This window comes from Meleagris gallopavo, chromosome 8 (genome assembly GCF_000146605.3).
Source record: "Meleagris gallopavo isolate NT-WF06-2002-E0010 breed Aviagen turkey brand Nicholas breeding stock chromosome 8, Turkey_5.1, whole genome shotgun sequence".
Lineage (NCBI taxonomy): Eukaryota > Metazoa > Chordata > Aves > Galliformes > Phasianidae > Meleagris > Meleagris gallopavo.
Genome location: NC_015018.2, coordinates 6830688 through 6881166, shown reverse-complemented (window position 1 = coordinate 6881166; position 50479 = coordinate 6830688). Strand labels below are relative to the sequence as shown.

Here is a 50479-nt window from a genome sequence, read left to right as displayed (position 1 = left end):
AAAAAAACACCTACCTTAACCCTTCCCCCGTTGGTTGGTCCGTTCCGGTTTCGGACGTAACGTTCCTACCGAAAGTAAATCGCCTTTAGGTTTAAGAATTATACGTAACCTTAACACGAAACAAATTCTGACTAAAAAAAAAAAGACAAAAGTACAAAAACTCATGCACACAACAAAAACGAAATTAAGCAAACAAAAAGCTTATGTTCAACCAATAGAAGTTCAATGCTTTGAATGGGCTTTGCAGGAGCTGAGAGTGCACTGGAAGGATGTACGGCTGAAAGGTGAACCAGCAGATTCCCACACAATATCAAAGTAACGTGCAAAACCAGGCCACCACTTCAGGAATTGATTAATAAGTCAGAGTAGCAATTTAATTAGGTAGTCTGATTTCCTGTATATTATAGACACTTACATTTCTTAAATATACCTCTCTAGAGAATCAAATTGTTGCTTTGCAGTTCCTCTGTAAGATTGGACAAGTGGCAAGTTTTCTCTTCTACTGATTCATCAGATTCAGCCTCCCAAATCTATACCTTGTAAAATTTTTCACTTAAATTCAGTGGTTCTTGTACTTTTTTTCCTGATATTAAACAACAGTAATTTCTTCCAGGGAAGGTACGTACATACAGTCAAGTCACTATCATTATGGTTTGTTTTTTTTTTTTTTAGTCCAAATCCTAAATCCTACTTGCCTGTCAATTAACAAAGGAAAATGATAAGTTGCCTTTTTTCCACCTGGCTAAACCGTATATTATCAAAGTAAAGATCTTCCTATTTCTGTTAGGAAGCACTACAACAGGCTTACCAGAGGGTAATCAAAAGGCAAGTTTCTCCCAAGCTTCTTGCAAGCCTCCTGCAGAGCAGGCTGCATTTGTCCTTACATGACCATATGCCAACAGAAACAATCTGCCACTAAAGGAAGAAGCATTCACCTACAACTTCAGCTTTTTGCTTAATCCAAACTATTTCCTGCGTAACTCTGACACCAAATGGTAACCAAGATTTGTTTTCTAAGTTTATATCACTGAATAGGATTAAAAGAGCACATTCTATTCTTCATGCCTCAATACAGGAGGGTAATTAAAACTGTTGATTTGGGCTTCTTAAGTATTTTCTGTATATGTTCCAACTATAAGAAATGAAACACCTTAAAAATCCTTGTTCCAACGAACTACTTTTTAGCAGCATAAACTGAAGATTTGATCAGGAATTGATTGTACCAAGTGATGCCTGTTGGCTGCTGCATTTACATTAGATAAGGCTGAGCAAGACTTTTCCATGCTACTTATTTTCTCAGGTGCAACTGTTTATTCCATGGCACAGTAATTTTTTTAAAAATAAATTTTATAATCTTACCTCTAATGAAACAAAAGAAATATTTCTTAAGTAAAGGTCTATATTTACTATTTGAAACACCCACTTGCTATGAGCACAGCAATGCAGTCTCATCTGACAAAGCCCCAAGTAAGATGATTAATGCTGCTTTGAGTGAGAAGAGCATCGTCAGGCAGAAAGGTCTGGCAGGTGTAACATATCCATAACATTGTCAGGACTCCCTTCTGTCAGTATTTAGAAGGACCCAAACCCCTCACAGCACCTGTACGTGTTCTTAATGTGAAAGAGCCCACTTCCTTAGTAAGCTTCCAGCACAACGGGCTCTGGAAGACAGGGACACAGCAAAGCATTCTCCTCCAGATGACAACTGGGTCAGATCATTAAGAAAGCATGAACTATTTTATCCTAAAGAACATAGGTTTTTGTACTTAGTTTTACTAAAACAGCACTCCCACATTTTTTCCCCCTTACAGGCTTCTGAGCACAATCAAGACTTAATTCCACGCTTAGCAGTTCCCCTGACTGGAAGTGTATTTCAAATGAGTAATTACAGCAAAGAGCAGATGCTTATTATGAAAGAAGAAATGAGACACTGAATCTTTATGAACTACTTGCTACAAAGACTTAAAGACTTCAGGAAAACCTCCATGTTTAAGCACATATGGCTGTACACCATCAGAAGCTGGAAAAGACTGAGACTTAGATAACAGTTAATGTCTTGCAAAAAGTGAAGAACTTTGCTGCACCAGCATTTATCTTGTAGTCTGTTTTGAGGTGGAGTTTCTTTCCTAAGAATGGAAAAGATGCAACTTACTTTACCAGTTTGGTTTCCTTTGAGTATAGGAGAATGTTGATATAAAATAGAAAGCTGAAGTTGCACAACAGAAAATGCTGGATGTTTTTCTCTACAGTCTGCATTTTGCCAGACTCCTGCCTTGAAGAGGCCTTTTATTTCTCCTCTCCTCAAATTCCTCGCTCCACACTTTGGAAGTGTTTCCACCTCCTCTGTCTTTGTCCACAGCTCTACCAGCAAGCTTCAAGCTTTTTTGCTACTATTGTGTGCAGCATTTCTGTAAACAAAATAAAACTCCTCCAAGCAAAACCACATTTGTGCCACTGCAAATGAACCCACACTAACTTCTGCCAGGCAAGAAATATTTGAAATAATTAGACATTTAACTTGCAGGCATCCACTGTAAATCAGAGATTACATTTAATGGCTAAGAGCTCTTTAAACCACAGTTACACTTCTAGCTTGTTTACACGATGAACAGGCTCAACTTACATTAGAGAAACACCACTACTCTAAAATTAGCTAGACAACTGGGCAACACAAAGGCAGACGACAGTCATCCACAGTAAGAAGCTAAATAGGATGTGAATAGCCCATGTGTATACAATTGAGCTACTCAAAGAAAAAGACAAAAGAGATGTAGCATCTTTAAGGACAAGTTATGACACTATCAGCTGAAAAGGTATTAGTAAAAATTCAGCAAGCCATACCAAAAAAAGTCAAACGAACACATGCATGTTCTCAACAGAAAGAACACCATTCACACTACAGCAACAAGATGAAACATGTCTATAAAACACTAAATTTTAAATCAGGAAAAGTCAAGCAGGAATTAGTATTAATGCAGAAAAGAGATAATTGAAAAAAATGTTTTTCAATAAAATAAGAAATACTGAGTACACGGCTGCTAGAGTGGATATATTCACTGACCAAGCAAGACAATTTGAGGTTTGATGTCAGTGCCTACTATAAGCTTGATACAGGCTCACTCTAGTTCCATGGTGAAAAAACATGAAGGCAAAAAGCACGCAGCAAATGAAAGCAATTAAGGGCATATGCAAATTAATGCAATGAAGTGAGAGAAGTTTGTCATTTGGGCACTTTTTGCTGTTCGCTCATCAGCTGAGAAGAGTTCTCACCCTTCTCTCCAAAACACCTCAGTGCATTTACTTATCTCCCTGGTATTTAAATTACAGAAGAAAGAAGCTACTTGTATTGAGGCAGAATGCAGTGGGTCATTTCCTAGTGCAGCCTTCCCCCGTGTCCTCAGAGATATTACTGAATGCCATGGCATTGGATTTCTTTTTGTTTATTTTTTTACTTCCCTCACATAGTTTAAATTAGACTGCAGAGCTCTCATATCAGAAAAACATTTCAGCTGGCTAAATAGGGATCATCAAAAGCCCAGCCAAAGCACCACAAAACTCAACATGGGCTGCAAGCAATTAACAGCGTCTTCAGAGTAGACATATCCTAAGGCTCTGGGCATTCTGGAGGATCTATTGTGGATGAACAGATGATAACGAAATGCTCTTGTGAAAAGCTAGAACCAGTGCCTATATGTATGTGCATACTTGAGAGGCCCTTGCTTCTCATATATTTTTATATGATATGTATATTTTGACTCTCATCTTCCCTCTTACTAGCGTTTAACTCTAAACCTTCTTAAAGACTTCTGTTCTACTCAGAATGAAAAGGAAGTTGGAAAGCTGCTGCCACAGCTGCAGGGAAAGCAGTTCACATGCAACCCTTGACTCATTTTGCATTTTGGTTACTGCTATTTAGTCACCTGAGGAGCATTAGATATCAGAGCATCACCTTTCAGTCCTGCACACTGTAACGGCGTATGGTGGTAAAGCCTACCATCTCCTCCTTACTTCTCCCCAGCATTTAAAAGAAATACACATACATACACAGAAACACATGTACATGGATGGGTCCACATAACTCCAGATTTCTGAAGCAGAGACTGGGTAAAGCAACATTGACACCGTCTTCCTCCACAAAAGCAAAGAACTGAAGAAACATTGTATAACATTTTGTAGAATTGAGAAATGACATCTTGTTCCTCTGACTTCGTGTGTTATATAGGGTAGTTTAAAAGATGACCTTAAAAATGTAAATGGGCTACCTCAAGTAAAAGCTGTTTGACGTAACCTCATAAATGAATAAAACTAGGTGCACATATACATCAAATCACAGCTGAATCCTGCATTCACATCTTCTCACAGCCTTCAAAGTGTCACTGCAGAACACCAGATATTAAAATTTCTGAAGGCCTAAAATTAAATAACAATCAGCCAGAAATATCAGATAAGCTTAAAAATAGATTACCTGTACAATTTATCATTTTTGGAGTAAAACTATTGATGACTGGATTTCTGATCCAGTGACAGAAGAAAAGACTTCTCTGAAAGTACAAGAAAGGAGGCAAGACAAGGGAGAGGTAACAGAAGGCATGGCAAATTGAACAGAAAAGTAATCAGATTTCAAGGGAGAAGGTGAAGGCCAAGGTGGAGAAGAGGAAAACCTGAAAAGAAGAAATAAGAATGAATTAATTGTAGTCACATGAAGAGTTCCACTTCAGATACACAGTTTTCATCAGAGCAGTTTTCCTATTATTAGCTTAGATTCTTTATTTTTACTTTTTCTAAATAAAATCATTAGAGACATTTTGTAAATGCATTCAGACATTATAGAAGGCACATTATCAACACTGCTACTCCCTGCATAGCTGTTTCTTCAGCCTTGCCCTTAAGAAGCCACCCCAGGCAAGGCAGTCCTTAGCATGACACAAGGTCTGTTATATCTTAAGTATGAAAAATATACAAATGAATTAATAGCTCTTTAATAGTCTATCATCACTGAATCTCAAAGCCCAAATGCAGAACCACAGTGCTTAGGAAATAAAATGAGAAATAATGGGAGGAAAAAAAATGTATTGTAAGAATAGTAATAGATGACTTAAATTCCTGTGAGAACACCACTGTATCTTCACTGCACACATGCTCAAATTTAAGACTACAACTTTGATGCAGAAGCGTGGAGATTATTTTAGATTACACGCACATGCTCCTCAAAAAGTCATCATAGCTTTCTTTGCTAAATAAAAAGGAAAAGGCATCATGGCATCTGACTCAGCCACCTAAACATACGCCTTAGGCACAGCTGCCTTTGCAAATTGCCCTGCATCCAAATCCAACTGCATTTACTTTGAATCTTCATGCCTCCTGATTACTGCCACTCCTTTTAATGCCTTACTGCTCTAACTGCATCTCACTGTGCGAGTTGTATCCTGTACAACTATGGGAATAATTTATTAGCACCAACTATGTGGCTGGAACAAGTGGATGCAACCAGTCTTTCAGTAAGGAATACAGCACTGAGAATACCTGCGTGAACAGAACAAACAGTCAATCTGAGAACTGATAGGAAATAAACATCTATCAGGAAACAGGAACAGCTGATTCATGACACTGCATTAGGCACTTGATGAGTAAAGACAAAGATAATTAAGGATACCATTTTCAGTTACAATTACAAATACTCTACGACCTTCTCTGCTTTAGAATAGTAGTTCCAACAAGTGAAAATGAAAAAAAAATTCTGGATAATGAAGTTTTTAGAAGTGTCTTATATCATTTCTGTTTCTAACGAACAATGCAAAGGCAGTTGTTTTGTTTTCTTAAGACAACAGTGCCAAGCGCGATACAGAAACATTTGAACAGTCTTCTCGACAGCTACAGGGAAATGGTTTGGATCAATCTGCTCTGCATCAATTCTGTACATCTGTCTATCTCCATAAGATTAATTGCAAAACTCACATCTGAAAAATTCATCTCTTATTGAGCACCCACAGGATGCGAATGCCCCAAATCTGAGATCAAATGGAACGATGGGGATGACACATAAGAGCAGTCACTCTCAGAGCACACCACCAGGTACTGCTAATGGCAAGAAAAGCCTAGAAACCTAAGAACAATGCATCAGTTAACACCAGTTTTAGCAGAACAGATAGCAACAAATGTGTATTCAAGTAATTTAATTACAATATGAATTTGTATTGCTGCATTCCAGGGCCAGAAGTTTTAGTTTCACTGCCATTCCTGCCAAGCACTCTCATTGGATGAGCCTCTTGATAATTCCCCCTCATAACTGTGCTTGTATTTTGGCTCTGCTTTATCTGCTTGAGTATAAGCAAACTGCTGTTCTTTGCAGAACACACAACAAGCCCTGATCAAAAGCAGAAAAGCTTATAACTTCGTTGTACTTTCATTGAGGAATGACAAGAGTTGATGTCATTTTCTTCTTGAGTTTTGTTTGTTTTTTATCTTCCCCTTCTACCATTCCCACCTGCTCCTCACTCACTACTTCAGTGTTCCCTTAAATCATTACTTTGTGGTCACATTTGTGACTGTATGTTTCCCTACGTTAATACTAATTTACGATTTCCTAGTTTGGTGTAGAAGCAGCGCTAGATACAGCACAAGCACCGAGCACAGAAGACTCAACAGTTACCCACAAACAAGATAAGACTTCAGCAAATGCGACCTTCTTTTTAAGGTTTCTCAGTTCTCACCTGTGCAGCATGCAAAGCAGGGAGAATTTGTTGGTTTGTCTGCCTTTTGAAACGGTAACAAGCTGAAGGCTGATATAAATAACTCCAGTAAATGAATCCTGTGCTGCCAGCTGCTGGCACGGGGGATGCTGTGAATTTGTGCATGTCAAACAGCTCCAATCAAAGAGAATCAATGCCTGCAGCCAAGTTCCGCACGGCCTGGGACAGCCGCCTCACTTGTTCATTGCAAAACAGGGAGGAGACCAGGTCAGCTCCTCCAGAAACGAAAGGAATGGACTAACTTGCTATCTAAATACAACTGCTCCTTAATTTTTAAACTACACAATTACAGAGTAAGGGGACTTTTCTTCAAAATATGAGAAGCTGTTTCCACTGACAATTTCTCATTTATGGATAAACAGAAAGCAGATGCAGCTCATAACACAGAGCCTGCAGTACATGCTGTAAATAATCTGGCATTCCGAACAATAAACACAGCGTCAGCAAGAGACTTGCTTTAAATCTTGAAGTCAATTATATATTAATTGATATGCCTTAGCAACACATTCAGGAAAATATTTACCTGTTTTCAAAGCCTTGTGAAGACGATCCCTAGTTAAATTACTGTCTAACAGGTAGCCTGTTGGTTAATTACGAAACTTCATGGGGAGAGAATACATAAAGACTACAAAGACCTTTTCCTCCAATTTGCTCATGAGCAAAGCACTACAGACAAAACATCAGAACAACTCCAGCTCTACAGCTTTTTCTCTCATCCTGATGAAAGCAACCACCCACAGAAGAGTCCGCCTGCACGCATGTGTCTTTCAGATGACAAAATACAAAGATGGTCATTCTTGGCACATTATTAATAGAAAACAGTGTGATAAAGGAAATCTGGGCCTTCAGGTAGAGTACACACTGACTCGGGAAGAGGGTTATGGTGGTTGCTGTGTTCCATTTGAGATGCTGAGAAACAAAGACAAGCAGACTTTTCTGTTTTGAGTTCTATATTCACCACTTGAAGCAGAGGAACTTCAGTGTTGATTTCCCGCTGTCCATAGCAAGAAAAAATAAAGCCCCTTCCTCGCAACCAATCTGTTCAATCATTTTAAGGTAGAAAAAGGCAGAGAAACAGCTGTGGACAAACTACATTAAGACAGCTGAGAATTGTCCCCACAGTTCAGCTGTCTAAATATTTGTGGGAGAAGACAAGTTTTCTGTTCAATGCAGACAAGTCAAAATTCTAGCTTTCAAGTAGAGTCCAGAAATGTAAAAAATAAACATTGATAATTCAACCAATAAATTCCATACTACACAAGTTCCTTTCAACTTATTTTAGTCTGACAAAAATCAGTCAAAATTGTTTCTGTTTCCTGCTATGGCCAGGCATAGGAGTCACTCCAAAAGCTGTGTGCACCCACAAGACTTACAAATCAAAGAGGCTGCTTGACAGAAATTCAAAAGCATGACCAGCACAGGCATGCTATCGTGGCTAGGTTGCAATCCCTGAAGGTCAATGCTGTGCATGAAGTTACGTCAGTGTTAGAATTAGCAGCTTCGTTCTTGTGTACCTCACTGCCTAAGTAACCTACAGCCTTCCCATAAAAAAAAAAAAAAACAAAAACAAAAACCAAAAGCTAGATCATTAATGTTATTAAGCCAGTACCAATTGAAGAAGGTTAGGGGGAAAAAAAGAAAAAAAGCCCTCTGCAGGAAGCAGAGATTTGAAACATTTTCAGAATGAAAATCCTCAGTGACAAACACAAAGAAACCCTGCATCTCCCAGAAGTCCTCCTGGCTGATTCACTCAGCCCTCTGCAGACTCACCTTTCTTAGGTGAGGCACAGATGTCTGAACATCTGCACCTGACTTTCTATGCACTACAAAAGGGCAGCACAGGCGAGGGGACGCACCCACGAGTTGCTGCATGCAGTGCTCTTCTTCAAAACCCAACACATCTGGGTACCCTGCCACCCACTAGCAAAAACAGCTGGCACGGCAGAACATTCACTGCTCAGTTGTAAACATCTAGGCAGTGTTGATGGCAGCATAATAGCTGTGACACTGAGACAACGCAGCTGTATGTTGATGAGGGTATGAAATGAGAAACAATGGAAACTAAAAAGTGACAAAGCGTTGTGAAGAGTCCACCCCCGTGAGGAACACCCCCTCCAGCACCTACACTCACCCCAGCTCTGTGCTCTCTCCTTTTCCCTGCCAGCAGACTAGAGGAAAGCAGCAGAGGATACCACATTCAGATACAGATTTAGGAATCTAAATGTAGATACTCAAACACAAGTTACAAGGCATTCATTTTCAGCTGACTGTGGTACAAGTTTTACTAAAATTGCAAGAGAGGAAGCAGCAAGAACTATGCAAAAAAAAAAAAAAAGAAAAACAAACACCAACAAACCACCAGCCAAACCACCACAAACAACCCTGCAGTATTATCTATTCTTGTCCTCTGTAATATGTAAGAAATCTCTTCTCAACAGAAGTGTTTGCTTATAATCCTGTACTAAGACACTGATAACAATCACTATTTTACTACCACTACATAAATTATTACTATTTTGATGTACAAAACATTAAGAAAAAAAATTTTCCTACTTTGTTTTCAAAGCAGCTCCTCTGCTTTTCCCAGGAATTTCTCCAAGTAGTCCAAATCCTGACAAGCAGCACTGCTAACTGGGCACGATAGTATTTCGGCGATTTCACTAGTGAATATGAAATAATTTCTCCCTTTATTTACGAGCAATGAATCTAAAAATGTGTCCCATTTTGCTTTATGCTGGGAGATAGCATCACACTGCGTAGTCTATTTAACCTGTGGTGTGTAGTAACAGACAAACCCCTCTCTTTAACGCTATATTCCCCACCTTTCTTCTCAAATCAGCTTATGTCGAATTATTATTACTGAGATTTTAGTCATATTCTATCATTTCTTCAGTGTGCTCTGACTAAAAGTTGCATTTCTGCCTTGATGCCATCTGCATACTTATAAAAATACATATTATCCATCCACCAATAATCAATAAAACCACTGACCAGTACTGGAAAGTAGTCAGAAAACGTAGCAAAAGTGCAATACAGCAGTCACTTTAAGGGTGGGGAGCCACCCAGTCTCCCTGTTTCCTGGTAGCAAAAAAGAGAACAACAAATACTGCACCTCAACATTCCTAACTGATCTTTTCTTCCTTCTTCTTTCTAGAATGTGTACACATCCTGAAAACTTAGATTTCTTTGAAGTGACCAAAAGTATATTTACACACATGCCAGTTCACACATTTATAATGCTACAAGTCAGAGACAGCACCCATAGGCAGAAAAGCTAACACAACCAGCACTCCTACATTTCATTCCATACTTCTATATCAGAAGAGGGGAAGATCAATATACACATAGAAATACTCTGAACACGTAGAATTTGGTATAATATTACCAATTTATTGCCAAAATTCTTGATGGGAACAGTTTGGCATCACGAAACTTCAAGCAAGTTCCACAAAATAGCTTGCAATTTCATGAAGCCCAGTACTGTCTCAGCTCATTTTATTGCATTTTATTCTCCTCCAGTGTTACAAAACCAAGCAGTTTACATTATCTGACATTGCAGTGGACACAAATATACTAAACTAGATGTTAGTTGCACTCAAATTTAACCCTTTTTATCTTATTTTACTTGCACATACTTTTTTTTTTTATTTTTAGGAAGTGCCAATATACTCAACTCCCAGGCAATAAACTGTTTTGCATTCCCTGTATTTTAAATCAAATGTCTGTTTTGATTTAAGACATGGCACCTGTTAAAAAAATTTACTTACCCAAGATTGGAGTCGTCTAATCTAGATCTTTATGGAAATTGCATTAAGATATTAGATATAAGAATGGTAGCATGGTAAGTATTAAGTCATCAGTCTAAAACAGCCAGCAAAATCTGCATCAACGTAATGGTATTTACCAGCTTTTCCCCATAATATTCTTCCAGTACAAACGTCAAAAGGGTTCCTGACCCCACATCCAAGATAAGGATGTGTATCTCAAGTCCCATGGCAAAGAGCCATGAACGCTGGGTAACAACCCTCCTCCCCCCTTAGAATATTCCTTGTCACCATCTTCTCCCCAGCACCTTCCTCTTTCCACCACTCATCTGTTTTCCTGTTCTCTTGTGCCACTTCCATTATTACCTCTACCTTTTTTTTTTTAAAAGCTTCATTTCTTTGAGACTTCCACTCTATCCTCATGCTTCTTGCAAACCATTTGCTGAACCACATCTACATCTTTCCAACTTACTTCAGTCTCCTCATCAACCTCTCATTTCCTTTCGCTTTTCTCCCTTCTCCCTCCATCCCCAACTTGTTCCTTTCCCACAGCTTTCCTCCCATTATGATACCATTTCCTTTTTCCTTCCACGTCAGTTAAGGTAGGAGGCAAACATTGCCAGCAGCTCTCAATGACTAACCTTGGTTGATAAACATCACTTAGCAGTTCCAATCTCAATAGACAAACAACACCAATTTAACAGTTGCAGCCACACAGCCAGACCTACGCACTATCAGAGCTCAAGACAAACATCTTCCAAAAAAAATTATTATTTCTTAACTGCTCACCATCTAGGGGGAAATAGCATGTATCCCAAGAACACTATTTATGGCCTGGATTTTGCTCTTTGGATCTGAATTGCTCTATAGGAAATACTAGTCTTGCCCAATAACCAAGACATAAAATTACTTGCAGAGTTTATACAAAGTTAAGTTTGTTCAGATCAAAAGCTTAGAGTTCAGAAAGCCATTCCATACTATAACTGTTTTTCAGATATTCCCTTCTACTGCTTACTCTAGAAAGATCATATGATTCAAATTAGAGTTTCCAGAGGAAGTCATTAAAGAGAGTTTGTATCAATGATGGTTTTGTGTGTTTGCAGTCAGCCTCTGGCACAGCCTTGGGCTATATTTAGAATCCACAACATAAAGAATGTTTGAAATGAAAGCAATTTGAACATAAATGTATCAGAATTTTATTTATAATACAGCAAGATCTACAAAGAACGTATGATATTTACATTTTACTTTTAGACAGTCTAAAGGTGGTGCACCAGTTTAGAGAGTAATATGGCAGACCTATTTTTCCTGCAGTCAGCAATAAACCTGGAACATCCCTTCCCTGAAGAGAGGATTGCACATTGAATAGAGCTACAGAAAAACAGTTATATGGAACTGGAATGACAGCTCAAGTGTGGGATTTCTTCAAACATAAAATAGAGTGTATTAGGCATTATTTCTTTAGAGTGTAAAAACATTGTTCTGACTCCTCAATAAAGTTATCAAATGATTTTTTTTCATTAGTGTTATTATTTTCAAGTCTGACAAGTTCTTAAACTTCATTTCTGCTGTGTATGCTATTTTCTTTATGCTCTTGAAAGCTGTTTTGGGGTCCTACCCTCCTACACTCAAGTCAATTTTGTTTCAAATCAAAACACAGCAATTTGCACTTGTTTGTTAACCCCATGTCATTATTCTTCACTGGACAAATCCTAATGCATAAGTGATGTATTTGAATCAGCATCTGTAAATAGGCTTGCAAAAAATTTTGTTTTATGTGAAAGCTTGATACTAATATAGCACATAAAATGCACATCCAGAAACTTCTCAAATTCATTTGAAACTTTATGAACCATTAGGATTTAAACAAATGGAAGCAGGAGTGAGTTCAAAATGAAACAATACACGTCCTTTCTCAATGCTTTACCAATCAAATTCTAGACAAGTTACATGCTCGAAAACAACACCAAAAACACTGTGGGCTTCAACTGACATTTGACATCCTCAGAGTTGATTGTCTCTTACGGAAAAGTCCTAAAGATTGTGTATAACCCCTTCACAAAAGGAGTAACATATTAGTGAGTGGTAATAATCAAAAAGATGGTATACAAATGCTTCTGTCAACAATTGTTTGTTATTCTGTATATTCAAGAAATACATTCTAAAGCTAGCAGCCTGTTTCTGATTGATAGGAATTATCTGACCATCACCTCCATATCCCAATGAAGATGAAAGTGTTCTAATCCTATTTCAGTTCAAAATGCTTATTTCAATTCCATCATAGATAGATCAAATCTTGAAGCATTTCAGATGACCTCAACCACAATCCAGTGAAGTTATAGAAAGCCACAAAAATCACTGAGTGAGTACTTGCCAGTACTATAGCAAACTTCCAAAATGAAAGTATTCTGCATTTCAGTTTACAAAATTATTTGGTTTTATCTCACCTCAAACATACTGTTGATCAAGTTTTTTAATATTTGAAATGCAAAACAGCATTAATTCCGCTGCAGAAAGGTCAAGCAAAAAAATAATTCTGCCATTTTGATGAACAGAAAAATCTTGCGATTTACCAGATTACATACCACATTGGTTGATTTTATGAACAAATGCAGACAGAAGAAATGATCGTTCCTTCCTCAGTAAGTCTCACTAGAATTCTCAAGAAACACTCTATGGCATCCGTTACCTACTGACACAACTGTCTGTAATATGCAAAAGCATTCTATTGCTAAATTCACATGCTGCTCAGGTGTAAGTAGATTTAAAGGAAGAATTTGTATTTGCTTTGTTTTGTTTTTTTTTTTATTTTACTTTTATACAAAGTTACCAATTATGTATCAGAATGAATCAGTTTTTTTTCAGTGAGGTCACGAAAGCCACACAGGAATTCTACTGCATGCACAGCCCATAGCAGAAGAGCCAACCCAACAGTTCTGTTGTCATGGGGCCCAGCAAGTAGAAAGCATGTAGATGCCAAGATTAAGAAAACCTTTACTGACCTGGCATAAAGTTAGACCTACACTTTTTAACTTGGGAACCAAAAGTACAAAGCTTTACAAAAATTCCACGGAGAAAACAGCACTGTCCTAACAAAGCACTGGTGCTGAATTCCCTCCAGAGCAGCAGCTTTGGACACTGGGGCATGCCAGGCTGGAGGGCTGAGCTGCCTAGCAGGCAGCTATGGAGACAAAGAGACACGCAGCAGGCATGCAGGAAAGCAAGAGATAAGACCACAAGCACGCTGGTCAGCAGCTGTGAAAACAGCTCTGTCCGCCTTGACTTCGTTTCTAGCAAAAGTGGTTAGTGGTTAGAGCACTCTGACAAGTCACAACTGAGCACATCTTTATCATTACTTACAACATAGAAAATAGGGTTGTTCTGAGGGTATGGTGATCAAAAAAACATCATGTCTATTGCTACTGTCAGATGTCTTGAGTTAATTCACCAGGATCCTGTTGCCACTTACAGACGAGGAATAACACACACAGAATCAGATAGAATGGCCTGGGTTGGGAGGGTTTTCAAGGATCATGAATCTCCAACCCCTCTGCTGCAGTCAGACAGAGCCATCAACCACACATTTAATACCAGACCATGCTGCCCAGTGCCCCCTCCAACCTGGCGTTGAACACCTCCAGGGACAGGGCATCCACAACCTCTCTAAGTAGCCTATGCCAGCACCTCACCACTCTCATAGTCAAGAACTTCCCCCTGACATCCAACCTAAATCTTCTTCAACTTAAAACCATTTCCCCTTGTCCTGTCTCTACCCTTTCAAAAGAGTTCACCATATGGAAGAGCTTCCAAAACCTCTCCTGCAATAGCTCCTGACTGATCCACATGCAGCCAGAGGGAGAACTCCCCTCCTCAGACAGCAGGTGCTCACAGCTCAGAACTACAGGCCTGACACAAAGGCCTCAGCATCTCCCTGCTCGTACTGTTAGAGGAACATCACATCCCCCTTCCATTCCAGGCATTCCCACACAACCCTGTGACTACCAACAGTCAGCCTGGATGGACAGCACTATCTGCTGGCAGAGTTCACACTGGAATGTGGTACGTCATTTACAGTCTCTAGACAACAGGCAGTATAGCATTATGCCATTTGAACTCATGCTTCTACCTATCTACATTGAAATCAATGCTGAGACAACAAACTGTTGAAGTCTGAACATGCATGGATACATAAGTTAACTTGTTTTTTGAGCACTGACACATCTGTGCACCTCACAGAAGTTTAGCTGCTTTCTCTTCACACAAAACTTGCATTATTTCCACATCCCTAATTAAAGCCAATGTGATAATTCATCAAAAGCTCAGTGAAAGCTGCAGGACTCCAAGGGCCTGAGCAAAATACATGGGAGTAAAAAAAGGCTCTAAATACACTAAGCAGCTTTTCATAACATGGAATTTAAGGTGGGAAAGTTACCTGGTCAAGTTGCATGACGTTTTATGTCTTACACTGTCCATTTGTTTTGCTTTGTCTTTTCCGGAGAACAGCAGAAACTACAATAACTTTGACTAGAAGCAGCATACAGGGAGATGAAGACAGGTCAGGAACAGAAGTTGACCAGAATTATCCAAGATTACTGCCGTTTGCTGCATTAACATATCTGGAGTATTTGGCAGTTCTTTGACACAGTATCACACCTTCTTTGGTGGGGCTGGCTCAACACTTATGACTGACATGAATTCAGTCACAAAACGCACGACAGCATTTACAGAAACACAAGCTATGGACCACTTCTGCAGTAACTTGTAGTCTTTACTATGGTCTTTAAACTTGAGAAAAATCTTTGCTATCAGCTACTGGCAAGCATAGAAGCAATTGCAGCATCTTAAGCTTTGTTTCCCGTGTCATTTTGTACATGTTTTTAAAGGTTCTATACAGTTACAATCAAAAAGACTCATTTTAGAAGTGAATGATATTATTAGGACTTCTGTGATAAGTCTTGAGGTGCTTATGCAAGATTAAGTGCTTGAAGAACACCACAGTTCACATGATCAAATTCCCTACAAAAGCAGCAGGATTCAGGATTCACTTATCTTCAAAGAATTAAGACAGTATTAAGTGTCAATAGGATATTTAGCTTTTGTAACAACAAGTTTTTATACAACTTGAACCATTTTGGAAGTAAATAACTTATTATTTTTAGTAAAAAAGTACGCCCTGATGTTGTAGCTGAGGTTCACACACATGAAAACTCCCCTTCCCAACCTGGGAGTTAAATAGCAATTCACCAAATATATACGAAACAGATGAATTTGAAGTTTATGGCCTCAATCTGAAAATACAAATATCTAAATCTACGTTAATAAGTCTGTGTGTTTGAGTAAACTTACTGTGTGTATTCACAAAAGAGAGTTGCTTATTTTCCTCTACTTACGTATACACTGGCACATATGGGTTTTATTCTGGGCTAGAATCATTTTCACCACGAAGAATTCAGTAACCCCCCACACTATACTAACAGCTATGAAGTTCATGCAGAACAAGACTAGTCTGATATCTGCACTTATATTCAGAGAAATACCAGAATAGGCTAAAGCTTTTTTTCCCCCCGGTCATTTTATGCGATGCCAGTTTCATATATCCAGATTAAAAAAAATCTAAAAAGGAAAATCAAGTCATGTTTCCTCAACATTCATTTCTAGGAGTGCTTTTAGAAGTGCTCTTATAACATCGTACAAGTATAAAAACAATGGAAATGAAAGCATAGGCACTTTTAAATACATAATTCTTACTGCTAACATCAAATCTGTTGTCATAACTACGTAAGGGATTTTGGGTTGTTAAGTGGGTTTTCCCCCCCCGAATTGTTTCATCATTGTTTCTGAGTAGTCAAATAGACAAGAAACACCACCACCATGCCTGCAAACAAAACAAAAGTTTAATATATCTTTGAGCTCAATGGGTTTAATTAACATGCCACGTTGCCAACACCAGCAGTTTTTCCATAACACAGCTACTTACAAATTGAATTTTGTTCTAATTTAGGTTAAAAAGGGAAGCTGACAGAGCATATATGCACTGTGAAAAAGAGAGCAACTAATCTCTCTTCAGCCCATCAGTCATATAAATCAAATACAGAATAACAAAGTCCAATTATGGCTGTAAATACACAAAGTAGGAATAACATATACAAATAACGCTTGAGAAAAGGAAAACACTAGACTTTAATTTCTTGTTCTTCAACAGGCATGGTTTTCCCTTTCTCTTCATGCATATACATGCACACATATAGCACTACATTATATATTTAAACTGCGAGGTCATCAAGTCTTACAGCTGCCAAACCGCTGGAAACAGTCTACAGTTTTCAACATAAGCTGTTATATAAGACAGAAGTAAATAGTCTAACCTATTAGGTAATCTTCAGTTACTTTTATGCTTGTTTGACTAAACTCAGACTTGGCCAAATTCTTGGGTAAAACTGCAGTTTATGTAACTGCTCTTTGCAAACATGCCAGCTTCTGAAGTACACCAAGCCTCCTGGTATTTAGAAAAATGGTTATTTAACTTACAATTTAGTAGCATGCTCTGGAACCCTTTTAGTATTCCTGCATTCTCAATGATCACTGGAAGTAGAGAAAACTACTCGTTTATTCCAACTTTGCATTTATTACAAATTAACAGCAATACAGTGAGGAACTCCTGCTTTGAGAGTGCCAGACCACTTCTTTATGCCACACACTTCTCACAGTAATCCAAGTTCCCCACTGGCTGCACTATTAGTCTCAGTTCTAAGTATTTCTGAGGACAAGGGCCATTTCTCTGCTACTACATCTTGGGGTATAGAGGAAGGAGACAAATAGCCAAGTCTGGTAAGCAATTCTCCTCCTATGCCTCAGGTAATGCTGCACAGTGACTGCAGACCAAAAAAGCATGAAGAGGGAGCACTGCAATCATCTATGGAAGAGATGTGACAGACATAGTGCCCAACTTCAGAACGCATGCAGAATACTCTTGCCTTACCTGCACCCCATTTACTTCCAAAGCAATCAGCTCACTGACTCAGATGAAAGTATTCTGTTCAACTACAACCATTCACGTTTCATCTGCATCCATGATACCTCAGAATTTTTTTATTGTAGTGTGTCACTCAGCTTTTATGCTGCGTTTTACTCAAGTCTCCACTTGTGAACAGCAATTTCACCATTGTATGAATCTGGGATTCAGCTCAGTCCCAATAGCTGCAATGGTCAGGGATGCATTTGCATGTTATGAAATGAGGTAATCTCTCCAAGGAACACGCGTAAATTATTAAGTGTCTGCACATGTGACACTAAAAACTGGCAAACAAAATGCTGAACTGCTCATATGCAAGCCAATCATCCACGTACAGTATTTTATTACCAGAAGTTCAGAAACACTGGACTTCCCCTTCTCTTAGTTTACTTCACATTTCCTTTTATCACCTTTTGTAAACTCCCCAAGTGTTCCCTGCTCTGACTCTCTGAACTCACTCCTGCCAAGTGTCACTGATTTTCCAGATGAACCTATTTGAAGGCCTGTTGTTGGCCAAACATTACTGCAGGGCTGCCTGTGCTACCAGGACACATATTATAACTTCTTGAAATACAAAGGCACAGAGAGAAAAAGAGTGAAAACATTATGAGGAGGAATCAAATAAGTAAATATGCATGAAATCTAAACTCTAAAAACCAACTCATTCCCTAAAGTTCTTATAGTCCCTTAAACTGCCAACATGTGCTGCTGCTATCATAGTTTTCTTCTGCTTGCACTGGTTCTACGCATTAGGCATTACAAGTTCACTCAACCTCAACCTTGTAATGAAGAAGAGGGAGGACAAAGTGTGGGTTCAAGCAGCTAGCAAATGCACAAAGACATATCCAACAGTAAAAATTACTCACAGTAGTCTTAATCCATCCATGACAATATAAACAGCAGTGACAGTATAACAAGAAACGCTGAACAAAACAACAGGACCAAGAAGAGGGCAGAAGTATTTGGAAAGGGATAGGGCAAACATTTTAGATCTACCATCTAGAGTTTCATGCCCTGCTCTGGACTTGAGTATTACTGAATAAATCTTTTCAAGGCAATTAACAGCACTCCTAAGCAACATTAACCATACTAGGAGGAAGATGTACATTAACTGCAAGAGGGTAAATATAAAAATTCCTGTGTCCCAGTTAGATCAGTAAATCACTGAACTTGGAAAGATCTGAAACCTCCAGAAGATTAGTCGCTGGTCTACCCTGAACCCCAGCCCTTGCATCCCAAAGGCACATGGCTCAGAACATAAATTCTGGTTGTTTCAGTCACTGGCAGAGAGGAATTGTGCATTACAGAGCTATTTCACAATGTTTTGCTTCCCTCTCTAAAGCCTTAATGATATAGAATCTCTTTGAAAACGTGAACAAATAGCTTTCTTAAAGATGCTACTGGAAGACTACCTGTTTGTGTGTTTTCTAAAAAGTATTTCAAAATACTTTACTCTCATCACTTAAGCAAGATTGCAGCATCTGGTATTCATTAAAGCCAGGAAATTCCTGTTTTGGTCTCTCTGTAACTATTGAGAGCTGATAATTGATTTGTGAATTCTAGCCTTTGTAAAGAGATTTTTTTTTAGCAGTTTCATACTGAAACTGAATTTTTAATTATTATATGGTTTAAATTTTATATACGATGAGTCCCAGACACAGGTATTTTGCAATTCATAAATTCTAGAAAGAATTTATCAAGCCTGAGTGAATTAATTCCTATTACAATACACAATATATAGTATTTCACAATTATTACTGTAAACGTTGTAGTGAGTATAACATGAAATAAAAATTAGCAGCTTAAAGGTTTCTACCCTGAATGTTTCATCTTTGTCATAACCAATTTCTCCTCACAGGATCAGCATAAGATGCAAGGGCCTTGTACAGAACTTCACCTTCAGATCCTTTCTAAACCTTATTTTGAATAGATTGTATACAAATTTCAACCAATGTGCTGTATTTAGGAAAAAAAAATAAAAAAAATACGGTATGCTGTCCTTCCTGCAAAGGCATCAACAACCTCAAACAAAGAACTGACAACATCAAGAAGAGAAAATACTTCATAGTAGACTGGACATGACAGAAGCAGCACAGACTTAAGTCTACGTAATGATTTTTCTTTGTCTTCTGAAACTAAAACTGAATGACCAAAAGCCACATATACCAAGAGAGTATGATGCTACTGAAATCGCAGGCAAACTACCTGAGAAGCTACGTGAAAAATGGGGTTAGATTTGATTATGCTAGGATACAAGATACAGCTGGGCTGCAACACTGTGCACCAGTAATTGCTTCTCCCTCGCTGAATGACTGCTAATCAGGCACTCAGTTTCCAGCCAAGGAGATAGCAAAAGATAGTATGTTCTCAGAGTTCAAGTCCACTGAGAGCTGGCCAGTTATTTGTTTCAGACTCCCCACTCAATCACAGCATCATTAAGCAATGCTGGAGTATGTTAAACACTTAGAGTATTTTCCCCATATAAACAGTGCTGTAGCCACAGATGGAAAGTTACAGAATTGCAAACAATTGACACCAAATGTAAACAGAATATATAAACTACTCTTTATTTCACAAGAAATGGGAACCTCTGGATTAAGGGGTTCCTTTTATACAGACTTATTTATTATCTTAGGTGTATATATACACAACTGCCCAGAATAAAGCTAGTTAGAGAATAGGAGCCTTAACTCAAGAACCACCCTGCAGTTCACAGGCATTTGAAACATTATTAGTTGTTCAGCATATTGCTCAAATGCCTTATTTGCAGCCCATTGCTATCTAAAATTTCTTCTTTCATGATGGCCTTCCAAGATAACCACTCACTGAAAAAGCACTCAGTATGCTCAGCTATATTATGCATTGCTTTTCCCCTTTGATTGGTTTTTGACTGTTTTCAGCTCATAACTTTCAGCTATTTTATTTCCCCTGGTATTTAAATTCATTCTACATACTTACAGAGCCTCACTTACAATCATTGATGAATACATTTTGTCTTGGAGATAAAAAAAAAGTTTAATTTACTTAATCTGCATTTTTAATTATCGACCCAGAATTCCAGCCAGCCAACTCTCTCATCCCTCTCTGTGGCCTTTAACCCATGCTTTTCAGCTTCAGAACTAGGCTCATTTAACTTGGCAAGAAAACAAATGCAAGCACTGCTTTACTTCTTTCCTTCCGTTAAAAAAAAAAGCTACCATCATCCAACCATCATCTTTCTCTGCCGTAGTTCCCTTTTTGCTTTGCTTGGATTTGCAGTAACTTAGTCCCACATACGAATACACATGCACAATAACAGCATCTTTTTCCAGCCTGAATTCTTGCTCCCTGTTTTCCCTTCTCCAGTTCTTTTTTCCCCTCTATACAGGTGGAAAATTCATACTTCAAGAGCATGTGGGATAGTACCTCAGAGACTGAATCTCACTTTACACGATGTTATTAAACCTGTATGTTTCTGAAGAGATTATTTTTCTTCTCATAAGACCTTCTTCACTTACAAACTTTGGCTACAACTCCACCATTACTTTCTAAACAAGCCAGAAGTTATTTGAACTCCACTTTCTTGGGTTTAAATATGTATCAGCCTGAACAAAAATACAGGCAACGTTGAAAAACATTCCTAGTTTCATTTTTTCTCTGCAGAGAAGGAAGTATTATTACCATTCAGCTGCATTTCTTTAAGAGCAAAACCACAAGGCAAATTTCAGGAAGACCTCCCCAACAGTACTCCCAATACATTTCAGTAGGCTGAACTTCTAAAAGAGGCACAACTTCAAAGAGATAATATTAGCCATTAACAAGGAACAGCCCTAATTCAGTTTCTTTAAGAGACCAAAGACTCATTCTTTCACTGTCAGGAATACAAAGGACATATGTTATCTCAACTGCGTTTAACCAAAACACATCTCAATCTATTAAGACAAAGAGAAAACAAAACTAAGCAGAAAGAGGAGACCCACTAATATACATTACCAGAAAAATGAATTAGATTTGGCTACAATAATGAAATCGCTCAGATTAGATTTAGAATTACACAGAAGCAAATATGCATGCTGAAGACAGAAGTAGTTCAGTTGATAAAGTACACTAGATATCTACATAAAGTTGGAAGTTTCAACAAGAAACTCTCAAAACAAGGAAAAGATTGAAGTGAAAAAAAATTCAGACGCTATTTACAACGTTATTCTACAGACAGAATTTCTTGTTCCATGGCTTTACTCTTAAGAATTCATCCCAAACAAATAAATAAAAAGAATGAAACGTTGTACCTTTTTTTGATTTTGCTCCAATCTTCAACTTTGATGGCCAAGCAATCTGTGTATTTGTTTCTTCCATAATCTGTGAAAAAGAAAGCATTTAAGAAAAATTCATTTTCTATTGTTCTCCTACTAAAGATAGGAGTACATTCTGACAAGACTGATTACTATATACAATCATTCACTTGTTGCTATTAGTCATAGCTAGCATAAGTAATTGACTCATATCACTGCTGATTTCCTTGAGAGGGCTCTTTGGTGACAGGTGAAGCTGATCACTGCTAGTTCCCTACAAATCCTAAAAGAAAATCAATAATCACAGAATGCCTTGGGTTGGAAGAGGCATTTAAGATCATCTACTTCCAACCCCCTGCTGTAGGCAGGGACACCTCCCGCTAGACCAGGTTGCTAGTCAATAACAACCTGCAGCATAATGCTGCTCTATCGTTTGCAGGAAGTTCAAGAGATCAATACCAGCCCCAGCGTGCTCCAAATCCACCTCAGAGCATATTTCAAAAGGTTTACAGATCAGTAAAAATACTTGAAGTTACCTTTAAATACTTTCTAAGCAAAGACCACTACATTCAAAACAAGTCCTTTGAGATGTCTAAAGATTAGCCATTTGCCTTCAAAGTTTTTTGCTTTTGGGTTTTTTTTTTTTACCTCATCTTTACCTGAGTGCAATTTTTTTTTTAATATGAGGCTGTTCAGAAACCAGAAATTTTACTTACCAGATTAGCTACTCAGATAATAAATTTGACAGTATTGAATCAAATACCGTGCAACCTAGCTGTAAATCTCAAGCTAGTTCACAGAAAAAAAACCTCTGCAAGCACACATGCACCTCAAAAGCTATCTGATATTTGGCTCAAGAGAGACTTCTGATACCTTTTTTGCTTTAGAGAAAAAAATCCACCAGGCAGACAATACTTTGCTAGGATTTAATAATGACAGTTACAATGCATTATGAACACATTTAGCATTAACATGGGAGAAAGAGCCAAATGACACCAAAGACTTTGCAGACAAACTGAAATTCAGTTCTAAAATACATGGGTCAAGTCTCTACTGAGACTAAAAAGCTCTTCTGTGTTGAGATCTCATCAAGCAGTATGATGAAACACCTCTCACTGCACTAGAGATGGCAGTATCTGATCAACATGAGTACCAAGACAGTATTTTTATCTGGAAAAAATAAAAATAAAAAAATGAGGAAGATCTGCCCATATTAGTCCATGACAGGATGGTTATATAAAATGTCAAGAAAACACATCTAGTGAAAACAAACAAATACCATCCCAGGCTGGATAAACAAGGTGTTTTTAATAAATTTGCTAATTATAGAAGATAAAGTTTATCTGGAGTAAGTTGTTCAGTTCTGTTGGTACGCAGACAGGATTTTGTCCAGCAACAGGGACATCCAGGATTGCTGCTCCTTCAAAAATTTCAATAATCAGTTCTCTCTGCTTCACTATTGTCATTTAGTAACAAATACACAAGTGCTCATCATAAATTCATGCAGTAAACTAGGAAAAAACACACTAATTCAGCTCTAATTTACACCTGATTTACATAAGTAGAAAAGACATAGGAAACAACAGAGAGAGCTTTTCAGCTGGCAGCTCTCAGAGCTCCTCCTCCATAAAGGCTATTTGTTTAACTTTACAAAGCAGAGAAAACATAAGAATACGTTCTTCGGATTGCTTATACCAATGACAATTATAATAAAATTATAGTAAATGAAAAAATAAAATAAACACGGATATTATCCAAAAAGGTCAATTCACTCATGATGGGGGTGAGGGAATCAGACAAAGAAACGTGTTTCTTACCAATGACTAGAAATGCTAAAATACAAGCAAAAATTTAAAAAATTAAGTCCAAAATAATTAAAGTCACTTCCAAGAAGAAAACGTATTAAGAAATGAGCTGCATTACCAATAAATTTTTAACAGCAGTAAAGATCAAAAATAAGGCAGACTTTGCAAAGAATCTTAATTCTTATCTTCTCCATTCAACCACGTGGAAAAACCTGTAGTGTTAGCTACATCTCATTGTACTGTATTTTGTTTCAGCAAGTATTAGATAATAAATTATAGCTGAAATAAGACATTTCCAGGAGGAGGAAACTATCAGCAACATATACCTGCTTCTCTCAATTTTTCAATCCAGATGTAAAAAAACACCATTTTTAAGAACCCACTTGTTTAACAGAGGGCTTTAGGCCAGATTATTCCTAATTGTACAGCAGGAAAAGAAATGCACAGAAAATAGCAGGAAAAGAAATGAAAGGAGAAGGGAGATGCTGAAACAAATAAGAAAGTAAGACCGAGTGAATAAAGTTCCAATATAAATATAAAGAGGACTACAACAGAAGAGACAAAAGTGGAGAGGATAACATTTGTCTTGAATAATGCTCATGTCCTCTCAGTACCGTAACTACTCAAAGCTGGGAAATTTGTTAAAGAAATTAAACCCTTCGTACTTGTCACAATAAACCAAAAGAAAATCAAAGTAAGTGGCTTCAGAGGTGCACACATTCCGAGGACATACAAAGATGCACAAGATCTTCAAAGGAAAAGGAGTTAACTACCAAGCTCTGAGATTTGGCTGCCCAATACCTTCAGGCTCTTCTCAGAATGCGAGCCTAAGGAGTACCACATTAGATGAAAAAGAAGGTTCACAATTTGGTCACTACAAAGATAAGTTTATCTCCTGTATCAGGCAGTTATGCAGAAAAATGTCTGGATGCATTTAAGTTATGTGCATTTATTGAAGTTTAACCACAACTGGAGCATTGCCAGCTTTGAACTCTAAACAGTAAACTACTTAATAATCCCCATCTGAGAATAATTATCTTTTCCATGTATTTGAAAATTACATATTAGATAATGAAAGTTTCTGCTGCAACAGCTACTTTTTCACCCATTCAAATAACCTCGTCTGTCAAGCAATTTGAGAATCAAAACTACCTAAAAATATTTGCTATAACAGTTGTTACATTTGAGTAATCAGGGTTGTCATAGGAACCCCAAAGAATAATTGGAGCTGTATGTCAAAAATAAGGCTTATATATTACAACAAACAATAGCTAAAGGACTTTTATGAAGCAGATCAAAACTGCAAAGCATTGTATTTCTTATTATTTTTTTTTTTTAAATACTTACTGTATGTGGCAGGAATGCCACTAAAAAAAACCAGCTTCTTTTCCAGTTGCTAAATTTGAAGGAAATTCTGCATAGTATAGATGACTGTTACATCAGCTTCACATTTTATTTTACCATTCCAGCTTATTCAGTTTTAAGTGCCCAAAACAGAAAGACCCAGGATTTTGTTAGTGTTTTTTTCCCCTGAAACAAACTTGGAATCTCACTCCATAAAAGCCTCAATTGCATGTTGCAAGGGAATACTTTATTTGTGAATACTCAGTGTTACACACCATACTCTGAGAACAACAGTGCTACTCTCGTATTAAGAAAACAGAACACAGAACTTGCTCTGCAAGCAACACATGTATATACACATTATATTAGTACAGATACACTAGTTATAAAACAGAATTCAGTCAAGGGATGAGTAAATTTGAGTTCCTGACCATCTAGACTGCTGAAGATCACCTCTGGTCAGGTTTCCCTTCTTTTCACATTAAGTAAGTAGCAGGATTTGCACTAATCTATACTACCTCAACCTTGAAGAATCAATTGACCAGAAGAACTAGGTACATTTGTCAGCAAGATTTAATCATACAGTAAACTATCAAAGTATTTCTTCTCAAGGGAGAAACTCTTCAGTTATTTATCTCCATCTTCTTTCTTCTTCCCTTTCTCAGAAGAAATCATGTCATTTATACAGCCAAAAGATACAAGTAATACATACAGTGAAAAACACACAGAAGATGACACAAGATGTGGTAGACACAATCAAAACAAACAGGGTTGTGCCCTGACAATGAAAAACTGGCTCTAGTTGCAGATCACTGGGTCTTCAAGAAGAAAAAAAAAAAAGAGACTTCCAGCTCAGACAGTTGGCAGAAAAGTTTCAGCCTCCAAGAACTGCAGCTACTCAGGACTTATTTGAGAAATTTATAGTTTAAACACTTGGAGAGCTTTTACATTAAAACATCTGATTTTGGATGGAAGCTGGAATGCTCTCAATGCAAAGGAACAATGAAGGAAAATTCTCTTAAAAAACACAAACATTGTAGAATAAAAAATGAATCTGTCACCTTTCTATATCTGCCAGGGCATCTCTGCAATTGTTTGTATGTTTGCTTTTTAACTTCAGCATAAAAAATAGCTCACTTGAACTGAAATAACAAAAAGGAACTTAAGAAAATCACAAGGGTAGCTATCAATTAAAAAAAGGAAATAAACAAGTTATTCATTTCACGAACGAACAACCTCTCTCTTTCAGTGTGGGAAATCAGTCTCCTCAGTTCAACCCTGTTAACTACAACAGAAAAATGAGGGCTGTTCTGCAACTAATTCCTCCTATTTTATTATGCTATCCCCTTATGTCAGAGGCAGATGGTGGTCAGGTGGCAGTAGAGGTTGACCCTTCATACCAATATTTCATTACACATTATTGCCACAGAACAGACGGCAGCAGAGGGGCAGTCTGACACAATGGCACCTGAAATGGAAGTGAGTGAAGCAAAGGTGCATCACTCAATTCCTCCATGTGGAAAAAATAGCATCCACTAAAATTCAGTGATGCTTGCTGAACATTTATGGAGAACAAACAGTGGATACGAGCACAGTGAGGTGGTAGGTGGTGCATTTCAGCAATGGTGACAACCACTTGAGAACAAGCCGCATTCCGGATGGCCATGACACACAGCTGTCACATCACAAAATGAAGAGCATCCAATCAGTCAGCTCACCTGCACAAATTGGTGGACCATGGTCAGGGAATCACGCACAGAACTGAATCTCAGCTTCAACATGCTGGAAACAATGGTGGCAATATTGCAATATCACAAGGCTTGTGCCAGGCAAGTCCCACAAATGCTCACACAGGAAGAGAAAGAACAGCACATAAGTTTATCAGGTCCTACTGAACCAATACAAGGCGGAAGGTGACAGTTTCCTGGATTGCATCATTACTGGTGACACACGTGTCACCATAACAAGTCAGCATCAGAACAGCAGTCCATGGAGCGATGACATGAATTCTCCATCAGAGAAAAAAGTTCAAGATACAGCCCTCAGCAGATATAGGAATGTGTACTGTCTTTTGGGATAGGAAAAGGGTGGTCCATCTGGATTTCTGCAACTGGAACAATCCATCAAGTCTGATTACTGTATCATGACATCAACTAAGCTTAAGGTTTCAACTTCCAGAGTCAGGCCAGAGAAGGCAGCAACATCTCTCGCAACACAATAGTGTCAAGTCCCATATCACTTGGAATACTGTGGAGCACTTTGCCAATCTTGGCTGGACTCCTACTACAGCCACCATATAGTCTGTACTTGGTACCTTCTGACTCCCATCCGTTTGAGTTGATGAAAGACGGACTGCACAGGCAACATTTTCCTACCAACAATGCTGTCATAACAGTTGTGAAACAGTGGGTCATCTCCACTGATGCAGATTTTTAAAAGTGCATCATGAGCACTGCTCTCCATTGCTGGCAAATATGTATAGCCAGATGAGGTGACTTTGTTGAGAATAGAGTGTTTTGTGGCTGAGAATTTGCTCTCTCGAACAGTGTTATTGTGCTCCTAGTATCTGTTGTAGTTTCCATGAAAATAAATAGGAGCCATTACTTTCAGGGTCATGTACAGGCCTTTTCAAGGCACAGAGCACTGAAGCAATGAAAAATTATAGGTTCAAAAAAATAACTTCAACAAATTAAATTCCAGAAGTACATGTGTCGCAATCTACACTTAAGAACTTTTTATTTAACATACTGGAATAGGTTTTGCAGATAGTTTGTTTTTTTTTCATGCTATTAAAAAAGCCTAGAAAGCAATTAAATTGTATGCCCACTTGTAGTTCTTATTTGTTTGTCCAGGCAGTGTTTTGAACAGCTGAGTTCTTGACTTCAAAGTCATTTCCTTCTAGGTTGTCTAATTTAGACATGAAAAACACACATCCCTCTAAGGCTTACATCACCAACAAAACCCCAGATGAGTTTAGATGGTACTTCAGCTTTCACTGCCTTAGTGCAAGGAGCTGAAATGGTAACCTATGGCCCCTAGAATTCCGCATGCTTAGTCTTATGTCAGTAAGAAAATCACTCTGTTGAGAGGTCTAAAACACAACCCAAATAACTTTAAAACAAAGGACTTGAATCAGATGTTCAAAGCTACGTCTCTTGGTCAGTGACAGCCATGGCAAGTCTGCTGGTCACAGGGCCCAAGGGCAGCCTGAGCTGCAAGGACAGCTTTGTCTCTGTCACCTGAAACGGCACTGAGAATTTGTGTGAACATAAGAACTACTGCAACATACCTTGCTTTCAACTATCAAACAATGGAAGTTAACATGAAGCACTTAGTTTTCCTGCTTGGACTGTTTCACAGACCAACATGCACCATTTCTGATAACAAGACTGCAAAGCCTGTCTAAGGGTCTGGTGACAAACGTTTCAAGCTCAACATTCTGCATAAAATAATCTTAGTAAAAAAAAATACAAGAACAACCAGCATTCCAATACAATTGAAGATATTTTTAAGTACTAATACAACATTCCAGTAAGTAGAGACAATGTACTGCAAACTCCCATTTTGGTTTGTCACCAATAAATAGAAATCCTTTCTCCAACAAGAACTACCTCCAGTATTCTCAAGGCTAGAGGTAAAGTTACTCCCTGCCAAGCTACTGGAGCAGGCAGATTGGGCAAAATATTAAAAAATTAAATTGATTAACTACAGACTACCACATCCATGAATACCAAAATCACTCTCATCTCTGAGTCAGTATGAAACAGATGGATGTGAAGCAAGGGAAGATGCTTCAAAAATATGCAATTGGATAATGCAAAAACAGAGCAATGATTCAGTGCCATTTGTGCAAGGTTCTGCAAAGAGCAATTTGAAGGAACCTTCCAGGTACAAGGAAGTGAACGCATGCATCCCTTGGAGGGTGAGGTAGAGGCATAACGTTTTCCTGTATTATTTTCCAACTGCTAAAATCCCCAAATGTTTTTTTACAAACCATCTGTATGCAACTACTCCCTCTAGTAGTAGCCCTTCTAGAAGGCTAGTCCTTCTTCAACTTTACCTGTCTTTGAAAAGGCTAATATTGAAATGATTTTACAGACTATCATCTGGGATACCTTACATGGATAAGATTAAATATTGGCAAAGAAATTTTTATTATTCCACTGTGAGTTATTTATTCCAGGATCAGAGGAATTTGATCTTCACATATGAATTAGTCCATTTTCTTTCAGTTGATTTTAATTTAAAATTACCTACATTAAATGCCAAAACAACCTCATCCAAAAAAGTGAAAATGTTTCAGAATTTTCCAGCTAATTTAGATTCAGGTATAAAAATGCAACAAAAAACAACTCTTTCCAAATGGAATTTCTACAGTTTCTAGCCAAAAACTAAGCAAAAATATGAACTTGCTTTCCTTTAATTTCTCATGACCCATAATTTTGTGGTCTGCATGTACAATGTCAAGACTTTCACAAACAAGCCAAGCAGGACATTTTAAAGGACTATACCCTCGCCCAGATTGACAAAACTCATACTAACATCTTTAGTACATCTTTGGAACCTATTCTTAACATAATTATCAAGAAGGTAAACACATGAAGAATGATGAAACAGAAGCTAAAATTAGAGAGCAAGATTAGCATCATAGGCAGTGTAGTAATCTAGTCATAGTACTGATCAACAGATATCAGCTTATAACACTTCAGAAAGCTATTTAATATGTAGTAAGTAAAGGCAATTAAGGTAGCACCTGCAAACAAGATCAGCTTGCACTACGATATCGTTAGATTAGTACCAGAGGGTCAAAGAGAACAAGCACACAGCATTTTTTTTAAACCTACACTTTACCTAAAATGAACTGGGAAAGTAATTCTTAAGACAGGAGTCCACTAAGTATTGCTGCTGCATCTAAAAACAGCACTAAGCAAACCTCTTGCACAAGTAATGTTTACTAACCTCTGTACTTATTTCCTTTATAAATACAATAGGGAATAAAGTTGTCAATTGCCCTTACCTACAGAGAAGCATTTATGCCTTTCCTCAACTTAATTTCCATGTTTTATGAGCCCTCAATATTAATCCAAGATCATGTTTTTCTTTCGACTAAATGGCAATATATCACAGAATCACGGAATGGACTGGGTTGAAAAGGACCACAGTGATCATCTAGTTTCAACCCCCCTGCTACGTGCAGGGTCACCAGCCACCAGACCAGGCTGCCCAGAGCCACATGCAGCCTGGCCTTGAATGCCCCCAGGGATGGGGCATCCACAACCTCCTTGGGCAACTTGTTACAGTGTGCCACCACCCTCTGAGTGAAAATATAACCTCTCTTTTTACGAAGAAAACACACACAAAAAAACCTATAAGTTTATTTGTATTACAACAGCATCAGGAGGGACAGTCAATGCTCTGAAGCGACCATCACATGTGAAAGCCTTGAGAACTAGACCCATCAGACAGCATTTCCATACTGCAGACTAACTAATCACTCCCACTGTATCAGAAGCAGCAAAGATTAAGCTAAAGATCATGATTTTATTCATTTGCATTTTAAAAGGTCTCATGAGTACTCCATTCTTTTAACAGAACAATGCTACAGTAGAAACCTGACAAACACTTTTCTGCAAGAAGACAGTCTTCCCATCACTCAGGCTTCCCTGAACTAAGTGAGAAGTTCAAGTGAACATACTTGCTTTATCTTTTTAGCAAAACTGAACTTACTTGAATAGTCTCTTTGTTCCTTTTGTTGTGGTTTTGCCAAAAGGGGGACCAAATTCTCTATCTCAAAATTTCTTGCAAATGTTGACTGCTGACATTCTTTCAACTCTCTCATCCATACCATTATCTTGGAGCTGTCCCTTTATCTTCCTGGTAAGCTAACTGAGAGGAAACTAAACAAATTAGAAGCTCATGGCACTACAGACTAGCACTGAAGCAAGTACTGGGACTGCATTGCCTTCGCAAACCCTTAACATATGTTCTGAGCTCAAAGTCTACATATATTTTAATGCTAATGGAAATATGAATTGATTTCTACACAGAAAAAAATTGAAGGTGTGGAACCAGTATCTGCAAATCACAGCTGCTCCTGGTTCTTGCAGTTGAAATATAAATAAAGCCCACAATAATGAAACACGAATTCAATATATCTAATTAGCAAAATACATAGCACTGGCAGCACTAGTGCCATCAGAAATGAGAGTGCAGCCTTAGGGAAACATGAATTACAAATACAGAGTTTCAGAGAAGTCATGGATGAAGACACATGAAAACCCCATCAAAAGTTACTGCTGAACAGTGATTATAATCAGTCTGGGACATCTTAGTTTCAGGTCAATGATTAATACTTATGTCTCAAAGTGCCTTAAAGCCATCCACATTTAGAGCTTTACCTACACATTTCATGTTCGAAGATTAAGAAGCAATACTGACCAATTTCCAGCATGATCTACAGCAGACAAAGACTTCTTGGGTTATATTTGCATAAATAAGTACTTACAAAACCATTCATGTACACAATAACTCTGTCAGTATATTCACACACGCACTTTGCAAGAGTTCACATCTGCCTAACATCATCCCCAAAAAATGCTCTTCAAAGAATAAACAAGTGAAAATAAAGGATTTTGTAGAATACTATTATCTTAAATTAATTGACCCGGAGGCTGTTTGCTTACTGCCTCTGCTATGAGAGCATCCTAAACTAAAAGTAATGTACATTCATTATTAACTAATTCATTAGTTCATACATTCATTATTAACTAATTCAATGACAATTTGAATTTGATAAACAAGGGATGCAAGATGCAATTAGGTATGTGTATTTGTGTTTTGTTTTGTTTCCTTTCATCTTCTATTGTACTGTGTTTCTGATCTTTATCCTGGAGAAGTAGCTAGCTTTAAATGATAGTTTCATTGACTAACATTTCTAAAACAGCTGCAGTATGTTCAAAGGTCTGACTCATTTTACAAAGAAAATGAGCAAAGACAATCCTAACCTTCCTTTAGACACTAAACCACATTGCACTGAGGAGCTTACACCTGACCTACAGTTAAGCATTGGACTGAATCCCACATGCACATTTCCAGAGGCCCTCTTTCTGAACACAAAGCCCCATATTAGCCTAAGAACTCCAGTCAACTGAATCCCAGCATTCTCCCAGTGCTGTGATTCAAGTTCTATGTGCACTGATGCGTTGAGGAATTTCAGAGTGAGAGGTTATCATTTAGCACTAAGATTTCCAAATATTAGAAAAAGATAAAGGCAAGACAAGGAGGCCAGAACAAAAAGCAAGCAGAAGTGATGTATTAAATTCCCCTCTGTCCATGCAGCCAACCTTCATCTGTTTTGGATTACCAATTCCTTAAGGCAGAGACCCATCACCTTCTTACATTTTACATGAAAGTGCCATGCATATCTATAATGCTACATAAATTATACGTTCCCTGGAACAATGTCCTGGCTTTGTCTGGGAAGGGCCTTGCTAGCACATGAGGCGTGAACCAGATGTTACGGAACTCAATGGAAAAATTCTGCCATCGACTGCAAATGGGCTTTGTATCAAGTAATAATTTTACATTAAATATTACTTATAGAAAAAATAAGAACAATAATAGAGAGAGCAAGGCCCACAATGATCTTTTACATTAGCTATTTTATGTAATAGCAGCCAACCAGTCCATGCTTAATAATACCTGTCACTGAACCACAAACCAGAGTGATCTGGAGAGAAAACTATTGTTTATTTCTTGTTAAGTAATTAGCAACTACCAGAAGTTTTGAAAAATCTATCAGACTATGTTAGGTCTTCCCCCAACTCTGAAGCAGTAGTCAAGCTTAAAAAAAAAAAAATAAATATCGGAAGCACGATGATGTCCTCAGATTATTATTAAGTAACACCAGAGAAGAACACTTAGCTATTTTCCCTTTCTCATATTTAATTCCAGAGAAGTTGTACATCATCACCATCTTCCCCACAATATGGCAGAAATTATAGCCATACTTGTCCCACACAGCCAAGAACCGATGGGAACAAGGGCTAATTCCGCAACTCCATCAGCAGAATACATACTCAGTTCTGCTAATATGCTCAGTGAAATATTGCACCTTGATACTTGAACTATTATTAAGCTTTTAACATAAGAAGTTGATAGGAACAGTTCACACCCACTAACGCCTACTTTATTACAAAAATTAATGGCAGCAATACTGCTCGCTCATGTTGGAAGATCAGTAAAAAACTTAGCACCACAAAACTTGTGTTAATAATCCTGGATGAGTTCTGACTTCAAGCCCAGCCCAGGGAGCATAAGTAACTTCTGTTCCTCCTGATGTCTACTTACACTAGCTGAGCTGTCTCTCATGGCCCAGCCACCAAGCCAGGCCATCTGCGAGCAATCAGCATAGCCTTGCTGCCTCCAGTACTGGCCTCCTCTCTTCCCTTTTTATCTGCCTCTCTCAAACTGAATCACCTTCTGAGCCTTTGCCCATTGTCACTGAAGCACTTGCATGAAAGCTTCTCACACCCAACCCACTCCTTTGAACCCACAGTAAGTGCAACACATGTCAGAAAACATTTGTACAGTCTCAAGATGCTATATGCAACAGTATTTATGCAAATTACACCCTCAAATCTTGATGTCACTCATAAGTAGCACCCTTCTCACCAATCAAGTCTGAAGTCTGATAATACAGCCCTGAAGAGAGGCTCATTTTAGAAGCCATTTTAAGATGTATTTACTACACCTTCAAATTCATACTAAGTTTCTGAAAGTATTTTGCTCCCTTAGCTTCCAATATGTTTCCAATGTTTCAAATCACTCTTCCTCACTACACAACCTGAAACACATCAGTAGTCTTCATTTTACCTCCAGAAATGCCTTATTCATTTCACATGAGAGAAAGGAAAAAACGTAGCCCCGATTAAAGGAAATTGCACAGACAGAGACGGTGAGTAAGCCATGAGACACTGCCCAAAGATTTTTTTTTTTTAACAGAAAGAAAACTTGTGAAGATAGCTTCCATCTGTTTTTATTAGCTGTAGTATCTCATGTATGTACAGAGAAGATTCACTAATGCAAGTTAAACTACAGAGTTACTCAGACGCTAAGAAGAGCGTTAGTTAAAGTGCAGCATTTTTAACCTTTTGCTACATCCACACTGTGTCTAAACAACCACACAGGCTTATGACAGTGCATTAATGCCAAAATAGACATATTAATATAAGCTAAGTGATATACTCTTATTCACAAAGGACATGTCATTTTCTATTAAATTCAAAACAGTATTTTTTGTTACGCTAATGACAGCGTAATTCTAAGGTAGTTTATACCTACGGTAAATAATCAAGTATCCAGACACATTAAACATGCAAGTCATTCAACTCCACAGAGGAAACATTCAGCTGTAAGAATTATGAGTCATGTTACATAAGGGTGAGAAAATATTGTACCGTAAAGTGATGTGTAGAACGAAGTACCTGCTATAAATTGCAGGTAAGTTGCATCAAATTATAACAAAACCACACATTTTAATAACATTCTAAAGATGAATTCTTAACACGTCCCCCAGCTGTGCACACTAACATTGAAAATTAAGCAACACATTCAGAAAAGTAACTCATTTGTCAGTCCCAGTGTAGTCTAATGTAATCTAGTGCAAGAATGTAATCCAAGAATCCCATATAATACTAAATAAAATAGATATTTTGCCATTATCCACACTTCTCCCCCTCCAGTCTTGACCAGGGCATCTGCTGATCTCATACAGGATAAAGTGTTCTTTCACATTTAAAAACATATCTTTTAAAAATATGATCTCTAAGTATGAACAAAATAGGGCAGCCACTTATTTAACAGGCAGCTAATCAAAAAGAAGTTTCAAGGCATTTCAGGATACAACCTGAAGGTTTACACTGTCTTCTCTGGAGCGCAGAAAGACAAAACAGCTCATTTTTATTTGCATACTACATGCACTATCTTCATCGACTCATAAATAATAATTTACACATTATTCATTAAAAAACCCATGTTGCTTTGTAAAAAGCAATTTCAAAGCCATTACTCTTGTTCATGTTTCTCTTTGTAGCTGAGTTGCTGTGGGACTATTTTTTCCAGTCCTTCCGTGCCTCTGTCTAACCACAGACTTTATTGAAACACTGTGTGGATTGTGCATTTCTTTCTTGAAAGGACTTTGCATTTCTCAACCAAATATTTATGCTTTCAATGATAGCACAATAAGTTTCATGTTATTTCTTCAGTAACAGGATGTAGTGTTTATCCACAGACAAAAATGTTAAGACCACCACACCATCTTTCTGGTGAACCCTGTGCTACGAGGGGAAAATATTTTCAAAATATTTCCCCCTAGTTTGAAACTTCCAATTAAAGAATAATTAAGCTTTTAAGTGAATTACAGTAGCATACACCAAAGAGCACACTTATCATTATAGTTTACGGACAGCTGATGGTTAGTAGGCATTAAACAGCAAAATTGAAAAAAAATGGATTTAATAACACAGTGGAAACTGCACCATAAGTTTCACTGGTAGAAATCATGAATGAACAAAGAGCATCGTTTTTTGTCTAGTCAGTTGTTATGATAAAATTATGGTAACTTTCTTACCTTCTGAAAAAAGTCTTCCCCACTTTTCCCTTTGCCCTCAGCAGCAGCTGTAAAACAAAAATGACATCTGGTTATAAAATATACCTGGGAGAAAAGTTCTAGGTCTACATATAAAAAAAACATCATCAATGAGCCCATGTTACTGCGAAATTATAACTCCAGTAAGTTATTTCTTATGCAATAGACATTTATCAACAACTGACTAATACTTGGAACAACATCTTGTGAGTCACTTGCTGCGGATCAGTTCCAAGCACATGTTTATTTGCATAATAGAGCTACTATACATATATACTTGGTAACTCAAATTTAGATCTACAGTCACCTACATCCAATGATTTATTCACATTGCATACTTTGCCATGCACTTTTATTAAGATGTAAACAGAAAGCTGGAAGGGCACAGCATTCACTAAATCAAGATTAAGAATCAGAACCAAGACAAGACTAAGCAGCGTATTAAGTCTGAATCACATTAGTAAGTACCTCTGTTCTACTATTAACTTTTTCTTAATACCAAAGGGAAATAAAACAACTTCATAGAATACTGACTGCTCTTTGCTTTACTGAGGCTGACAAAGCACCACAGAAATCCAACCACACTTTTGTGCTGTTATATTTGCTTGTCAGGCAGTGAATTTATGCAATCTTCCTTTAGACCAACAGCACTGCTGAGCTGCTACAGTCAACACAGCTGAAAAGTTGAAAGCAGCCCTAGATACTAGGAACAGCCTGTTGTACAAATCAGAAGCATGAGCACTTTTGAATACAAGAGCAGCATCCAAGAAAGGTGACCTGAAGCTAGAAGGTGCACTGAATGGGGCTGCTGGTGTCTCTCAACCATGGGCAAATATGAACTTGTCATGAAGGAAAAACATTGGGAGCTCCTCAACCTAGGAGGTTTTAGAGGCTGAAAGGTGAAAATATTGAGTTCATGAAAACAAACTGCTCAGAGGAAAAATAGCAAACAGCACAACAATAGAAAAACCATCAACTTGACACTAATACAGTTTTGTAAATAAAAAGCACAAAATGGAGAACATCCTCCTCATGCCTAGCATGGTTCTAGTAATGTCAAACTGTGCAGTACAAGCAGTCAGATCTGGGGATTCCAGGTCGTGAGCTTCTGTGAGGAAGAGCAGATAAAAGGGGCATCAACGCTGGTGTGTGCAAGCATGCTGTGCCCTGCAGTCTTGAAACCACACTAGGACATTTGGATCAACAAAAAAGGCAACAGTGGCTTTAGGAAGAGCAGGCAACCACAAACCTAAAAATCCGTAGGCAATAAACAAGGTATACAGCCTTAAGAGTATTTTTCAAAAAGCCTGCAGGAAAAAAAATAGCAGCAGTAGCATCATTTCAGAACAGGACTAGCAAGCATACAAGAAACAAAGATGCAACTTAGTGGTTTCAAGAACAAAACAGGGATTAGGGCTTGGATTCTCTCCCACATTAATTTAAACCTCTCACTGTGCTCTGGGGTGATGTAAAGGGATTGCTCTGAAAATGCTACAACTGTTTGCACATAACATATGTTGTAGCTTATCTGTGTTGCAACTCGAGACACAACAACCACAACACAGTAGGTCTTTCAGAAGCAAGATAAACATGAGAAGGATAATGGCCTTTTCTCCCCCAAAAAGGAATGCCACCAAATGAAATTCCAAATGAAGGAAACAAAAGAGGGGAAAAAAAACAAGTTTCCTGATTGGAAATTTGAATTGCTGAAGACACTCATTGTCTTTGGGGATTTCTGTATTTCTCATACACAGAACAGATGTCCAATTAGCCCCATCACCTACCTTCACAGTTGTTCCAGCTACATAGTTCTCTCTGCTCTTTTGGTGACGCAAGCAATTCCAGACAGAGCAAAAGCCACTGAGAAGGTACAAGATAATGGCATCAGACCACTGCTCCTACCCCAGAGGAAGCAATGCCACTTAGAGAGCTTCTCAGGAAGAGTCTCTAACACAAATAGCATGGAGTAATCCTTGACCACGAATTCCTATACAATTGAATACAGAAGTTCCTGGTCAGTGTCAAAGCAGAACCCAGTGAACTAGTCACCCTGCTGCAGAGTAAATCCCAGCTTCACAAACTGAGGAAAGAACAGCGCTCTCCTCGCCCTCCAAACCCACACCTCCTGTGACAGAAGAGCGCATCGCTGGAAGCTTCACTAGAGCAGAGTTTCTGGAAACAAAATTCAACTTGTGCATTGCAAGCCAGAGGTACCAGCAAGAAAATTGCAAACAAGAGCTAACTTTAGATAGCAGGCACTTCATAGATGCATGTTGTTTTTACACATCTTTCACTAAGTCAGAAATTGCTTTGAGAAATTTTAGGGAGGCGAGTATCAAAACGTTCTTTCAAATGATAGATGGGCCTAATGTGCTTTTAATCAGAGGGTCCAGAAGACAAACTGTAGATGAGAAGATGACAGATGGGAAGCTGAAGCTGTAGCCTTGAGAATAGACAGATTTTGTTTCAGCTGTAAATACATGCCTTCTAAACTGAACACGAACAAGAGATGGCTTAGATAATGGCAGTGATGCTCTGCGAGGCATTTAAGTAGAATGCTGACAATGTAAATTCCAAGTTTCTTACTGCAGGTTTGTTTTTAATCTGAATCATTCTGGTGACCTGATTTACAGCTTGACCCGACCAGCAACTGTATGACACATCACATGGATCCCAAGAAGCATGGAAGAGAGAAGAGGGAATGGGAGTGTCCTGATGAAGTCGGGGTGCAAATGGCATTTACAGTTTTAGTCATTGTTCAGTGTTTTCAATTGCTTTTCTGTGAAATAAAGGAATAGTCTTTCATTCTAACATTTAAGGTCTTGTGGTTCCTAACAAAAGACAGGGAAGGCTGTATTGTGTGGTTGTTTGGTTGGGTTTTTTTAGTGGGGGTAGGGTAGGGATTGGGGAATACGTTGAACTTTCACACTGCTATACCCTAAAGCAGTTCTTCCTATGATTTCAGTATTTCCTATGTGTCCTTTATGTCTGTGCTCACTTTCATGTATAAAATAGCTGCTGAATATTAAGGTGGCCTAACAACTGCCATCTCTAATGAGCACTGAATGAAAAACAACACTCAACTGTAGCTTAAAATATTGAGTTAGGCTTGAAATGGTATTTTCTTCTTTTCTAGTTAAAGCTAAGAAAATAAGTCAGATAATCTATACAAAGCAGCACATCACGTTTATCATTAGGCTAGCTATTTCCTACTTAGTTCTCCTGCCATTCTCAAACTCTTGGTAACGATAATATTGCTTTTCTGTAATGTTATTCCATTTCCTAAGGAGGAGAAATCGTGCTTGAAAATACCAAAGTTTCAATCATTCATATATTGCATACATTTAACGCATGTTTACTTCCAAATGAAGTATGCATGTATGTGTACACACACACACACACGCACACACACGCACACACAAAAGAATTTAACATTAATAGTTCTTAACGTGGTTAAAATTTTACCATCTCAAAGCCTTTCTTTCCCTCCAAAAGAGGCTGAGATTTGTAGCTTCTGGAAATGGGAGCAGTTGCCAAACAAGGAAAAAGTTACCCATTTCTTTCCCAATTAAAAGAAAAATGGATTCTGTTCTAACACCACCAGCTTGGTATCACTGACAGGGAAACGAGCCCCAAAATTATTCCCCAAAATTTTTAATTTTATGCCCAAGTCATTGAAAATGGGTTCCAAACTGTGCAGCATTCGCTACAGCGATCTGCAACTCAGCAAGCTATTGAGGTTGACCTCAGTCAGACAAACTGAGATAAAAGCAAGCGTTAATCTGTGTTTAGGGAAAGAAGTCTGATAGGTCACCGCATCCTAAGCTCAACTTTTTTTCTAAACAAATCTTGAGAATTAACCCTGACTTTCAAAACAAATCCTGTCTTTGAAATATCATATTGAGAATCTCTCAGAATTCATAGCTGACGTTCATATCCTGGCAGATTATTTTAGTTATTTTACTAATATTATCTGTAATGTTAAAACGAAGCCGACATTTCCTCAAAAACCAGGCATCACGGGTATGGCATAAATATTAAAAGAGCAGTTCTTTGATTTCGTAACAGCACATTTTACAGCAGAAGCACTACCACGTCAATGACAGCATTCCTTGAACTCAACTCAATGTCTACCACAACAAACAGACATCAGCATCTCTACCGAGAAACAGAAAAGGATCTGTGCTTTGACAGTATATCCAGGTGAGCTCTCGAATTCCACATGTGGTCGCCAGCCTCAGACCACCACACCCTTCTGTTGGCAGCCCCATCTGCAAAGTGGGCTTGACCACATCATTTACCATTCTGCCACGTCAGGCAGAACGCTAATTAACACCATGCACTGACTCCTCACTTTTTCATTTTCACCAACCTCTCCTACTCAGCAAGTATTGGTTTCTTGAAAACAGTATTTATTTCCTTGTATTCAATAATTACTAAACAGAACTTCACCAAAACTAGGATTATTTTTACACAAAATGATAACATTGGCTTTAGAAATACAAGAAAAGACTAAATAAACGTACATAATAGACATTTTATATTTTAAGCTATACTCTGTTTATTATAATTTCTTCCATACCATGAAATATTTTATATCTGGTTTTCACTTTTCAAGATATATTGGATTGCTGAGGTCCCATCCAATACAAATATGAAACAGTTGAAACAGGTGTTAACTATTATTACATCCATTAAGTATACCGCTTGTCTACTTAATCACCAAATCAGAAAAAAGCCAGATTGTAATTTCTTTTAAGTTCACATGGAACAGTGAATTTTAACTGTTATTTTAAATGTTCTTTTAATCATGAAAAGAATAGTTTACAAAGTAGACCACGTTTTATAGGAACTGAACCAAAGGTACTCGGATTCAGTCAAGTTTTGTTTAAAGAAGCCATTACTGCAAATTGATCTCACAAATCAGCTTTATGCCTCATTCCCAAAGCTCTTGAAATCAGTATTGAAAACTATGAAAAAATATTTGTGCAGTTGCCTTTGGGTTGGTTAGTATCAGAATTTCTTCCCTTCTCTTGAAAAAACCCTTACATTTATCAGAGAAACTAATTGCATGTTCTTGTCTCAGGGTTTCAGCTATGAAACAAAATTATTTCTTGCATCAGAAAACACATTTAAAAGAAGAGCTAAAAAAAATTGAGGTTTTTTTTAACAAGACAAACCAACTTAACGTGATTGTCCAACTGTAGAATAATATACCTGAAGTATCAAACTTAAAAAAAACTTATAGTCAATAAATCACAAAGAATTTGTAAAACTTGTTATTTTTCTCATATTAATTAGTTTTCTTTTCTCAAAGTTATAAAAATGTGTTGACCCAATACTGACTTGATTCTTCTTGTTTTCAAGAAGTGAAATCACTCATTTCATAGTGATTGCACACTAACAAAAAAGAGCATGTATTGTTTAAAGAACCTGACCTTCAGTTGAATTTTTTGATATCCATTTACCATTTTTCTTCTAATTATAAAGTTGGCTTCCCTTTCAGTTTTCAGCTAATAAACTAAGAAGTTAGAATAAGAGCTGATGAGCCAAAATCAAAGTGTTTGGCAAAAGAACGTAGGAAAGCTTAAATAAGCCATCCATTTGCATAACAACCTTCAACTCTATTACTGTATTGGCCTTTCAGTAGTATTTCAGCTACATATTCATCTCACTGTGAGGTAGCTTAAGCTTTCTGTGACCACTTATTAGTTTGCTGCAAGTTAGAGATATTCTCTCTGTAACACAATTAACTTTGTGTTCATGTGAAGAAACTTCCACAATGTAGAAAAAAAACCCAAAAGTCACCAGTTTCCCTGTGTAGTCGTCTTCCCAAGCAATAAAGAGAAGAAAATCACTCGTTTTATAGTATCATGAAGTATTCTGTAGCTCATAAATTATGGTATTTTAGGATTTCTATTAGCTTTGTAAGTATTCCAGAGTCAGTAAGCAGAAAAAAAGCAAACCAACCAAGTGCTTCTATTTTTTGGTTCACTGGTAAGGCAACCTGTAGCCTTTGAGGATGCTTGCCTCAGACCAGGAAGAGTACATCACAAAGTCAGCTGGAAGTATCAGAAAGAAGAGTAATGGATGGAAGACAACGCAAAGTACTCAAGAAATTATTGGCACAGTCACAACTAAAAAAGCTGGCAAAAAAATACACCTGTCCATATATCATGCTGACAAACTTGCCAAGTGAGGAACTACACACTATCTGTAATATTACATAATTATCCGATGTCTACATATTATGTGATGAAAGGATTCCAGGACTGCAGGTAAAAACACAAATAGCATCTTTGATTAATACATAAATTAAGAGGAAAAACAATTGAAAACAATTAAAACAAAAAGATACCCACGGCACAAACAGATGTTACACGGGAAGTTTCTTTTTGTAGTTGAGCAGCCTAAGGAGAACTGGAACAATGTCAGTATTCTCAGTAAAGGACAAAAAACAGTCTGTTAAATAACTAGATGTTTTTGGGTAGATTCCACTGTATCTCCTGCTCTTGGAATGACTTTAATACACAAGCTACGAGCTATTAGTGAAAAAGCCAGATGTGCTAGAACTTCTGACAGACATAACTAATGTGAAAAAAAGAAAGAGTAGCCTCTGAACATAGACTGCTTTTATACTGTTGTTGAAATACAACATTTTCTGAGCATTGCAGAAACTCAGCACCTACAGTCCCTATTTGGGCTACTAGCTAGCTGCGTGAGATTTCTTGAATTGAGGCCTTTCCTAAAAGCATACAGTTGATATTTTTCACTCATCCCTCAAGTCCCCATTTACTTCATACACAAAATTATGAGGACTATCCATCACGTAAACTACATAAACAGTCAGTTATTACAACAATTTTTCAATAATCGTTTTCCTCATGCTATAATAAGACTTTTGGCAATTAAGTAAAACCATCCCACAACCAAAATGCAAAGTTCCCTCCATCTGTTACTTGCAATGAATAAGGAACAAAAATTGCCAAAAAAAAAAGCTTAAAACAAATTAAGCTTACTGCCACTGCATACATTGCCAAGAAAGAATGTTATATACACTCAAATGACCAAAACAGTTTTGAACTAATATTCCAGCAATTTATTTTTGATTTCTTTAGGGACTTCATGGATTTTATGGCTAGTAGCATCAAGAAAAATAGAGTTAATGCTACAAGCTACTGCCTCGTCAACTTTCTCTCCCTGGCATCAAGATTCTTACAACTGCATAACTATGAAGTTCATCCAGAACCAATGACTTACTACATAACTGTAAATTTTACATATATACCAACAGATTTTTCTCATTTTGTAAAACAAATTTGTCTCTAAGGAAAATGATTTCTGCCAAGTCTCTGCATAGAGAAAGTATGCTATCTATACATTTCTGTAGTCAAATCAGACTTACAGCTAGCTGTGAAACCAGGGGTGCCCTGGGACCTCTTTTCCTTGTTGGGGATCTCTCCTTCAAAAACCAAATGGGTCTGCCTCATCTACCCAAGCACAGGGTGCTTTCTTATGAGACAAGGAGCACAGAAGACTCTACGGCCCAACATTTCAGACTTCAAAGATAGCAAGCGAGTGCTTTACTTCCTGTCAGCTACTCTTAAGAAATCAGTCAGGAAAACCAAGTAGCTGTCAGCAATGCATTACCTGATTAAAACTGCTCTATTAGCTCTCTCAGTGTGGATTCTTCAGTACTAAGACCCAAGAAACCTGGACCTCTATTACGTTGCTCCTCTTCCCTTGCACACAGAAATTCACATAAAAAAGACCTGTGCTCGGCAGTTCAATTATAATTTCTACGATAGAATTAAAAACATAGATTAGGAAGAGGCAAAGGGAGAGAAGAAAATGCTGAAGTGACTAGTAGTGTACGGCACTGTGCAAGTCACTGTGCGCCGTCTTCTATTCTGCTTCAACATATCAGGTGGAAAATTGCTGAAAGCCTCCTACATCATCCTTCAGAGGCATTCAAGGACTCCAGTTGCTACTTATAGCAGACATGCCAACTCGTGTTCCAAGATCAAGTTTTCAGCTTCCCCTTCTTAACACACAAACTTGGATCAGCTTTAGTTTGATGCTTGCTTTTTCAGAGCCCATTCTCACCTTCCTATTCTCACTGTCAAAAATTAGATGGAAACCAAAGGCTCTTCCTCTATTTATACTCAGTTGGTTAAACCATAAGTTAAAAACCAAAGAGAGTCATTACTATTCTACACTTAAAAAAACTTCTGAATTATTTGATGGTCAAACTATGGTATTTATCATGATGAGTCATTCTTTTATCTGCATGGTGGTTTGTAAGAGTTAACATACTATACCAGGGAGACTGACAGCTGCATTGTATCTAAACGATGTAGAAAAGTTATTAAGAATCTTTCATTTACTCCAATTTCAATAACAGATTAAGTCATCTGGCCTGCTTCTGGGCTCATCTGAAATTCCGTAACTAATTCAAGTTCAACAGAATTCTACATAAAAATAGAAATCCTAAGAATTTCCTTAAAGCCTAAGAAATCTCAAGCTAATAAAGATTGCTTTTCAAGTCCTGCATACACAGAAAGCATAGCTTACTATCAGGCTGTAGGTAAGGAGATGAGAGTTCAAAGCAATAATGAATTCAAAACCAGAACATCTCAGCTAAAGCACTAGTGGCTGTAGTACGAACTAGATATTTTATGAAAGAAAAGGAGCAGTTGTTCCATTACCCTAAGTATTCACAAGTGAAACTAAAAATGGTCCAGTTTTAATTATTTCTGGTCTTACCACTGGGACTTAGAAAGCAATATTAAAGTACTGGCCATGAAGTCAAAGAACATCTTTAGCATAGGCAAACTCAAGCCCTATTTGCTTTGTCAAGATGTTTCTTTTGAAGTTTTTTTTTTTTTTTTTTTTTAATATTTCACCCAGAGATTCCCATATTACTTTCAGATTTTTGTTTATTATAAATTACTTTTTCTCTCTATTTTGATCAAAGTGGACAAAAACAGCTTTTCAGAATCTAAATTCTGTAGTAGCAGAGTTTTATTTCTGATTTCTCAAAATAGAAAAAAATTACACCTGCAGCTCTGATAAATGCTTTTTAAAGAAAAAACACCTATCGCATACCATGGTTTGCAATAAGATAGACAGGTTCACTAAGTCTATTAGCATGAGTGAAACCTGATTAAAACACTATATTAAGTCCCTTTGTGGACCCTCCCTCAGTCCAATATTACCCTCTGCCCCCCAGTTTTGAGACAAACATTTTACATTATATTGGAGGTAGGACTAAAAAGTAAAGACTGCAACTGATCCTTATGTTTCTAAAATGTTTTTCCTAACTGAACTTACATATAATATAAGAGCAAATAAATCCATGAACTCAGTCTTCCTGCACTCCTTACCCAATCTACACTCCAGGAAGATAAGAAGTGGAACCCCACTGCCAGGAAGTGTTACCTTCACTGAGATGCAGTAAGGAAAGATGAGGTAGTTTAGCTTTTGCCGTGTTACTCAAGGAGCTAATTAATTGGTTCCTCTCCTTCAAAAGGCCTTTCTGCAACTCAGCGTGGTAGGAAATTTGGGAACCTGTGGTCAAAAAGATAGTCTGGGATAGTAAGATTTCACATGGTATCAACTTGGTCCAGATGCTTTGTAGGCACAATGTTGACAGGATCAGCCCACAGCCAGATGTCAAGTCAACGAGAACACTGTTCCATATTACACACTATCATGATGATACCAATTCCCTTAACCTATGATCCAGAGAAGGGCTGCTCTAGTAGCTGCTGGAAAATCTCACCAAGATTCCATAGAACCCACAATTGCTATAAAATACTTCTAATCAAAGAAACAAAAAGCTATTTACTCAGGCAACTCATTCTTCCACTACTATAAGCCTACTCCTGACACAAGGAAAGAGATGAAAACAATGCAGTTGGGTTAAACCATTCCAGCCCCACTTCCATGTTGCCTGCCTCAGCTGACTATCCCGAATCATCCTTGACTCCAGTGTCAGTCTATGAGCAAACACACAAGTACCTAATGCTGAATTTGGAAGCTGTTTTTTCACCTAGGTAGATAGTGAAAGGAAAGTTCGAAAACAAAGGAATTGTCTTTCAGGCTCCAGCATTTTTCTTGCCTGAAACCTAGCCACCAAACACTTTGCAGAAGGAGCAGAACAGCTGACAGATCAAACTTCATGTTGTCACACACCAAGAAGTGAGACACACTGGTGAGTCAAAGCATTCCTGCAAGAACAAGAGAAGCAGAAGATGTAAAGTATGGCTCCATGGCAGGTCTGCTTTCCTGAATCCCTGGGTGCTGTGGAGACAATAATTTCTTGAAAGTCTCAGGAGGCAAAACTTCTCCTACTGCCAGTGACTGACAGAACTGAATCTGCCCCCAAGCCAGTCTCCACTTAACAGAACTTGCTGTTTACAGGAGGGGAAAAAAAAAAAAGTATATCATTTCAGAAGTGCCCTGGGGGCTGACAGGGGATAACTGCCAAATACAAAAGCTCTGCTCTGAACAGATTGATGACTAGGGATACTCTATTTGTTTAGTGTTCCATTTTCTCTCTATGCATAACCACTTTTCTTGTCAGGTATGCACACGGATACTTTATGATTCATTACATACAAGAAAAGAATGCAGTGAGGCTGTAAAAAAAATTAGAAACAAAAACCCTACAGATTTGGATAAAAATGTACACAATATTTTTCTGATGGCTCTGCTTGTTATGAGTCACTCACAGATGTGGAGCTACAGGATGGAAGCCAAGATTAAGTCAAAGACAAAGCTTTATACAGGAAACCAACTTAAGACTGTTGCAATGCAGGTTTCGTACTGAGCTACAAGAAACAAGACTTTCCCATCAGTAATGAGACACCATGCTTATCTGGAACCATTAGGCTGAAAAAGATTCTGAAAAAATGTAGAGACAAGGACAAAAAAAAGAACACTGTTCAGAATTAACGGATCTTCTCCCTTTCTCAAAACCAACCAGCCACACTCTCCAGCTTTGTGGAGTTAACTGGAATATTTGGAGAAAGAAACAAACAGGTCCTTTCTGTTGAAAAATAGCACTTTCCATTTCTCATACCTCAAGCCTAGAGCAATGGAGCATCATAAAGCTTGCACCGATTTGTCACCCGTTTTCTCATATGTTACACAGGCAAGGAATCCAAATTATGCATCAGCACAACAACCTGCAACGTAACTTAAGCCCACAAACTAAACTTGACTCACAGCATCAAGGTCCTTCTTCTTTTAAGAAGCTAAGGAAATGAAGTAATTGTTTAGGTAAGAAGATCAAAGCACATCAAAGGTCTGGATCTTCTGGTAAAGGTGAAAAAGTTTTATTTTCACAGCTGTTTTGTTGTCCACTTTTTTGACAACTACATGATTTTTTTTTTCCCCTATGACTAGTTCCCATATTAAAAAGCACAAGCACTACATACAGCTGCAGAAAAGTTTTTTTATGTATTTGTATAGAAAAACATAAAAATACACAAACTCAGAGCAAAGAAAGAACACCACATAGTATAACTACCACTTCTAGAGGCAGTTTATGCAAGTTCAAACTTCAGTGGTCAAAGTCAGCAGGGAGCTTAGCATCCACAGAGACTCAAATAGTGCTGTGGTGGAAGATGTGAATCGCATTAGCTACTAAGCCTAATATATCAACTTGTATTTTAGTGTGGTCAACTGTTCAGCAAGAGGACAAGCAAAAGCTTTCCAATTTCTCAAAATTGACAAAAATCAAGTGAAAGAATTATATTCATTTTACCTCCCAACTTAAATTATTCTGTTTCAGAAAACCTATGTGCTTGTTCACTGAAGTAATGCTACGCATGTAAACAGCACTAGACCAAGACATAACACGGACGTATATCCAGGAAGAAAACTGCTCTAAACCAACAGGCAAATGAAGACAACAAGATGCAGCTCTACAACAAATTCTGCCCTAACACTGGTAAGCTGACTTTCTCTTACCAGTGTGTTTTCAAAGCAGATTTCCCAGATGTTTGCAGAGTAGAAGTAAATGCTTGTGAATTTCAGATTAACAGCAGTTCTACCTTTCCAGTAACTATTTTTATAGTTAACTTTACATCAGTAACTACTGAAAATTTGCAATATATTGATCTGTCCGTATGGCAAACTAAAAGACGGGCAAATAAATCTATAAATTTTATCCACTTGGGGGAAAAAAATCTAACCAGTTGTGGACTGGTTCCATTTTCCTCAATGCTGCTCAGAAACCTACAAAACTGATTGTAAGAATAGAACACAGGAGCAGAATTTCAAGTGATGATAAAAAAAGAAGTAAAGCAAGATGTGTCATTACCATTTCATCAGGAGCTGCTTAGTTTAACATTTTTGTGTCTTTGGTGCTGTAACATCCACAGTCATCTTCAGACTGCCTTGGGACCAAGTAACTCCCAGGGTTGCTCAAGTATTATGAAACTGGGCTCACTTTATGTGCTACAGAGCCCAACTTAGTCATCCACAAAAGCCATAACAAGTAGAATACTCTTTACATACAAATGCAAAGGACAGCTGGTAAACCTGCGTTCTGATGAGGCACCACTTATCTCATGCTGCACTGTCACTAGTTCAGGGTATCTCCTTAAAGGGATGTAATGGACAAGAGGTAGTAAAAATAAGGGCCTCCTATACAGACTTCAGTCAGCCTGTTCCAGCCAAAGCAACTGTCTGCAGCACAAAACACTAACTGAAGGCAAGAGAAGAGGAGCAAGACAGGTTTCTTAGAGCTGTTTTGAAATCAAAGAAAATTACATCATATCATTAACAACAGCTTGATGTATAACCAGGTGACACACACGGAGAAAACAGCTTTGGTCATTTTATTGTTCTGTGAGCTTGGTATGAGAGTTACCGCTGAGTCTTATTTCGTAAGTACTCCAAATCTCCTTCTGAACATTGAATACAGAGTGCTGAAGCAGACATCACAGACAATGCATGTATGGTAGTAAACAGACATTTCCATTTTTAAGAGGCTTAACCTGCTCCATTCACCCTGCACTTCTACATGGTGACTCCTCTCACATTCAGGCTGATCAAGACAATGAAAACTTGAGTCAAGGACACAACTCTTGCAGTACTAGAAAAATACTGTGAGCACACTGTAGCAATAATTACCATCCACTCTATGGCTCAGCCAAACCTTACCCATTTTTGGGCCACACTTCGAAATTCATAAACTCATTCCTGTCTATTTTCAGTCTTCTGTTGTTTTTCTCAATTTCCCAATCAAGTATTGTGGCTGCACAGGAGATGTACATAAACACAAAATTTTCGCTGCTTTGCCCAGCCCACACAGCAGCTATGTTCTTGCAATGTTAGACCATTAACCACAAGACTTTTCCTGAATTTCCCCTCCACACACATGTTAGGATGTGGCATGGGGCAGCTGACCCAATCCTGAGACTACAGGGTCCTGGCCTTCCCCATGCAACTGCCACACTTGCAGAACACAGAAGTCTACACCTGTGCTTCTCAGTTTTCAGGAAAGAATCTTAAACCTCTCATTCCACATGTACAGGTTCGAATAGTCGAAAGGAATATAGCGGAATAGCAGTAGTCAGCTGGGCTGTAAGTAAACATCACCTTTGAATTTAAGTTACAGGATTTGAAAACTAGTCTCTGAATTGGCCGATCTTCAATTCCAAGTAGGTTCAACTGAGCAATTCTTCTGTGCTGAAGAAACAGTCAGGAGAGAGTAGTTCTGACATGACATTGCCTACACAAACAGGCAACAAGCTCGTTACTACAAGCCAATCTGTGCACACCATGGAGGAGATGGTGTACCCAGCCCTCCACTAGATAATACCTATTTTATGAATACAAAAAGCTATTTCTGACACTGTTGTTTACAGGAAACAAATAGAAGCCAAAGAAATTCTACAAAACTATTTACATGAACCTATGATATGGAGCAGGAAATGCTGAAGTTAAATTAGTGACCCGGGCAAACAAGAAAGCACTGTGGTTAGACAACCCATTCTGCATTACATAACTCACTTATCTGGTTACCTTGAGCAATTCTGAAATTTAAAGTTCTTCATCTACCTTCTAACGACTCAAGAACTACCAATTCTAAGCAGAAATAATACCAGAAACTTCATTTTGTGCAAAGTAAACTAAAAATAAACTTACAAACTTAAAGGCTATGAAGTGTCATGTGTGGTTAAGTGAAAAATTAAAACGAAGAATGTTCGATTTCTGCCAAAATCTAGAAAAACAAACGATAAAGAGTGTGGAACTAATATTTGGCCTTCTTCTGCCTCCAGTTCCTGTGTGGGAGCTTTAGCTGAAGAAATACCATATTTCTGCAAACACAAACACTATTAAGCAGCAAGATGTTAGTGCAGCTGACAATGAAATGTTGTTTTCAGGAATAATTTTTTCCTATTTGTATTCCGCATTATTACACTCAGATCCTTTCAGTAAAGCTTCATGCAAATATTTTTTTCTTCTGTTTTATATGAAATACGCACTCCTCTTGGTGCTTACACTGCGGTCAAGTAACACACATAGAAGAAAAAGAAGTTAAACAGAATCTGATCTGTATGAAAAAGTTTTCATATATCATAAAGCACGTCTATAAGTGACCTTGAATATGACATAATATTTAGAATTGACTTTCTGAAGTTTCTGCTGATCACTGCAAGGTACACATATCACACAGTTAATCACAAAATGATAAGCATTGAACTTGCTATCTACAAAGGCATTTAGCATTTGCTAACATGACATTGACCAGCGTTAGCAGTATCTCTGAAGTTCTCTATCAAGTTCTTTTCTGTACATTTATTATAATTTATTGTATATATATATTGTGTGTATATATATATATATATATATATATAATAACAATCT

The 50479-nt window shown here is 37.8% G+C and overlaps 1 long non-coding RNA gene across 1 annotated transcript; it reads right to left on the bottom strand.

The window, feature by feature from the left end:
- Positions 1-3622: 3622 nt before the first annotated feature.
- On the bottom strand, positions 3623-35643 carry LOC104911897. Its single transcript, XR_794252.2, has 3 exons — positions 35576-35643; positions 21794-21863; positions 3623-4661 (listed from the first exon to the last, which is right to left on the bottom strand). It is a non-coding gene; the product is annotated as an uncharacterized LOC104911897 (long non-coding RNA).
- Positions 35644-50479: the final 14836 nt, after the last annotated feature.